The 72,089-nt window shown below is 37.1% G+C and overlaps 1 protein-coding gene across 2 annotated transcripts; it reads right to left on the reverse strand.

Annotated features, from left to right (window-relative positions):
* Positions 1-2,611: 2,611 nt before the first annotated feature.
* DNAJC10 (DnaJ heat shock protein family (Hsp40) member C10) lies at positions 2,612-46,677 on the reverse strand. 2 transcript variants are annotated; one of them, XM_036254616.1, is made up of 23 exons: positions 46,559-46,677; positions 44,778-45,126; positions 42,741-42,906; positions 41,019-41,069; positions 36,041-36,123; positions 35,672-35,803; positions 34,716-34,809; positions 33,325-33,402; positions 31,754-31,797; positions 30,914-31,051; positions 27,503-27,592; positions 26,654-26,767; positions 26,061-26,175; positions 22,818-22,945; positions 22,211-22,327; positions 15,553-15,654; positions 14,162-14,317; positions 10,595-10,728; positions 9,601-9,654; positions 9,208-9,355; positions 8,324-8,443; positions 6,132-6,236; positions 2,612-4,996 (listed from the first exon to the last, which is right to left on the reverse strand). In XM_036254616.1, the coding sequence occupies exons 2-23, from the start codon at positions 44,979-44,981 to the stop codon at positions 4,985-4,987; spliced, it is 2,385 nt and encodes a 794-aa protein (XP_036110509.1). In that variant the 5' UTR covers positions 44,982-45,126; positions 46,559-46,677; the 3' UTR covers positions 2,612-4,984. The 2 variants fall into 2 exon arrangements, with proteins under 2 accessions (XP_036110509.1, XP_036110510.1); XM_036254617.1 differs by lacking the exon at positions 46,559-46,677 and adding an exon at positions 46,003-46,020.
* Between the last annotated feature and the right edge of the window lie 25,412 nt (positions 46,678-72,089).

Consider the following 72,089-nt stretch of genomic DNA (forward strand, 5'->3'; position numbering starts at 1 on the left):
CACCACACTGTTGTCGTATCTATTTTTTTTTCTTTTTGGGTAAATCCCTCCACCCACTCCCCACCTGGACAGCTGTCAGCCTGCTCTGAGTCTGTCTCTTTTGTTCATTTTGTTCATCAGATTCCACATGAGTGAAATCATGATACTTGTCTTTAACTTTTGACAATTTAACATGTGTTGTCTCTTTATATTCATCTTGCTTGAAATTTTATGAGCTTCCTTGATCTAGATGTCTGTTTGTTTCCCCAGGTTAGGGAGTCTTACAGCCACTATTCCTTCAAGTAAGCTTACACCCTCTTTTCTTCTCTTTCTGGGACCTGTATAATGCAAATACAGTCTGCTTAATAATGTCCCTACTTTTTTCATTCCTTTTCGTTTTACTGCTCTGATTGAATAAATTCCACTTCCCTGTCTTCCTTTTTTTCTGCTTCATCTAGTTTATTATTGACCCCTCTATTGTTTTTTTTAGTTTGGCCTCATGTTTAGTATTCTTATATTTTCTATCTTTGTGAGAAATTTTCACTTTGTTCATGCCTTGTGAGACCTGACCTTGGTGAGCATCTCTATGATCATATTTTGAACTCTATTATGAAGTAAACACTATATCTCCATTTCATTAAGTCCTTTTTCTGAGTTTTATCTTTTTTCTTTAAAAAAATTCGGAACATACTCCTGTTTCTTCATTTTCCTTGACTCTGTTGGTTTCTTCAGATTAGATAGAACAGCCACTTCTCTGCCTCAAAGGAGTGGTGGAGATGAGCTTCATTGTTCAATCCTACTCCAGTTCTTGGCTGTCTCTCAAACACTGTGATTGTCCGATTGTCCAAGCAACCTTTTGTTCTAATCAGCTCCCAGTAGCTGAGGGTGTGCCAAGACCTGTCAATGTCCCAAAGGGGAGGATCTCAGATACCAGCTGATTAAAAGCCAAATCCTCAGGCAGCAGCTTTAAAAGTATGTAAATATACTGCTGTCAGAGGAAGAGTGGGAAATGGGTGTTTCTGTCTGCTCTCTCTGAGCTGAGCCCCGGGCGGATAACCAGTTAAGAACTGTCCTTTTGCTACAATCCTGTGGAATCAGCAAATGTAAATACCACTGCACTGGGTCACCAGGTGGTCAAACGATGTCCCATGTGGCAGCCACAAAAGCTGGGGTGCCAGATGTGTGCAAAACCTTTTCTGGGAAGTACAGCAACCTGCAGCAAGGCAGAGGGACAGCAGATAGTGCTGTCCTGTTTTCTGGAACGTACTGCAGTCAGCTCCTAGATGTGTATTAAATTAAAATCCAGCCCTTCAGATTGAAGCATTTAAGATTGTAAATAGGCCTATCACACAAAGACTGGGCACACTTCAGTATGCTGCCTCTGTGCCGGGCACTGGGGGTTGGCCAGGGTGAGTCCATGTAAGCATCCTAAGGATTGTTTCTCAGCTTGCTCTATAGCCTGTGGGTCTCAAGGACACAAGTCCAGCTGCCTTCCAAGGCTAGATGTTTTGGGAGCCTGCCTCTTAGGTGGGGCACCAGATGTGAGGTCCAAACCCTTTGCTCCTGAGAAATTGGAAATCATGGGTTTTGTTCTAGTTGTGTCATTGCACCAGCAGTGGGGGTTAATTCCATACGTGTCTCTCCTACCCATCTCATTGTGGGTTTGTCCTTGTTCATCCGATGTGCAGTGGTCACTCAGCTAGTTCAGGAACCTCCTATGTTGCCATCATGTACTAGAACCTATTCATTCTTTAAAAAAACTTTTTTACCTCCTCAAATAAAATGTCTGGAATGCCAGTTGTTTAATGAATAGTTCTCTATCACTAGTTAATTAACATGGCACTTTTTTGGTGGACATTAGCAAAGACCATTTGAATGACTATTAAATATCAGAACAACAGTCCTGGATTCATTACTGATATGGGCCAGTTTGGCATCAGTCTCAACAACACTTTTGGTTAGTTATTTCTCACAAAATACATATAGTAAGGGGATTGAGAAACAATGTAAGATGAGTGCAAATCCACTGTTAAACATTAAAAAAAAAAAAAGACTTGAACCAGTGAATCCCTAACAATTTTACATATAATCAATAATACATTTATACTTAGCTTGGTGGTTGACCAAAATTTTGTCATTACTCATTTTGGAAACAAGCTTATTACCAAAAGAATTTGGGTATATTTAAGTATTGGCCTATGAGTAAAGTCTGTCCTAACAGAAATATTATTTCCTTTTCATCTTCACAATCAATTTTATCCTTTAGGTATTATAGAACATTTAAAATGCATTTGGTTAATTTAACCTTTATATTATTTAACTGGATATGTATAATTTAAGACTTTTATCTGAGTTTTTTTGTAAACATAAGGATTAAAACCAGACTAATTATTACACAAAGTTCTGTTAAAATGGTCTAAAAACATGACTTCCTCATTAAAAACGTTCTCATACACTAGGTAGCTTCGTAAATGTGCCCCACAGGAAACAATGTAGTAATTCTTTTCTGATGAATCTACTTCAAAGAGAATTTCTCCTTTGAATACTGTCAGGAAACAAAAAACCAATTTAAAGAGAACTTTTCCAAGAAAAAGTCATTATACAACGATTCTTTCATTTTATTTTTCCCTTATCTTAATCACACACTTTAAGTAAAAAAGATATGAAAGATGTTAAAAATTGGGAAAATGAGTTAGGCAAGCATCATTAATACCCCAAACAGAAATTCCAAATAATTTCACATCGTCACATATTTAAATATATCTCGTTTTCAAATCTAGCTGCCTGACAGAATGCACGCACTCTTGTCTACTAGAAATGGTGTTGAACCCGAGGCCAACTGCACACAAAAATGGTGTTGCTGAGAGAAATGGCTCTTTAGAGGTGCTCCGCTGTGGTGATGTAGCCACTAAAACCTTTCATTCTGTCAGCTGTTTGAAATACCCAATGACACTGATATGACAGCAGAAAATAGCCTCCTGATATATACTTCTAATATGATATATATTACTTGACATCTCTGCCAGGTAGTGTTGGCGTCAGAGCCTATTCCACAGGTATATACTTAGGCCAAGTTACAGAATATATAATATTTACTATTTACTGCTTAAGACGTTTTCCAATTAAATTGGGAGCTGTACTTACATGGAGTGGTATGTAGGCACCTTACACCTGTTCACGGACTCAGTCAGAACTGTGAACTCCACCACGCGGGAGGTGCGGCCCATGCCCTCATGCTGTCTGTGCTCTCCTGTGTCCAGCACACTGGCATCCACGTAACTGGTACAGTAACTCAGCAAATATTTACCAGGACTTCTTTAGGTATTTCATTTTGGGATTCTTATAGAAACAAGCCAATTTAAAGCATTTTCTAGGCTTTTAAAACGTAATAAATGAAAGGCACTTGCCACTACTGATCATAATCCAAAAAGGCGGTGTTAAGGCTGAAAGTGGTAATTGATCTGTATGTGCCTACATGTGTAAAATGAAATCTAAGACAGGAGTCAAAATACACAAAACAATATTGGAGAGACTATAAAGAATAGGATCACACTTGAAAAAAAAGGATTACTTTTTCTATAAATTGGAGCTCTAAAATATTTGAGGAAATATTGGAGAAAAAGATAAAATGATATTAAAATATAAACAAAACTCTTCCAATATAATAAAGAATAATCCTAATAGGTTTCTGGGAAAACTGAAGATTTTAAAAAATTCACTGAGCTCTTTTGCTCAATTGGGATTTTTATCATCCCATGCACCCTGAATTATAATTAACAATGTTTTCTTAAAATGCAAGGAAACAATTTTTGGGCTGAATCTGAACTGAGAAACTAATATATCTAATCCTCAGATTTATATACTTAATTTTCTTACAAAAATAACTTATTATTGTGCCAATATTTATCTGAACATGGCAGTCTCCAACAGTAAATTAGTAACTGGAATGACCACATTATCATTATAGTGAAACAAAACTGCAAAGTTATTTTTCCTGTTTGAATAAGGAAGAGAATAAACAAGAGAGGAAAACAGGCAATGTAAATAGAGGACATACATCCAGAGTCCAGAAGGCAAAAACATAAACAGTAGAAAAATGCTTCAAAAGTTAATCGCTATCACAGGGAAAACTTTTATAAAAAATATTTAGAAAATAAATTAACACATGTCTTTAAAATATAGAACTCTAAATATGTGATATATTTGGGATATTCCACAGCACACTGCTAATTGCCATACATATTTTTTCTCAGGTATTTCTGGAGGCTGTAGAAATCTATAGAATTTGTTTACTTACTGTTATAAAATTGTTTCTCAATTGTGAAAAATTAAAATAAATTCTTCAACCTTTAAGTAAGGAAAGAATGAAGAATCTCTTCACTATAATACATCGTGAAAATAGGGTATCTGTTTATTTTGTCACATTGTATTTTTAAAGTGAAATATGATTAGAGAATCAATTTCAGAGAATTTTTAGAACAGGTGATTGAAAACCAAGTTCTCTCTTTAGGTGAGCCCCAACACTCTGTGGTCAAGTTCAGTCTGCACCACTCAGACATGAAGGGATACACTAGCAGAGCAGGCTCACGGTCAAGCCAACCAGCGCAAACGTCGTTTCTAGTAGTCAGCAATCTGGGCCCGTGGACTGAACATGGTTTGTGGCCCATTTGTGGATGGTTTTACATTTTTCAAAGGGTTGTAAACAAAATAGCTTATGTGACAAAGAACTGCATATGGCCTACAAAGCCTAAAATATTTATGACCGGGTCCTTTATAGAAAAAGCTTGCACAATGGAAAAATATTCTCAAATGAGGATTAATAAAACAAAAAAAAGAAACTTGCAGACCCTTCATGCATACCAATGTTGTATAGAATTTAGACAGTGCAATTACAAGTCCAATATGACATTTTTATTCCCTCCACGAATGTAGTAAGTCTAAAAGGATGTCTTCTGATGTCATCTGTCAGAATTTCTTTTCAACTTTTTCTTCATCTTCAATATCATTAAAGTTCATCCTTCAATAATAATATAAAAGTAATTGAAAGAGAAAAGCAGCATGAGTTTATAATAGTAAAAACAAGGTAAAATAATATAGTCTAACCAAATAATTACTCTGTATTCTTATGTAATGGGTCCACCACATAAAAAAATGTACCTTGCCTACCTATAATGTGAGAGAAAAGGGTATCATCATGTTCTTACCTTCCCATGGTAGATATCACCAATTGTAGTTTTACACATTACACATTCAAAGTCAGATTTTAATGTGCTCTTTAACTTAATTTCAGTTATATTCTGATTTATGAGTAACAGTATTTTCTATTTCAAATGCTTAACTTGATATAAAAGTCACAATTTAAAAAATAAGACATTTAAGAAAACACAGCTAAACAAACTATCAGAAAAACATTTTTGTTTACTGAAACCAAGAAAATAAAAATTCACAACTATCTCTTTCCTATCTTTTAAATTGGAATAAAATGTAATTTTCGAAGCAGGCTGCACGGCTTTCTGTATTAGGGCCTGTCGTTCCCGTGATTCCACGGAGCCAGAGGTCTCTGTGCCGTTCTTCTGTCCCCTCACCTTCAGGACAAGAATCCGAGAAACCTCGTATGTGAGTGTAAGGAATCCTGTTCAGAAAGCCCTCTAGCATTCATGGACTCTTTGGTCTAAGCCTGTCGTAGAATGACAATGATTTAAAGAAGAAAACAAAACAGCCTTTTGAAAGAATAGCACAAAAAAGGTTGCGATTGCTTGATAGGTTAAAAATTCAAGGAGAAGCCAAGATGAACATGAGTTCAACACATCCTGACTATACCGAGAACAAAAGAGCATCTGCTATCCAAACATGTCATAAGGCTCCAGTATATTTATTCCTAACAAGTCAATGCTTTCTTTATATCTGAACAAAATTTAAATAATTTATGGCCGTAGTCATTAATTCTTGTTAAATGGTTTTACTTGTCCAAATTTCTAAGCATTTTAGCATTTAGAGGCTACATTCTGATTCTCATATTTTCCAAAGAAGAAATTTCCAACTACTGACTATTTTCTTGAAGCTTCACATTACTGTTTATTGACACGTATAAAGTACAGGAATAACAACTTCGAAACACGTTTGCCAAAGTCAGCTCTAGACTCAGTCCTTACCTTATTTCTTGTTCCATGTTTTTGGAGATTTTCCAATTTTTCATATATTAAGGTAGCAATCTCTTTTGCATCTCTTGAATCTATCTGCTCTCCCCAAATATTTCTCTAAAATTAAAAACACTTCTTATAATCTTTTAAGCATCTAATCAAAACATGACATTTCAATCTAAGAAACTTGATTAAAATAGTCCTTAGAGTTTCAAGTGTTTGAAACTCAAATTTCTTCAAGGAAATAATGCTATAAAGCATAGTTAACCCATTATCTACCTGAAATAAATACTAATGATACTGTTATGAGAATATGTAATTAATTCCTTGGGAAAAATGCATTGCTAATTCCTAATGCCTCAATTCCATCTAAATTGGGTAAGGAAAGATATGTCCAGAGACCGAAATCGTTCTAATCTAATGTAGTCTCTGGCACAGACACAACCATGACTAACTGCAACAATGGAAAGCAATGCCTATCCCTGGTTCTCTCTGCTCACAGCGGGAAGGTGGCTGGAAAACAGGGGAGGAGATAGCAGTATACCCAACTCTGCTCGTGTGGGATCTGGAGCCACCTGTCTCTTTCCTTCTGGAGAGTGCCCCACATCTGTACATTAGGATTTTATTTCTTTGTATAACTGCCCACCTGGGTTTGTGTTTCTGTTTATTCCTATCGTTATTTGGCCTCCTCATCAAGCCTGGACTTCTAGATACCACACCCATCTTTCAGTTTGGACAGGGATATTCTGGGTCCTAATCTGTCCTTGGGACTCCTCTAGACATATGGTAAGGTCTTTCAAAGAGCTCCCTCTCCTGATCATTTCTGTAACTGCTCCTTTTATTATTTCCCCACCATCATTTCACATGATGCCACCCATTTCTCAGCTGCTCTGAGATTTGGGAAGTAGAGCTAGTGATTCCAAAGGAATGAAGATTCGGGTTCAGGTATAAGCTCCTTTTCCTTCAAGTTATACTTACTCTATGCTGTTCTTAAGACAGAATTAGCCTCTTGGACTAATCAAAATCCATCAATGAAAAATCTAGATGTCTGACAATTCGATTTCTGAAATTCACCATTCAATTTCTTTATTTAGCTCTATTTCAAAATGTATTATAATTAGCTCTATTTCAAAATGTATTATAATTACCAATAAGTAGCATAAGATCTTAATCTGATAATCTTTTTCAAAAAGTATATATTAAAATTTTTGAAATTACTTCATGTTTTATCAGAAAACATGAATATAATACAAAGCAAATATTTATTTTATCACAGTTCCATTGTCAAAAATGTCATTCTTTTACTTGGGAAGACAGCAAAGGTCATGAGTACTTTGTTAGCAATTATACTGGAGACAGACATATACTTTTAAAAAAATTTTTACTAATTTTTTTAGAGAGAAGAGGGGAAGAGGGAGGGACGGAGGGAGAGAAAGAGAGAGGGAGAGGGAGAGAGAGAGAAGCATCGATTTGTTGTTCCACTTATTTACGCATTCACTGGTTGATTCTTGCAGGTGCCCTGACTGAGGACTGAACTCATAACTCTGGCACATCAGGATGGCATTCTAACCAACCGAGCTACCCGGCCAGGGCCTGACATATGCTTTTGTATTAGAAATTATCACCTGAATTTTGACTCATTAATAGATGAATCTGCTTTCTTGTTGAGAAAAAAAAAACTGTCACTGACCCAAAAAAGGAATTATTACTGAACCAAAGGACCCTTACTTTTACCTTGTAGTCTAAACCATTCATTAATAAATATTCCCCAAGATAAATGCACAGGTGCTAAGGCTACTTCAAAAACATTATAATAATATACTATCTTTTCCTAGAAAAATAACTATAAAGATAACATATGTTAATTCTACAGAAATAGGAGATATAAAACTTCACAGAAAGTAAATAATTACCTTGAATTCTATCACCCATAGAAAACTAATATTAGTATTTGGTATGTCTCTTGAGTAGTTTTCCTATTCATGAGTATACAAATTTTAAGGCAATGGAGATCATATTAATTGTGAGACAAAAAAAATCTTTTAAAATCACTTAATGTATATATAAAAAGGACTTTGTTTCAGTAATATGCAATAAAATAATGACAAAGGGAGAAGAAACTAGAAAAAAGCATTACTCAGACTAAAAAGTCTTATGAGCCTGGCCTGCTAAAGGACGGAAACAGAGGGAAAACCTGTACGTACCTTTGCTCTTTCGTAGGGATAAAATTTAACAGTTGGATAGGCTCTGATACCAGCTTTCTGGCATATTTGAGCATAAGCTTGACAGTCTACTTTTCCAGCTTTCACTTTTCCTTTAATCATCTAGAAAAAAAATATATATGGTTTACCATTCTCTGGCATAAAGTATTTTGGCCACCACAAAGCAATATGATACTAAAAATTTCAAATCTTTATAAACCTAAGGATTTGTTATTTAAAAAACTTAAGTTTTAATCCTTTCCATTCATATAAGATTGCTTCCAAATTCTTACTGGTTCTTTACATTCCTATTAGTCTAGCATCACATCTCCAATAGGAAATAAACTCTCCTTTGTCTTATTAAGAAAACTGAGAAGCTTTACCCTAAACTATCTTAACTTCTTGGTACCCACAGCTTGTCCATCACAGTACAAACATCTCAGATTCTGTCTTCTCCCCACCCTTCTCTGGTCTCAGGTGCTGAGGTAGCACTCCTCTTGTGGAAGGCTAACTACTGTAGCTACACTCTCCAGTCTCTTCTCTGTCAGATCTCTTCCTCTCTTTAGCATATACACATTCAATCCAAAAAAGATTCCTTCCTTAATTGCAGGGGATGAGAATAGGGAACAAGCAGAAGAAGTGAGGCTTTTGGCTGTTAAGGTTAGGTAGATGATAATGCCATCCAAGGCAGAGAGGTGTTAGCTAAAAATTTTAAATAGAGAATGCAATCTATTGCAAAGATTATAGTCAGTTATACTAACAAAATAGTTTTTAAAATTCAGAGAAAACTTTGAAGAAAAAAATAAAAATTATATTTAAAATGCTTTAGCTAATTATTAAAACATGCATGTGACTACAACTTATTTAAGTAGGTAGACAAGCCCTACCCTAGCCAAGAGCTCAAACTCTGGAGCAAAATTTTGGCAAGGTCCACACCAAGGAGCATAGAAGTCAACCACCCAATGATTTTTCTCTTGTAAAACTTTTTCATTGAAGGTCTGAGGTGTCAGATCTATGGATGCCTGAGGCAAAAATCTGTAGCAAGAAATCAAAATTATGTTTCATTATATAAAACCAAAGCAAACTTTCTAAAATATAATGCTGCAAAACTTTTAAAATTAAAAATGGCTTCAAAATAATGACAGTGTAGTAATTCTTTGCTAAGTGCTTTAAAATGCTAAAATTTTAAACAACTCACAGGAAATTTAATTACAGACATAAGAAGAAGAAAAATAGTATTAAATCCATTTTACACACTGATATATATTTTAATTACTTACCCTAGACCCCAGATTCTTAGGGAATAGGCATCCCTATTCCAACCATTGTAAGTCCTGAAAAAATAAGTAAGTTGTAAATAGTATTTTTCATTATTGGATATGTTCAGTAAATAATCTCATTGCAGCAATTTAAAAGATAAATAAATGACTAGCATCTCTCTTCCCAGGTATACCTAGCTACAAACACTACCCATATGGCTTCCCAAATATATTTTCACTAGTCTTAATGTCTTTTTGTGCTCCAGACAGACCTGAATGTTTACCTGCTTGCTGGACATCTATAGACCCATGGGAATAACAAAACTCAAAATGTCCAAGGCTTTAGTTTCTGAACCTTTTACTCCAGTTATTACTATAAAATTCCTATCCACTTTTAAGAGCTACATGAAAGGCCACCTCACAAATGCAGTATTTCACGATTTTTTCATAGTGTGATCCTTTCCTCCTTTGAAATCCATGGTTCATTTTTACTTTTTAAATAATACTCATTATATTCTGCCTTGCTTTTTCCAGTTTCCTCCTGAAAAACCATGTGGTGTTGTGGAAACTTGGGCACTGAGACAGTCCTGGGTTCAAAACCCAACTTCCAACCTTAGCAGTTATTATCGAAGTTAATCTAAGGTCTCTGAATCAGTTGCCTTATCTATAATAATGTAGGAAGAGTAATCACTTGTTTCTCAGGCTGTGTGGGAGGGCTAGTGGAAATAACGTGAGCAAAAGGTCTAGTGTGCTGTATGAAACTACACAAGGACTTAAATGTTACATTTTTCTCTCCCTATTTCTTCTGTACTAGACTATTGGCTTCATGAACGGTGGAACTATCAATTCTCTTTTCATCTTTTGAAGTTCTCATTAGCACACTATCGTAAACATGGTGAACTCCCTAAAAATATTTATTGGGTCAATGTTTATTTATAGTTAGGATAACTTTTACATTTTAACTATAGAAGTAAATGATTATAATAAATGCCTTCAAATTTTAGATAATACTTACTGAAACTGATAAGCTTTATTTGACTTTGGGGGATAAAATCTTATCTCAGGGTATCTTCGAACATTTTCTTCGGCACAGAAGGAATGATGCTGTTGGCAGTCTATGCTGCCCACATTGATCAGTCCAGTTAATGTCTATAAAAGAAGGAAAAAGAGGAGACAAATATATCAGAGTGATTAGAATAAAATTACCTCCATTAAACTTTATATATATTTGCAATAGAGAAACTGTCACTATGAGACGATTATTAATTTATCAGTGATTTTCATCAAATAAAAATGAGTAAGGACTTAAACATAAGTAGATCATTTATAGTAATGAACTGGAGATCTAATTTTGTAGTTAAGAACTTACTACAATTATTGCATACTAAACAATGGATTTCATTCACCCAACACATAGAAAAATATATCTAAAACGCAAAGTGTTAAAAACCAAAAACTAATGAAGGTCTTGGCAATGGATCTCAGAGTTATTTTTCAAATGGAGACATTTTAATTCAGGTATGAGTCAGTATGCTGTGGGTAGCATATTGACTCATACCTGAATTAAAAAAATTTTAATGGGGATTCATCCCAGGGATGCAAGGCTGGTACAAATTTGCAAATCAATAAATGTGATACATCACATAAATAAAATGAAGAATAAACACCACATGATCATATCAATAGATGCCGAAAAAGCATTAGACAAAATCCAGCATCCATTTCTGATAAAAACGCTCAGCAATGTGGGAATACAGGGATATTTAGACATAACAAAGGCCATATATGGAAGACCTGCAGCCAACATCATACTCAATGGGCAAAAATTTAAAGCATTTCCCTTAAGAACAGGAACACAAGGATGCCCACTTTCACCACTCTTATTTAACATAGTACTGGAAGTCTTAGCCACAGCCATCAGACAGAAATAAATAAATAAATAAAAGGGATCCAAATTGGAAAGGAGGAAGTGAAACTGTCATTATTCGCAGATGACATGATATTATACGTAGAAAACCCCAAAGATTCCATTTACAAAATTTACTAGACTTAATAAATGAATTTGGCAAAGTAGCAGGATACAAAATTAACGTCAAGAAATCAATGGCATTCTTATACACCAATGATGAACTCACAGAAAGAGAAACTAAGAAAACAATCCCATTTACCATTGCGGCAAAAAAATTAAGATACCTAGGAATACACTTAACCAAAGAAATAAAGGACCTATTTGCAGAAAACTACAGGTCACTGAAAAAAGAAATAGAGGAAGATATAAAAAAGTGGAAGCACATGCCTTGTTCATGGATTGAAAGAATTAACATCATTAAAATGTCCATACTACCTAAAGCAATCTATAGATTCAATGCAATCCCCATCAAAATACTAATGACATACTTCACAGAACTAGAACAAATACTTCAAAAGTATATATGGAACCAAAAATGACCTTGAATAGTCACAGCAATCTTGAAAAAGAAGAACAAAGTAGGAGGGATCACATTACCAGATTTCAGGTTATACTACAAAGCCACTATAATCAAAACAGCCTGGTACTGGCACAAGAACAGGCATACAGACCAGTGGAACACAACAGAGAACCCAGAAATGGACCCAAGGCAATATGCCCAATTAATATTTGACAAAGGTGGCGAGAGCATACAGTGGAGTAAAGACAGCCTCTTTAATAAATGGACAGCTACATGCAAAAAAATGAAACTAGACCATCAACTTACACCCTACACAAGAATAATCTCAAAATGGATAAAGACTTAAATGTGACTCATGAATCCATAAAAATCCTAGAAGAAAATCTAGGCAACAAAATTTCAGACATCATACGCAGCAGAATTTTCACTGATACATCACCTAAGACAACAGAAACAAAGGAGAAAATGAACACATGGGACTACATCAAACGCAAAAGCTTCTGCACAACAAAAGATACAGTCATCAAAATGGAAAGGCAACCCACTCTATGGGAGGGCATAATTGCCAATGATATATCAGATAAGGGGTTAATTTCCAATATATAGAGAGTGCTCATACAACTCAACAAAAGGAAGACAAAGAACCCAATTAAAAAATGGGCAGAGGCACTAAATAGACACCTCTCCAAACAGGACATACAAATGGCTAAGAGACATATGAAGAAATGCTCAACATCACTAATCATCAGAGAGATGCAAATTAAAACAACAAGGAGGTATCACCTCACACCTGTCAGAATGGCCGCCATCAACAAATCATCAAACAACAAGTGCTAGCGAGGGTGTGGAGAAAAGGGGACTCTAGTACACTGCTGGTGGGAATGCAGATTGGTGCAGCCACTATGGAAAACAATATAGTGTTACCTCAAAAAATTAAAAATTGAACTTCCATTTGACCCAGTGATCCCACTTCTAGGAATATACCCTAAGAAGCCTGAAACACCAATGAGAAAGAATATATGTACCCCCATGTTTGTAGCAGCACTATTTACAATAGCTAAGATCTGGAAACAGCCCAAATGTCCATCAGTAGACGCATGGATAAAAAAAGCAGTGGTATATATACACAATGGAGTACTATGCAGCTGTAAGAAAAATCTCTTATCCTTTGAGACCTGGAAAGTATTATCCTAAGTAAAACAAGCCAAACAGAGAAAGACAAGTATCATATGATCTCACTTACTTGTGGAATATAATGAACATAACAGTCTGAGAAATGGGGTAGTCCCAGAGACATGGAAGTGGGTTACAGACTGACAATCCCCAGAAGAGGGGGTGGTGGGGGAGAGATAGACCACAGAACTTATATGCATGTGTGCATGAACAGTGGAAATGAACAACAAAGCTGGGTACAGTGTGGGGAGGGAGAGGATGGGGGGAATCAGTGAGGGAAAAAGGAGAAACATCTATAACAAAAATGAATTAATTAATAATAAAAAAAAAAATGAATAAACCAAAAACCAAAAAAAAAAAGAGAACATTTTATTTAAAATAAAAGCTAAAACATTCCTGGGGAAAAAAAATTTTTTTTTAATGAAAAAACACAGAATTGTATTATCTTGAATGTTAAGATAACAGAAATCACTGTAACTCTTAGGTTTGTTCATTTTTATCTTAAAAATAAATATAAAATAGTTGCTGAATTTCCCATCCCAGCATTTAAATAAATTCTTATTTTTCATGATTTATAGAACACTATGTCTATTTGTATGAAATTTAAAAAATCCAAATGTGTTGTAGATCAAAGCTATTTTTTTTTTTTTACTTTTAAGTCCTACAATATTTTGAAAAAATGTATGTTTGAGCTCTAAAAATTATAAAAGTAAATAATTTTATTAGAAAATGAAGGAGATCTTTGGGCTGACTTTGGCAGAAGTTTGATCAGTTATGTGCGGAGTGACACAAACAAGAGTAAATTATTCTATCCCATTCACATGCCAGGCAGAAACTGAGTTGAAATCTAAGTAGTATGATCAGAATTATTATTAAGTTATTATCTAGAGGTGGGTTTACTCATGGCAGTTTGAAAATAATTCTATTAAATACACATTCTTAGTAAATGTTAAGATTTAAAATAAACTATTTTACCATACCCGGGCCATCCTTTTCCATTCCGGCATTAAAACTTGACATGGATGACACCATGGAGAATAGAAATCAACCATCCAGACTTCATCATGTTTTCTTTGTTTAACTAGTTCATTGAAAGTGGTGGGTGACAGGGAAATCACTGAAGGATTCATAAGATCCTAAAGACAACACAGCTTACATTATAACAGATATAAGAAAAGAGTTGTTCATATATTCTTGGAAATTGTCAGTATCTATTAAGTAGAAAAATTTATTTTTGAATAATAAAAAAAATACGTAAATATACTTTAAAGAGAATCTATAGTAAATTATTTTAACAAGAAAGAAATAATTCCTAATTTATTTATTAAGTTTGGATTCTATCAGTCTTCTTACATCAAGGTATATTTTCCTATTTCTATGTATCACTAAGATAAACAGGCAACTTTACTTAAGATTATGAGTAGATGAGGCAAGATTTCCAAGAGCTGCCCAGATGTCTACATAAGCCATGTAGTTCTGTTCTGGAACCAACAATTGGTTAGGAAATAGTCCTTTAATTAATAATGGAAAGCCGACTAATCTATTTTCCTGACATTCTGACTGGAGATACTGCACAACCTCTCTACAGATCACTTGCTCCTAATGCTGTTTTAACAAAGCTTCAGTCTATCAGGACTGGGTAATATTAACAAAGACGTTAGCTTCACTGGGGGAAATAATCAAAACTACAACAACACAAAACCAAACACTTATTTTGGAGGAGGAAGGAGAGAAGACTAAGACAGAGAGTAAAATGTTCACTACATAAATAATAAGCTAAAATTTGTCATTCTTAGGAAGTCCCTGTTAACTATTCAGTCAATCAAGACTATCAGTGGGAAAAAGGAGATACTAAAGATACAGGGCACTTCTGTGCTACTAACACAGGCACGGCATAGCTGCCCAGGCCTGAGAGAGGCCCTCCATCGGGGTGGGTTAGACTGACCTTACCACCCTCACATTTCCCGGGTAATACTGAGCTTAGTCCTATCTCATCTATATGGGACCTGAAAGTAAGCTGTGGTGGTTCTATCTGAGAAAACATGAAGAGGGGGTGGAAAAGCTTTATGTGAAAGTATAATTTCATGCATTCAATAGTTGTGCCCACTAAGAACAAGGCACTGAGCTAGGTAATAAACAATACACAGATTTATGTAAGTATATAATAAAAGTAAGACAGTAGAATAATTTAAGAAATTCGTTTTCTTGTCAGAAAATGTTTTGGCATGAGAAGAATAAATCCTATTACTAAGCATAATTAAATATTTATACAATGTGTACACATACACAGAAGGATTTATAGCCACGAACTTAAAATAACATGTCGCCTCTATAATTTATAACACTATAGAATTAAATTAATTTAAAATACCTCTATGAACTCCAAGATCTGTTCGGCAGAGTGATGTCCTTCATATTCATGAACACTGGACTGGTTGAACACCACTGTTGTTGGATAAGCCTGAATGTTATACTGTTAAGAATGAGAAGACAAATTAAACATTATACATTTAACTTATTTGTTTCAAATTTATAATCAGCTTGCCTTTATTTAAGTAACAATAAGATTTAAAAAACCCATTGCTAAATTGCTGGTGACTGAAAAATTTTAGCCTGCACAAATTCTGCAAAGAAAATGAATTCACAGTTGTAGTGATAATACCTAACCCTTAGTTACAGTTAGTCCATTAGACATAAAATCCATAAGCATGAAACAGAAGTGGGCATGGGTAATTATGAGCTTGGTCCCTTAAGATGCATGAGGCTGTAAAGAGTAGACTAATCTCTAGCTTAAATCTTTTTTTTGAAACCATAACAGATATTCCAATTTGTCTAGAAGGAGAAGAAAACCAAGAAAATAGCAAGAATAAAGAAATACATTAATAATGAATGTAGACACAACCATACTTTAGGTTAAAGAATGATGAATCACACCCTAAGAATGTGGTCATTTTTTACTCTTTATATTCAAGATAGCTTTTCTGGTACAAAACACTACAACTTCCTCCTCAGAATTAACATGAACACTAGCTCAGGAAGCATTTCTTTAAACCTGAAATTTTTATTTATTCTTTTAAACGTTATAAAGAGATTTGTGGATTTGTTGTAGCTAAACCTTGCATCTTTAAAGTTGACAAGCACTTACTGGCAAATTGAAATCTTTGACTAGGATTCAAAAATAATTTTAGGAAAAACAATGTAAACATTTATCAAACTTGTAAAATGAGTGCACATTAGAACAACTCATTACATTATAACAAAACAATTAAACCTAATATGTAACAAGTGCTCACTGTGTGTCCAGTACCTTTTCAGCACTTAAGCATCTAGTTTCTAATCTGTTCCTCACAACAATTCTTTTCAGCAGCTAAAATTACTAAATCAACTTGATAGATGGGAAACTGAGGTTTTGTGAGGCTAAGTGACTTAGTCAAGATCCACCAAGAGTGAGTAGTGAATCCTGATGTGTTCCAGGTGAACTGATACCTTAGTTTTAAACCCTCACATTTCACTCAATTACCTATAACCTATATAATAGTTAAGATAAAAAGTAAAATAACTAGCCCTGCCTAGTTTGGCTCAGTGATTAGAATGTCAGCATGTGGACCAGAGTTGCAGGTTCGATTCTGGTCAAGGGCATGAACCACAGTTGTGGTTCAGTCCCCAGCCCTAGTTGGGGTCATGTGCGAGGCAACCAGTTGATGTGTTTCTCTCATACTTGTGTTTCTCTCTCTCTCTTCCTCCTTCCCTCCCACTATATCTGAAAATCAATGAAAAAATATCTTCGGGTGAGGATTAAAAAAAAAAAAAGGTAAAAAACTAAAGGAATTCAAATTAAGATAATTATTGTGTCTAATTAATTTTGTATCTTTGCTTAGCATCTTTTCCAGTCACACACAAGACATAAAACCAAAGGCCTTATTTATTTAATTTTAAATTTATTTTAAAGAGAGTTCAAACAAAATGAAAAAGAATAATCTGACTAATACCCACATATCCCTCCCCTATACTTAAGATTGATTAACTTTTTTTGCCACACTGGCAGATTGTTGAAGTTCTTTCTTGTTCTCATTTCCTTCCCTTCCTGACAGTAGAAGCAACCTGTAGTGTGTAAGCATTTAAGTTTTCTGTAATTTTTATCATATTCTTTATACTATCCTGCAACCTGCTTTTTTTCCATTGTATTTTTGAGATTTACCCATGCTGGTAAAGATAGATCTAGTTTTAAATGTCTGATAGTATTCCACTGTGTGACTAGATTATTTATCCATGCATGTGCTATTGTGAGATTTCTAAATTTTTGATAGATGCGAGGGTATAGGACTATTCTTGCAATCTGTACTTTCTTGATAACTAGCTTTACTCAAACATTTTTCACATTTATTGGATTTCCTCTTTCGCAAAATGTCTATAAATCTTTTTTCTTTTAAAAAAAAATTGACTTATAGTCTTTAAATATTCTGGACACTAAAGCTCTGTCAGTTATACGTGCTGCAAAAACATCCTTAGCCTGTTCTCTTAAGTTTTCAGTGTCTATTTGGCAATACTTATAACATTTAATGTAGTCAAATTCATTCATATTCACTGATTTTTACATTTAGTTTATTTTTGTGTGTGGAGTGAGAAATTATTCCTCACACAGATGCCATTAACATTTTTTAAAAATTCATCTTTATTGTTGAATGTATTACAGATGTTTCTCCCTTTTTTCCGCATTGACCCCTCCTCCCCATTCCCGCCCCCTCATGCCTTCCCCACACTATTGTTGGTGTCCATTGGTTATGCTTACATATATGCATACAAGTTCTTTGGTTTATCTCATCCCACCCTCCCTCCCCCTTTCCTTTTGAGGTTCATTAGTCTAACAACCAATTTGTACTTCTTAATTCCTTCATCTTTTTCACCCATCCCCTCAGCCCTCACCCATCTGGCAAGCAACAAAAAGTTCTCTGTACCTGTGAGTCTGTTTCTGTTCTGCTTGCTCATTTTGTTTGTAGATTCAATTATTGATAGATATGTATTAATTGCCATTTTATTGTTCATATTTTTGTTCTTCTTTGCCTTCAAGAAGACCCTTCAACATTTCATATAATACTGGTTTTGTGGTAATGAATTCCTTTAGCTTTCTCTTGTCTGGGAAACTCTTGATATGGCCATCGATTGTAAATGATAGCTTTGTAGGACAGAGTAATCTTGGTTGTAGGTCATTGCTTTTCATCACCTTGGATATCTCTTGCCACTCCTTTCTGGCCTGCAAAGTTTCTTTTGGGAAATCAGCTGACAGTCTTATGGGAGCTCCTTTGTAGGTAACAAACTGCTTTTCTCTAGCTGCTTTTAAGATTCTCTCTTTGTGTTTAACCTTTGGCATTTTGAAGATGATATGTGTCTTGGTGTGGACGTCTTTGGGTTCAACTTGTTTGGGACTCTCTGTGCTTCCTGGACTTGTATGTCTGTTTCCTTCATCAAATTAGGGAAGTTTTCTGTCATTATTTCAAATAGTTTTTCAATTTCTTGCTCTCTCTCTTCTTCAGGCACTCCTATGATGCAAATGTTGGCACGCTTCAAGTTGTCCCAGAGGCTCCTTACACTATCCTCATTTTTTTGGATTCTTTTTTCTTTTTACTGTTGTGGTTAGGTGTTTTCTGCTTCCTTATATTCCAAATCGATGGTTTCCTTCTTGGCTTTACCTACTCTACTATTGATTCCCTGTAAATTATTCTTTATTTCATTTAGTGCATCCTTAATTTCTGACTGGCCCTTTTTTATGTTGTTGATGTTCTAAGTTCCTCGGAGGTCTCCTTAAGTTCCTTGAAGGTCTCACTAAGTCCCTTGGATGTCTCACCAAGTTCCCTGAGCAACCTTATAATCTGTGTTCTGAACTCTGCATCTGTTAGATTGCTTATCTCCATTTTGTTTAGTTCTTTTCCTGGAGTTCTGTTCTTTTCTTTCATTTGGGACATGTTTCTTTGTCTCCTCATTTTGGCTGCTTCCCTGTGATTGTTTCTATGTATTAGGCAGAGTTGCTATGCCTCCTAGGCTTCGTAGGGTGACCTACTGTTGTAGGTGTCCTGTAGGATCCAGTGGCACAGTCTCCCTGATCACCCCAGCTAGGTCCTCACAGTACACCCCTCATGTGGACTGTACACCCTTCTCTTGTAATTGAGTATTGATTGCTGTTGGCACATCAATGGGAGGGGTTTACTCAGGCTGATCAGCTGCAAAGACTGGCTGTGCCCACTAGCCACTACCTTGGAGGATCAGCTGTGTAGGGGCCCACCACACAGAGCAAGACTTACTTCAGCAGGGTTCTGGTACTCACTAAGTCTGCTCATTGAGTGTGTCACTTGCGGAGGTGGTTGGGTGGTGGTGTTTCGATGTGGTCTGAAGCTGTCCACCAGGTGTGCTGGCTCTGGGGTAAGGTCAGCCACTGCCTGTACTCTATCCAGGGCCACCCAGCATAAGCTACAAAATGAACTGCAGATGGTTGCTTCTTGTGCTGGGCTTAAAGGTGCCCAGGAAAAACCAAGTTGTGAATCAAGGTTAGTTGCTTCTAGTGCCAGGCCTGGGGCCACTTAATGACAGGTATGGGGCTCACTGAGACTGGCCCCTCTCGAGGCCTGGCTCCACACCACTCTTGTGGGCCACTGGTTCACACAGGTCTGTCCAGAGCCCTGGCTCTGTACCGCTCTTGTGGGCCGCTGGGTCACACAGGTCCCTCTGGATCCCAGGCTTCCTACAGCTCTTGTGGGCCGCTGGATGGCACAGGTCCCTCTGGATCCCAGGCTTCCCACTGCTCTTGTGGGCTGCTGGGTCACACAGGCCCCTATGGGTCTCCGGCTTCCCAACACTCTTGTGGGCAGCTGTGTTGTATAGGCCCCGATGGAGCCCTAGGTCCCGCCGCTGGTGGCTGAGGAGGGCTGCTGCCCAGTGGGGTTTAGCTCCTGCTCAGCCTTTGCTGTAGTTTTTGGGGATGGTTCTCTGCTGGTGGTCTGTGCTTTTGTTGCCTGGGGATGGATGTCTGCTCCCCAGCCTCTGTTGCTGGGGTATATCTCAACTCTGATCAGGCTGATACTATGGGGGATGGTGCTGGGCTCCCAGCCATTTGCAGTTTCCACAACCGGCATCTTGACAGCTCCACTACTGTGCACTGGTCTGTGTTGACACAGGGCATCCACTGGTCTGATGGTGCCAGGTGCACTGGTGGGCTCAGGTCCCAGATGCTGCCTGAGAGATTTTAGGAAACTCTGAAGCAGGATCCAAGACAGGCCAATCCTATGGTAAAGCCTTTGGAAACAGCTTGGGTGGGGCAGGGCCTCAGGGAATCACCAGGGTGGGGCCAACGGTGTGAGCCAGGTTGCTGGAGCCCCAGATATGGTGGCTATCTGTCTGCCCTGTGGGGGAAGGGCTCAACAAAGGAACAATGGCCTCCACCAGCACGTCTGTCCAGGAGAAAGCTGCCCCTCCAGCCCTCGTCCGGAGGCCAAAGAGCTCAGTTCTTCCCTGTTCTCTGATGCCCCTCAAGCTGCCTCCCCTCGGAGCTCAGAGGGAGTGGGTCTGAGTTAGTCTGTGCGCAGGCCCTTTAAGAGGAACTGCTGGGGCTCCAGCAGCTGCAGCCTCCCTCTGCCTCAGTTCCCACTGGTCTTATAACCAGAAGTTATGGGGACTTCTCTTCCTGGCACTGGAACCCTGAGCTGGGTGCCTGGCGTGGGACGGAGACCCCTCACTCCTCAGGGAGGGCCTTCCCAGCGGAGGTCTCTCCTGATTTTTATCCACCACACATGGGTGTGGGACCAGCCCGTCTGTGCCTCCACCCCTCCTACCAGTCTCCATGTGGCAGCTTCTTTAATTTCGTAGTTGTAGGACTTCCACTCAGCTCTATTTCAGGTGGTTCTGAAAGATGGCTGTGTTGTAGTTTTGCTGTAATTTTGATGTGGTTGTGGGAGGAGGCGATACTGTGTGTACCTATACCATCTTGAACCACCTCAGATGCCATAAACATTTCATCCTATATTTACTTCATTTATCTTTTTAAAACATTTTAGTTTTTATGAATTCTCATTTAAAATGCATACAAAATCAGAGAACAATAGTCTCATGTACTCTCATGGCTATAACAATAATTCACTCATGGCTACTCTTAATTTATTTGTACCTCCTTCCACTCTACTCCTACCCCAAGATTATTTTAAAGCACATTCCAGATAATCGATCACTTCATTCATAAGTATCTCAGTATATTAAAAATATAAAGACTTTCTCCCAAATATAAGCACACTATCATTTTCATACCTAAAAAGGAACAATTCCTGAAAATTATTAGATATTCTGTCAGTGTTCAATTTTTCCCAATTTGCTCTTTATTTTTGCAGTTGGTTTAAATTGCATTCACATGAGGCCTAAACTTGCATTTGAATGGTATGTCTTATATGTCTTTAATCTTCTTCCTCTTTTAATAAAATTGTCCTATAAACTGGGTGTTTGTCCTATAAAGTCCTCTACATGCTAGAATTTGCAAATTGCATGCCCATGTTGTCACTTAACATATTCTTCTATACACTGATAAGGCCGAAGACTTGATTTATGTTTGATTTTTTTCCCAAGAATATTTTATAGGGTGCACTGTATACCTTCATCATGAGGTATAGAATTTCTAGTACTTCTTGGAAACAAAGAGTGAATTATTAATTAACCTCATATCTCATTTATCGTTTTAATTTCCTCCTATTAGCTATACTATTATAAGGAAAGCGAAAGAATAAAGCTTTAGGCTGCCAAAAGGTAATATTTAGTTAAAAAATATAAAGATCTTAATTAAAAACAAAACAAAACAAAACATATATTTTATCAAGTCAACTAGTTTCCTGAGTTTAATAAGACCATATCTATATTTAACCACATATATTTTCCATGTTTTAATCCATCATTTTATTAAAATTATTTATTTAAACGTCACTATTCTAAATGTAGAAGTACATTTGAAAAAGTTATTTTAATATTAACTAGAATACATTTTAAATACTTTGCCTTACCATGTTACAGAGTCCCTCATGAACTGTACAATCTAGTGTACCAAACTTAAGCTGACCATAAAGATGCTTTGATGCTTTTCGTAATTCTGGCAATAAAGCTCGACATGGTGGACACCACTACAAAAGAAAAAATATTCATAAGCACTAAGCCACATAAAATGAACACAAAAACCACACATTTTTGCAACAAGCAATATGCTAAGTAAGACAAACCACACTTAGCTGCACAACTTATGCTTGTACATACTTAACCCTTAGCCTAGCAGCGGTTCTCAACCTATGGGTCGTGACCCCTTTGGGGGTCGAACGATCCTTAAACAAGGGTCGCCTAAGACATAACAGTAGCAAAATACAGTCACGAAGTAGCAACAAAAATAATTTTATGGTTGGGGGTCAGCACAACATGAGGAACTGTATTAAAGAGTCGCGGCATTAGGAAGGTTGAGAACCACTGCCTTAGAGGGAAGTACATCAGTGCTCTTTTAGATGCACTATGTGGTAGTAGCCAAAACTATACCCATGGTTTATGGTTATCTAGAAAATGTCTTTTTTGCTGTAAGAAGAGAAAATCTGACAGTATTGAATTTTACAGATAAAAATAACTTACAGGGGCAAAAAAATCAACAAGCCATGGTTCTTTGTCATTGGCAGGAAAATTTTGAGGTCCAAGTGTGGTAACATGAGAATGAACACTTTCTTTGGCAAAGGCAAGTATGTCATATAGAATCTTCTTTCCTTTGAAATTGAGTGAGAGAAAAGTTAAAATCCACATTTTGCCTTTTACTTCAAAGCACTTCAAAGTTTTTATACTTAAACTATTAAAGAAAGGGAGATAAACTTACGAACAAATTGATTTCAGTGAGGTTTTCATGTTCTGTAAACTACATATACATAGGTTTATCTGCCAGGAGTACCCTTTCCTTTACTCTTCTGTTTCTGGGAGGACCCAGTTAAAACGTCAAGACCTCTTTGAAAATGTTTATTCATCCTCAGAGGCAGAATTTTAACATCCTTGCAGTGTTCTTTGAGTTCGTTACGCTTACCTGAGCTATTACTATGGCCTAACTCCTAAATCTGTTTCTTCAACCTAGACTTCTATTGTGAATTCAAAAACCTGTATTACCAACAAGGTAGTGGAAAAATTAATCTGGATGTCATATAAACATTTCAAACACAATACTATGTCCAAATTGATGTTATTTTCTCCCCAAACTTGCTTCTTCTCACTTTCCCTACCTTGGTAATGGCATAAGCATCTACCACTAGGTGCCTAAATAAAATTTCCAAGAGTGAGTGTTGCCTTCTTTCTTTGCCCTTGTATCATAACACCATCTATCCTATCTCTTGCCATCTTCAGTCCCAATTTAGGCTTCTGCCTAAATTCAGTTTGGCCTATTGCAATAACCAACCTGGTCTTTCTTAATCTATTTTCTACATTGCTACTACAAAAAAACCCATTAACCTAATCATGTTGTCTCCTTGCTTAATCTATTTCTTGGCTTGGCAAATAATAGCTTTCTCAAACAGCACATACTCCATTTTACCATGTGCCCTCTGACTTATTCACTTAACAGTCAAAAAAACAAAACATCGATGAGAGAGAACATCGACGGGCCGCCTCCCGCATGCCCCGATGGGAGCTGGGCCCACAACCGGGCATTGCCCTGACTGGGAATCCAACTGGCGACCTCTTAGTGCATGGGTTGATGGTCAACCATTGAGCCACACCGGCTGGGCCCATATGTTCTTTAAAGTAGAGATTATAAGTACAGTTCACATTTTCCCTCTCCCTTGTATAGTAACTGGCACATGCAGGTGCTCAATACCTATTTAAATGCAAAGAAGTAATACAAATTATGCTATAAAATTAGTGACAGCACACAAAAGAAAGTACTTGGGGATGCTTTAGGCTGTTTTAAAGGGTGATTTGGAGTTTGATAAATACAGGAGTGGGCAAAAGTATCACAGTTATTCTTATAGAAAATACAATAATTAACAAATAATAATAGAAGAATAAACTGTGTTTTGTGTACTCACAAGTGTAAACTTACTTTTGCCCATCCCTGTATTTTGAGGGGCAGGAGGGAATGATTACAATGCAGGAGGAAGAAAAAGTTTGTATGAAGGCACAGAGGAGTAAAAGGACCCACAAGTAGCTGGAGCTATGATTATTTGGAAGGGCACAGATGAAGTGAAAAGGCCAGCAGAGGCAGAGTGTGAATGTATTCTGTTAACTTAACAATGTTATACTGAACTGTTGCTAAACACCAGGCACCATTCTAGGTGCTGGAGAAAGTGGTGAGCAAGACAGATAGTGTCATTGCTCCTATGCTAAGGAAGCTTCATTTTAAAAGAAATCAGCAGTCAGGGCAGAAAAGTGAGATGTTCTAGATATTCCAGGGCAATAGACGCAAATAACACAAATAACCAGTTGTAAAGAAGAAGGCTACGAGATGGACAGCTGTATTGGACCTGAAATAAGGCAGCAAGCACAGAGATGAGTGGAATCCAAGAAACATTTCAGAGTTGAAAAAGAATAGAACTCCATTACTAAAACTGGGTCATTTCTAGCATGATAAGGAAGCAGCATTTAGTGAGCTGTAAGCGTAGGCTTTGGAGTCAGACATATTTGAATACAAAATCTACTTGACCAGTTACTGGTTGTTGTCATGGGCTAACAAGTTACTTAGCCTTACTGAGTTTCAGTTTTCTGGATTGTTGTGAAGATAAAAATTGAAATGTAAGATTATGCAAAGATACAAAGCCTTTAGAAAAACGTTTGCCCTGAAGAAGTACAGAATAAACAGTTGTTACTACTAGGATTACCTTGCCAAGAAAGCCTTTGTTCACACAGTTTCTGTGGCCTAAAGGAACTCACTTCTTATTCTGTATTTGCTTTGGGAAACTGAGCATTCAAACATCACCTCCTGACCTATACTGTTCAAGTCTCTTTATTTGGTTTTATTGATTTACACATAATGGCCATTACACTGTTTTACATATTTGCTTATACATCTCCTTCCTCTCACCTGCACTAGAAAATATTTGAAGCTTCTTGAGAACAAAGTCCGTGTCTTCCAACTTTGCATTCCTAACACCTAATACAGGGCTTGTCACATAACAGGTACAACATCAATATCTGTTATATACTCAACTGTGCAATAGTTAGTAGTTTGCTTGTTTTTTGCTACATTTCATCTTTTCAAGACAGGGACTACAATGTATCCCAAACTCCAGGATTGGACCTTTGCTTACATGAATGCAGAGCTGCAGTTCCAAACAAGCTGAAATGTAGAAATGTGATTACAAATTCAAGAAAGATAACAAAACAGTTAATGGAGATGCTTGGTAGTCCAGTGGAGGAAAAATGTGAAAGAATGACTGAAAATTACTCACAATGGCTGAGATGCTGCCTTTGGCAAACTGGGAAGAACACTGTAGGTGCTGCTTGTCAACAAGAACTTTAAATTCCTCCCTGGCCTAACCTGTCACCACAGTTCTTGCTAAAACACTGATCAAGAGTAAAGAGTATAAAATAGCTATATATAGTTAAAAATGTCTTTGCCCATAAGAAACACATTTACTACTAAATGAGGGCAAAATTTTATATGTCCATATAATATGAGGTAAAAAGTAAAATTAAAAATTAGTTATACCTTGTTTTATTGTGCTTTGCTTTATTGCACACTACAGCTATGTTTTTTACAAAACGAAGGCAAGACCCTCCACCAGCAAAAAAATCTCGACTTGCTTTATTGTGATGGTCTGGAACCAAACCTGTAATATCTCCAAGGTATGCCTGTACTATCTGAAAATGAGGTTAAATTTTTATCATTTTTTCCCTTCTTACCATGATGAATTTCATATTCTTTGGTTCCTTGTCCTTTAAATACTGCTAGACATGGCTGAAAGACATAGAGATTGCTACAGATGTCTGGTGCAGAGGAACAGTCAAACTTGCCAATCTAAATTAGAAAGAGAAGGTTCAATTTGAAAAAAATGAAATCTTATCCATCCAATTAAATATTTGCAAAGATAATCCCAAAATGACATTGCTCTACCAACACAGTTTCTAAACAGAAGTTAATGGGCTGTAAATATAAAAGATAGAAATAATTAATTTATATTTAACACTAAAACTCAATTTAGTAAAAGAAAAAGATTGCCTCCTAGAGAGTACAAAAGCCTGAGAAGAAATTTCCAAGATAATATAAAGTTGTTTAAGAAAGCCACTCTTCTAAAAATGGAGAGAATATTTATATAATTTTGGGGTGGGAGAGAAAGAAACCCTTTCCTGTGAGACCCCAGTAGCAGACAATAAAAAAAGTTGACATTTTTGTACATTGTGGAAGAAAACTAGTTATTTAAAATAAAACATAATTATGTATTAAATTAATAACAAAGCACACTAGCAGAAAGCTGGGAAGACTACGTTTTTCTTACTTGAATATGCTCATTTTTAAGTAGAGTCTTTAGTTTCTTCAACTCAGGATCATTTGAATTTCCATTTTTTCCAAAATGAAAAAATAAGAGCCATCGGTGATGAGCCAAACGATCCTTAAAAGAGATTTATAATGTTAAAAAGAAATTTTTAAGAGAGGAAATTCTAAGGATTCTTTCTTTTTTATTCTCTTGTATTTTTAATAATCCCATTTGTTATTTTAAAATAATGTTAGACATATTCATATTCTTATTTTGTAGTTTATTTGGAATAATTTATATAAATCAATTATATAAAAAAATTATAGATGAGTCACTACATTATAAAATGTTAAAGTAGACAACTGTATCTATGTGTGTGTGCGTGTGCATGTGTGTGTATGGTTTTAAACACATCTGGCTAAATGTTGAGAAGTAGGGGAATTCAGTTTTTTCAGATTTATCAAAATGTTTGGTAGGATTATAGATTTAGAAAGGTCTGGGATCAATAAGTAGAAAAAAATTGATTCTACTATAAATATTTCTAAAGATGCTTTGTAATTATCAGTGAATAATGTAAATAGTTCTGTAAGCAATATAAAGTTCCAAATTAGATCCAAAGTGGCTTTGTGACAAAAATCTTGCCTTTTCTGATACTCCTGAAGCTCTTTAGGACTGGTTAGATTTTACAAAACTACAGATCTTCCATATACCACCAGCTGCTCCAGCAATTAAAAGTTTAACCTAGAATTGACTGATATATAATCCTTTGAAACTGCTACTTTCTCTCTAGTGATGAATCAACCAAATGCTGACTTTAAAATATTAAGATTGAAATGTTCACAATATTATTTATTATTAAAAAAAAATTACCTCTAGTGTGTCTGCTGAAAGTAGTTCAAAATCTGGAAGATTATTCATTATTTCCAAATAGATTTCTTTAGCATCCAATGAATTAAGAAACTAGAATAAGAGAATCACATTGTAATCCTTTTAATGAATATCCATTTATTTTAGTGTCTTTGTTTTACTTTTGTTTCCATAGAAGAACTTTTAAGAAAAAAAGTCACAGAAGTTAAAACAGTTTTCATGCTATTTATTCTAAATGTTATCTTTTTCAAAAAGTATAATCATATTTCGGCAATTATTAAAAACTGTGTAACTGGGCTATTTCTTAAAACAAGTGATGGAAACCAAATTCCAGTATTAGGTGTTTTATTACCTGAAACTTTCTATTAACTGTTCTATAAATAATCCTTGCAATAACCTGGAGTGACTCTGAATCACGAGGAAGGACTTATATTATGTACAGTTCAGTTTTAATGTAAAGGTGTTTTATAGAATTGCCAACACTTTACACATTCTGTAAGATTTGATAAAACACTAGAATATTTGCCCTGGCCAGTGTGCTCAGTGGTTAGAGTGTTGGCCCTTGACTTTACACTTGGGTTGCTTGTTAGATCCACTGCGGACCTGGTTGGGGTGAGTGTGGGAGGCAACCAATTGATGTCTCTCTCTTCTTCCCTCTCTAAAAATCAATAGAAAAAATATCGTTGGGTGAGGAGTAACAAACAAACAAACAAAGAAAATACTAGAATATCTGATGATTCAAGACACTTCCATACTCCAACCAATAATTAATAGAAATTAATATAAGAACTTATAATTGGAAAATTACAATGGACCTTGTTTATTATAGAGGTTTTCAGAAATAATGTTCAAAAAACCAAATTACCTACGAATTTTACAGAATAAACTTTACTGATAAAGATCTTATTTTAAATATGTTTTAGATCTAGGTCTCTTATTTAAAACAAACAACTGAAGAAGGCACACCTCCATTCTAACACATGTCCTTTAGTTCTGTCTATATTTCATCCTCAGCATATTTTTCTTACAGAGCTCTCTGTTGGTCTAATTCTCAATGAAGCAGCTGCTACTACAAAGAGTGCAGCAATGGTTATATCAAGAGAATGTATTTTGGTTGACAAAACAGTTTAATATATATCTTTAATTACAATGTTTGATAATTCAAATATTACTTGAAAGATCTAAAATTCCATTAAAAATTTGTGGGAACTACCACTGTATTCACAGCTTGATACGAGAATAATCATATGGATAGAAACAATGGAAATAAGAACAGAAAACTCGGTTCTTCCCCTGAAAACTATCCATAAGCATAAATATTCTCAAAGCTCTATATGAAATATTTTCTGTTCCCAAAGCCTGAAGAGGCCAAAACAGAATTCTTTCATGCCTCCCAGAGCTCATTCACTTTAGCAACATTCATTATGAAGATTTCACTAAAAACACTCCTAGAGCAACTTATAAATATAAGTGATGAATCCACTAGAACCTCATTATAAACTTGTCTTAGTATAAAACTTGGTAGTTGTATCAATAAATGAATATTGTCCAGTCACTGAATTTCCCCTTCCAGACATATTTAGCTGGCATAGTGGCTTACATTTTTTTAAACTTGAAGGAGGGACAAAGACTTTATCACTCCTGGTTATTACATTTCCAGTATCACTCATTTATGTTTCCTAAGATTGCATCTGAGCTTGCAGTTTATTTAAAAAAGCCCAAAGATCTCACTAAAGTATGAGGTTGTATGTTACTAAAGGTAAGACCCTATATTAACTATTGGCTAGGGCACAGGCAAACCTCATGAACTGATGGCACAGGGTAAACAAACACAACTTTCTGTAGAGCAATCTGGCAATATCATTTGAATTTAACGTTGCCGCAGTTATCTCATTCTAAACAGATAACTGAATGAAAAACAAAACAAGATTGTTCATTACACTGCTTATAATCCTAAAAAGTAGAAACAACTTAAATATCTATTAAGATAGGATTGATTAAACTATGTAAACTAAGAATGACACCTTTAGTCAAAGAATTACTGTCCAGGGATTGTTGGTAACTATTATATATATAAGGGGTTGGCAAAAATAGACTTACTGTTATAATACAAATAATACAATGATTAATAAATAATACAATAAGCTCTTTTGCATGCTCACAACTGTAAACCTGTGCACGTGTATATATATATATATTTTTTACAATATATATATATTATTTATGAAATATATATGTATTTCATCAACCGAGATGGGGAAAACTATAGGCAGAGATTTGTTAGGGACTATCAGGAGTATAGTTATAGACATCTAAATTTGAGAGATCAATTAATATCCCAGAAGAGAGGTTGAGTAGGCAGTAGGATATAGTACATGTCTGGGTGGAGGACAGAGATCTAGGCCACAGATAAAACTGGAGTTATCAGCACCAAGTCAATGTATACACACCTAAGTTGAGATCTGGAAGGATATTTAACAAAATTTGATGGTGCTGGTCTATTGGTGATTTGGTTTTAGTAAATTTTGCATCTTTCTTCACCATATATGAATTTTTGGAGTGAATATGTATGTTTACCAATATAAAAAAAAAGAGTAAAATACAGAAAAAAAAAACTAAAGGAAGTTCGTTCTTTATTATAGTATTTTATGTTGTTTGGGGTTTCCTAGGAACCTGTCTGATGTCCCATTGTGGATCCCAACTCCTTGACAACTACCTTGACCCTCAGTTTCCTCATTCATAAAATTAGGGAGATGAACCACACCAATAGTTCTCCAAACTGAGTTTATCATAATCTAACAGGGTGCTTAAAAAAAAAGATACTGGGTTCCAACCAAACCTACAAATGATATGTATTTTAATATCAGAAAATATACAAATAAATAGAAACCAATGAAAATTTAACCCAAGAATATATTCCATACCTTTGGGGTTTGAAAGTGTAACAGTTTATGTCAGTCAAAAATAATTCTTATAGCAGACTTTACAAACTGAAGTACATATTAAACAGAATCCCAGAGCCCTGGCCAGTTTGGCTTAGCGGTTAGAGCGTCGGCCTGCGGTCTGGAGAGACCCGGGTTCGGTTCCCGCTAAGGGCACGTACTTCGGTTGCAGTTTGTCCCCGGCCCTGGTTGGTCGTGCGGGTGGCAGCCACTCGATGTGTCCCTTCACGTCGATGTTTCTCTCTCTCTCTCCTTCCTCTCTCTCCCTCCCACTCTATCTGTACAAAAAATGGAAAAATATCCTCGGGTGAGGATAAAAAAAAAAAAGAATATAAACAGAATCCCAGAAATTTAATTTGTTCTAAATTATTAAATGTTCTACATTCAAATGATATAAACAAATTCGTTTTCTTGCTCATTGTTTACAAAGTATTTAAATGTGTGCATTTAAAGAAATGAAAATGATTCATACCAAAACATTGCTTTTCTCTTTGTTATTTAAAGTGGCTCCAGGAGGAAAATAGGCAGTAGTACTTGTTGTAATATCCAAACTTGTACAAAGGTTGGCCTGGGTGGCACAGTCCATCCATCCTACATTAACAAGACCATCCTAAAATGGAAAGAAAAAAACATATAGGTCATGTTGCAAGTGGAAGAAAAAGATAAAGGGATTTGGCAAAAACACTACTTTTCTATTGTAAATTAAACTGTTTTTTAAAAAACACCCAAAAAATGATACAAATTTGAATAACATGATTAATGTTACTAATAATGATGCTTTAAATTTAATATTGTTATTCATATTCATAACAATTAAAATTTGATCTAATATATAAAAATTACATTAACTTACATAGAAAACACTATTTATCAATATACATAGAACTCATAATTTCTGTAACTGGTAAACTCCCAACCCAAAAAGGGAGCTTCAACAACAAAGACTACTCCCTAACCATAATATGATGAGAGCTAAATAAATAACAAAAGAACAAAACAAAACAAAAAATAAAGTTTGGGAATGACAAACACACTAATATGTAACTCTTTGGTTCAAGAGGACTTCACAATTAAATTTCAGAATACTCAGCAGTGAATGACAACAAAAGCACCACATGTCAACATGTAGTGAACACAGCTAATTATCAGACACCTACAGTTATGAATACATTTGTCAGAAAACAAGAAAGATTACAAATAAGTGAGTTAAGTAGTCAAGAAACTACCAAAGACAATATCTGGAATTTGTTTTTAAATGTGTTTTTTTTTTTTTTTAACATGGCTATAGTCTTACAAAATAACTGATGCTTACCAACATGCCACTAAGCCTGAGACGTGTCTGTGAGGTCAAACAATCTAGAGGGAAAAAAAATAGCAAGCAATTTCAGCTTTATTAAGTGTATACTTTCAGTTGCCTTTTCACCAAATTATCATGTTGATTCTAAGGCAATTAATTGAGCTCTACTGGTAAATATTGAAACCTTTATTTACTAGGTAGATACTGTGCTCAAAGTCTCATTTTACACATGTAACTGATTCTTTCTTCTCTCTCTCTCGTTCTTTTATTCTCTCCCTTTGGTTTTCCATGATTTCTAGCTAAAGAGAAAAGGAGTAATTTTCTCTCAAGCATTCCTTTAGGATCTTTCTCCCAAATCTCTCCTCCTATCAATTATCCCCTTTACCTAAGATATCACATAATTTGGGGGAAATAACGAGTAATGAACCTATTTGATACAATTATGTAAAAAATCCTTAAAATAAAATAGCTTCTTCACTATTTATATAATAGTTCTGTAAATATGACTACCTGGGACTAAATGAGATAAATTTAGAAGAAAGGGAGCTGTAGCATCACAGAGCCTATAGAGATAGGTAAAATCTCTAGTTCTAAAAGTGTTCTTCATATGCAGTAGGCCAAAATGAGACAAACTCCTTAAGGGTCGACTAAATTTAAGAGTGATTTTATTTTCAAGGCAATACCTCTTCAACATAGCAGCATAAAGGCTGAGAGGTGAAGTGTCAGGACAAGATCTGTGTTGGGATTAAACATATGAAAATATATTAATAAATTAGGATATTCTGTAATCCTGGGACCAATTCTTAACCAATGTCACTGCTTGAATACAGTTTACAGTTTGTGGTTTGGTATGCAGCGTACTGAATTTTCAACTTACTCTACTGGGGAAAGGTTGCTAGAAATAGAAAGTTGTTATCTTCAGATATGTAATTTTATGAGGTAAACATATATCATGTATACATTTTCATATGTATTAAGTGTAAGACCAAGTCAGTAAATTATTATTTTGGGAGGATTGTATTGTAAATGACTATTTTTGCAAACTGTCAAATACTTCTGTGGCTATCTAAATGTACCATTTATTGTGAATATAATTAGGTTGGAAAACTTGCCCACCAAATAGATACCATAAATACTTCAAGAAATTAATAATTTTAAAACCTCTTACATGTAAATGGTAAAAAGATAAATATTTATTAAATAAAAAATTATAGCCTTGGACATAAATTGTAGTTTGAAGCACTTAATCAATTATAGTAACATACTTAGGATGGTCACCTAGTCTAAGATTACACACTTCCAGTTATAAGATTAACAAGTCTTGGGGATCTAATGTACACCATATACCGATAGTATATTATATACGTGAAATTTGCTGAGCGTTGATCAGGATGGAGGGATTAGTTAATGCTATCGTGGTAAGGTAATCACTCTGTAAATCATCAAATCAACATGTTGTACACAATGCTATTCAATTCTATCTCAATAAAGCTGAAAAAGTAAAAACAACAACAACAACAAAAACCCGTCATTTAAAAATTGTATGTCACAGTCCTCATGTATAACAAAATAATGAATAAAATTACCTCCTCCTTTGGAACAAAAAGTTATCAGCCAGCCAATACCAGCAGCAAAAGCAGTTTGTATGGCGTTAACAAAATTTCCTTAAAAGAAAATAAAGCAAATGTCTGATCACTTATTACTTGATAATGAAAATTGTTTACTAAGTGTGTTTTCCTTCTAATGCCATCCTCTTCCAATCCACTCTGAGTAGTATTCAGGATTTCCTAAAAATCCTCTTGAGCATGTGAAATTCATTCATTGGCTCTCCATTTTTTACATCACATAAAATCTAAATTCATTATTTCATTAAGAAACTCAAATTGGTGCCCTGGCCGGTTTGGCTCAGCGGTTAGAGCGTCGGCCTGCGGTCCAGAGAGACCTGGGTTCGGTTCCCGCTAAGGGCACGTACCTCGGTTGCAGTTTGTCCCCAGCCCTGGTCGGTTGTGCGGGTGGCAGCCACTCGATGTGTTCCTTTCACATCGATGTTTCTCTCTCTCTCTCTGTTCCTCTCTCTCCCTCCCACTCTACCTGAACAAAAAATGGAAAAAAAAAAAAAAAGAAACTCAAATTGGTAAGGCCCCTTCTGATCTGAGCTTTGTCTACCCATTCACAAGCCATATGACCCCATGACACTCCATGGCATTATTCATCCTTTTGTTTGAGTCATGAAGTACTGCCAGTTCCCCAAATACACAGTGAAACTTTAAGGTAACTCTTCCCTTTCATGGCAGATTGGGTCTGAATTCATTCCAGAATATTTTCTAACCTTTCCTCTTTTGCACACCTGAGTGTTCATATCCTTCATACTTCCCCAAGTTTACCTTTAGTATAATAATTACTATGTTGAATTTTAATGGTTTACTAGTGCCTTCCTCAATAAAATAATGAGGTCCCTGAAGTCAGGGATTATTAATTTTATTACTGAGCCCATTATTTAACATAGCTTCAGAGACAAAACTGGTATTCAATAAATTAGATATGAATACCATCATTTCATGAGTAATACACAGCAGTTAAATAACCCACCTAAAGTCACTTGATGAATTAAAAGCCTAAAATTAAATGAGTTTTTAAACTTTAAAATTAAACTGGATAGACATCAATTTACTGCTTGATATAGTATACTTATAAAAGCAATAAAACACCTGAAATTTGCCTTTTCATCTAGCCCCGCCTCATATCTATTTCTCATATCTGTATTGTTTTAGTTTCTTCTGTACACATATAGTTCATTTGTTAAATGTCTACTATTTAGTAGAGGTCGAAGCAAATGACACAATTCCCTTCTAAAAAAGCATGAAAATATTTTGAAAGTTCAATATTATTACCAAAATATTAATATTAGCACTGAAAAACTTAAATATCAATTTCAAAGTAGCCTTAAAAATCAAGCAAATTAAGAAAAGAAAATTACCTGCCCATAATTCTGTTACTGTACTTCTAACATGCTGCATGGCGAAACTCACTAAACTTTCCTTTGATCTGTCACCATGGTATTTCACTGCAGCCTATTTTTTTTTTAAACAAAAAGAGAAACATTTTTTTACAACCCGTTAAAAATAATACCAAATATTTTTGATTCTACATTATTTTGGAAAAATACAATAAGATCTGTTTCTCAAATGTACAATGTATTTCCAAAAGATATTCTGAAAATCTTGACTGTATAGATTTTATGGGAGACATTTTAATAAAAATATTTTAGTTTCAGTTTTATCACTTAAAATGGGGGAAACAAAGGGATATCAAAATCTTGTATCAAAGAGACAATACCTGAAAATACTTTGTATACTATAAAGTAGAATATGCATATAGGTTATATTATATTAAGATAGAAACTGAGCCCTGGCCGGTTTGGCTCAGTGGTTGGAGCATCAGCCTGCGGACCGGAGAGTTCCGGGTTTGGTTCCCGCTAGGGGCACGTACCAAAAAAAGATAGAAACTGAAATTGGTAAACATTTAATTTTGAAAGTAGTTAATCATTGAACAGTGTGGGTTTGAACTGCACGGGTCCACTTCTATTTGGAATTTTTTCAATTGGCCCATTCAGTTTAACTGTCCGCAGTTCAAACCTCTACTCTTGAAGGGTCAAACAGAGGTTGGGAATCCGTGTATGTGGAATGCTCACTTGAATTATGCACACTTTTTTTAGAGGTGCCACTAACCTCCATGTTATTATTCAAGGGTCAACTGTAATGGCATCTATAAGTATTCATAATATCCAAAATGTTTATGAAGTTGAGAGCCTAGTTATATGGCACCAAAAATAAGATTTAAATATCAAAACATCCTACAAAATCTTATATTTTATCTAGTATTTTCCTTGTTATAAAGTTACCCAAATTAAAAACTGCTAACTTTATCCCTTACCATTCCAGACCTAAAAATGAAGAGGCTGGGATAACTGTTCACTCCTTTCATTCGGCAAAGCATCCTATCATCACCACAGTTAACGGCTCCAATTCGAAGTAATCCATCCACTTCTTTAGCAAAGTCTCTCCACTAGGAGAAAAAAAGAAAACAAGTATTTCTCTGAACACATCCCTTGAACATACTTCAAGCTACACTTTCTTAAAGACTATTTTTAGCAAATAAAACCACAAGTATGTGAAAATATATAATAATTTCTAATAGTTATAATTGCTATTAATAGAAAAATCCCAATATATTAAAAAATTCAAATAACAGATCAATTAGAAATAATAAAACTTTAATAATCAGGATATAAAATATACATACTGTGGGAGCTAAATCATGGCAGTGTGAACATCCTGGAGAGTAAAAGTTCACAAACCACAGTTCTCCAGAATTAACAGCAACATCTAAAAGTACATGAAACCAAAACAACTTAGAACAATTTACTAAGTTCTGTGCATATTTTGATTTAAAGATTTTTGTTGAGATCAGAAAGAAAAAAGCTAGTCATACATCATTCATACTGCATTTATCAATCATTTTCTGTACAATTGTTAAGAAAATGTATTTCAACTGTCAAATAGTACCTTTAAAAAAAAAAAAAAAAACCTCTTCAAAGCCCACACTTGTATAAGAAGGAGTAGCATTGAACTGCTTAAATACCACATCACCATGAAGCTGTAAAAAGACAGGAAGCAACAGCCAAACCCCACACAAGAGTTTGTGTGGATGAGAGAAATGAAGAGAAACAGAGAGAGACAGACCGAGATTTAAGCTCTTCTACTATCTGCAGCGTAGGTTAAACACGGGGCCAATAAATTCTTACAGCTACTTCAAATTCTGAAAGAATGAAATAAGAGACCTCCATGATATAGTAAGGACTCTGGGGTTCAATTTAATCTTTGCCCTTAAGAATTTGCCTTGGAAAAATGCGTTATGTGAAAAGCATCAAAATTATTAACAATTATAAACTCATATTTTGTAAAATAACAGATCTGAATACCATATAATGTCTAGCCAACAATACATTCATTGTAGATTATAATCTATAAGATAAACTTATACAAGTCAACAAAATTTTTAACACTGTGCTCTAAAATTTAAGATAAAAAGGTGAAGACTATTTGCTTTTGGTTTTAATTCCGTATCAAAATCAGTGAGTTTTTAAATAAAATTTTCATAGTTTATAGTAAATATAGCAAGAGATAAAAACATGCATACTATTCTAAGTATATGTAACTGATTCAGGTTATTTAATAACATGTGTAGGACTCAATGTTCACCTACATTTCAATTACAAGATACACAAGCCTATGGGAAGCACAGTTAATCCATACATTACAGACAAGGTGTATGATTTAGGATTTTATCAGCTGTTCTTTGGCAATGTTTAGAAAGTATGAAAAACAGACCTCTCTATCTAGGTAGTCAAAATAATTGCCATGTTTATTTAGATCACGAACTGGTACTAATTTAGGTGAAATTTTAACAGTACAAATTTTAATAGAAATGGGATATTTCATTAGCTATTAACAAGTAATGAAGTGGTTATTTACATATAAAAAGAGAACAATTAAATAAGTATTATTGTTTGTTAAGTCTTAAAAATATGATGCACAACAAATCTAAATGGCATCAAATTTGATATGAAACCTTTTTTACAGTAAATATGTCCTCTATCTTCGTACTTTGATTTCATAGAGACTTTAACATATTTACGCAGTTCCCACTGTTGTTGAATAAGGTTAAAAATGTTTTTGATAGTGTATTATTAAAACTCAGTGGGATGTTTTTGTCCAACCCAGTGACCCAGAATACAACAAATATATTTCAAAATAAAATTTTTTTTGCTTCAAAACTAAACAACTACACATCTAAGTGAAATCTTACGGTATTTGCCTTTCTCTGTTTGATCTATTTCACTTAGCACAGTATCCTGTAAGTCCATCCATATTGCTGCAAATGATAAGGCTTCATTCTTTTTTATGGCTGAGCACTACTATTCCATTGTATATACGTACTTCATCTTTATACATTGTCTTTTGATTGGAACATTTAATCCATTTACATTTAAAATAATTATTGATAGGTATGCAGTTATTGCCATTTAATTGTTTTCTGATTGTTTTTGTAGTTCTTCTCTGTTCCTTTCTTATTTTCTTGCACTCTTCCCTTGTTTGTTGATTACTTCTGTAATGTTGTGTTCGGATTCCTTTTTCTTTATTTCTTGTATATCTCTCATAGATTTTTGATTTGTGGTTACCATGTGCTTCATATATACTGAGCTAGATTTACAGCAATCTATTTTAAGTTGGCTGTTGCTTCAGTTCAAACATGTTTTACACTCATTACCACTTTTACTTACCCCACCACATTTTTGTTGTCATTATTTTTTACTTCTTTTGTGTGTATCCCTTAATTTACTATTATAATTACACATGATTTTCCTACCTTTGCCTTTTTTTTTTAAATCCTCACCTGAGGACTTTTTTGCATTTACCTTCAGATAAAGTGGGGGGGGGGGCATTGATGTGAGAGAGACACACTGAGTGGTTACACCCACACACCCCCAACCAGGGCCAGGGACAAACTGCAAACGAGGTACATGCCCTTAGCAGGAACCAAACCCGGGGCTTTCCGGTCCCAGGCCGATGCTCTAACTGCTGAGCCAAACCAGCCAGGGCCTACCTTTGCCTTTTAATCTTCTGTACTAGCTTTAGTGTTGGTTGATCCACTGCTTTTATTATGCATTTGCCTTTGTCAGTGAATTTTTTCCTCTGTGGTGTATTTTCTTATTCATAGTTATGATTCCCCCACTTCTTGAAAAGGTCCTTTTAAAATATTTCTTGCGCCCTGGCTGGTTTGGCTCAGCAGTTGGAGTGTCGGCCTGCAGACCAGAGAGTTCAGGGTTTGTTCCCGCTAGGGGCAGGTACCAAAAGACAAACGATTTCTTGTAAAATTGGTTGGGTAGTGATGAACTCCTTTAGTTTTTCCTTGTCCAGGAAGCTCTTTATTTCTCCTTCCATTCTAAATAATGGCTTTCTAAAGAGTAATCTTGGTTGTAGGTCCTTGCTTTTCATCACTATTTTATGCAATCCCTTCTGAACTACAAAATTTTTGTTGAGAAATCAGCTGACGGTTTTAGGGAGTTCCCTTGTAGATAACTGCTTTCTCTTGATGTTTTTAAAATTGTTTTTAACCTTTGGTATTTTAATTATATCTTGGTGTGGATCTTTTTGTGTTCATCTTGTTTGGGACTCTCTGCGCTTCCTTAACTTGTATGCTTATTTCCTTTGCCACTTTAGGGAAGTTTCTAGTCATTAGTTCTTCAAATAGGTTTTCAATCCTTTGCTCTTTCTCTTTTCCTTCTGGTACCCCTATGATGAGAATGTTGTTACCCTTGATGATGACCCAAAGGTCCCATAAAATTATCCTCATTTGAAAAAATGTATTTTTACTGTCCTTATTGGGGCTGTGGAGTCCAGTGTGAGGCCGGGGCCCATTGCTCCTCAGTGGGGACCTCTGTGGCCAAGATATTCCTCTTGATTCTTAATCACCATGTGTAGGTGTATGACCAGCCTGTTTTTAGTCTCTACCCCTCCTACCAGTCTCAACGTGGCTTCTTTATAGGGCTTCTGTTCAGCTAGTTTTCAGGTGTTTTGCAAGGATGGCTGTTTTATAATTTAGTTGTAATTTTGAATGGTCATGCGAACATGCGAGTATAGTCTTTACCTACTCTGCCACCTTGATTGGAAGTCCGATGAAAACATTTTTTAATCCTTACCCCGAAGACATTTTTTGCATTTATCTTCAGACAGAGTGGGAGGGAGAAAGGCAGAGAAACATTGATGTGAGAGAGACACATCGACTGGTTGCCACCCACACAACCCCAACTGGGGCCGGGAACAAACTGCAACCAAGGTACGTGCCCTTAGCGGGAACCGAACCTGGGTCTCTCTGGTCCTCAGGCCAACGCTCTAACCACTGAGCAAAACTAGTCAGGGCCTGATGAAAACATTTTAAAGCTTTCAAAGTGGAGTTTATTAATCACATTTTCTCCTCTACACTACAGTTGAACATTCTAGAATTTCACTCTTGATAAAAACAAGACTTGGACTAACTTTCCCACTATAACTGCAGAACTAAACAAAATATACATGATTTCTGTTGAAAGCATCTGAGTTAGCAATGTAGTGAAGAATTAGGGGACAAGATATGAGAGACAGTAGAAATCAGAGGGTCAATGTCTGCCACCTCTAGAAGTAGTAGTTGACAGGTAAGAAACTGAGCAGAACTTTCAATAGAATCATGAGGCTAGAGGGACAAAAACAGAATTCAGGGCACATGTAAGGAAGGGTATTATAAATAAAAATGAATGAGAGAATAACCAGTCTTCTTAAAATCCAAAGGTCAGCTTCTAAATCATTTCAATCTCTGTTTGGCAAAGCTGATCTGAGACCTAGCCAGAAGAAAGCATAACCTTCTTCTGGAGGAAGAGTACATAACTTTAAAATAACATAACTTGATATAATCAGATATACAAAAGATAAGACTAAGCAACCAAACCAATAGAAACAACTGATAATGGAAAAGGGACCCATAACCAAGTACACTAATGTGATATTTACATAAGTACAAATTGATAATACTCTCTATGCTTGCTATTTTCCCTTGGCTTCTTCAACTAAAACTTCATCCTCAGCTTGTTATAGTGCAGTAATATGAAGAGTAATATTAAGGATCAGATGGAATGGTGGCAACTTTGTTGTCTTCCAACTTTTATCCTCTATGCATATATGTATACCTTTTGCAGGATTTGTATTATACTGCACATACAATTTTGTTTTAGGCTTTTTTGCACTTAACATACTCTAGAATGTTGTAAAAACTTTTTCATAATGTGGAAAATACATAGAAAAAAGAATGATATTGTTCATTATAATTTCAAATGTGTCAATCATACACAAACACACATACATAAAATGTTGAGGATATTGCTTAATTAGCCCTTCCAAGATTTCCTTTCCTTACCTGTAAAATGTGACGAATTATTGTAGCTACTGCACAGGCATGTCATTAAAGTACATTCAGACAATGGAAGAAAAGTTAATGATGACGATACAATAAACTATGTAAAAATCTTAATTATGGTTATAGAACATTATTTAATATATAACATATACTATATAACCTGGCAAAAATTCCAAAAATTTCTAAATTCTAAATATATTTGTCCTCAAGAGTTTTAGATAAGAGATTGGTCTTGGGCTAATTTTAGAAAATTTTATGTCTGTAAACTTACCAAATTCTCTTCTGTCCAATGTTATGATTTCAGGATCATCATCATAAATACCTAATTTTAAAAGTATATAAAAATTATAAAATTAAAAATTCATCATAAAAGTAAATTGCCACATTAAAAATAGGTTACTTACTATTTTTTAATCATAAAAGACCAGATTACTATACTAAATCTCAAAGTTGAAAAATATGCAACAAACTATGAGAAAAGCCAAGAGTATACAAAATCACTGATAGTACATTTAAATAGTGATCAAGATATTAGTTTTCTGATATGGACTGTGTTTATGGGGTTCCTAATATTCACATAATTTCATCTCCTCAGAAAATTTATGTTTCTTAAACATTTTATTTGGAAATAGTTATAGACTTATAGGAAGTTGTAAAAAATAGTAGACTTTCATGTACCGTTTACCCAGCTTCCCCTAATGGTGACATGTTATATAGTTTTAGTATAATATCCAAACCAGGAAATTGATGCGGTACATTACTGTTAACTAGACTACGGACCTCATTTATTTTTCAATTATGATTTTAATAAGTGGTATCATTTTAAATTATATTCTATGGCTGAAAGTCTTATAGTTAAAATATTTACTGAGGTAGACACACATTTGTTAAGTATAAATTTTATTTACCGTAATAATTAAAATCAATGTGACAAAATTTCTCATTACTATTATAAAATATCCAAATAATATTAGAGATGGATATAGACCAAGAGTCAGCAAACTTTTTCTGCAGAGGCCAGTTAGTAAATATTTCAGGTTTTGTGAGACAATTTCTGTCACAACTACTCAACCCTGCCCCTGAAGTGTGAAAGAAGCCACAGACAGTATGTAAATAAATGACATAACTGTACAGGGTATAATTCAGAAACATTGCGGGTTTGGTTCCAGACCCCAGCAATAAAGCCAGTATCAAAGCAAGCTGTAATCTTTTTGCTGGTAGAAGGTTTTGCCTCCAATTTGTAAAAAATGCAAGACCTGCAAATCTCAATAAAATGAAGTATGCTTGTATCCAAAAAAACTTTTTTATAAAAACAGGTGGCAGGCTAGATTTAGACTGAAATGCAAATTGCTGACACCGATATAGACTGTTGTGAATATACCTGAAAATAATACTTTGAAAAGAAAGTTAGTCTTGAGAAACAAATACAATAGTTATAAACTGAAAAGATTTTTAGTCTAATATAAAAGCATACCTCAATTCTTAGCCTGCATTTGAGGCTAATTAATGATTTAATAGAAATATTGGGTACTTGATACCTGTGTTTACTCCCTCCTTCCCTTGACTTTTACTTGTTTACTCTCTCTGTTCTTGCCTCATTTCTTATTCCTGTCAACAACGTAAATCATATTAAAGATGGCATTTCTACTGAAGTGACCACTATTAAAAGAAACCTTAGCTCTTTTTGGAAAATATGATGCGCTAAAAATCTTGAAAGGCTTCAATATTTAACTTCTAGTGCAAATATTTTAAAATTAAATAGTACTCCTAATTTTAAAAGTATTTCACAAGATTATGACCTAAACACTTTCATATCTGTGCAGGTAACAGTTACCACCCGACTTTCCTTTTGAATTACACATCAATGTTACATTAAAAAGAGTCAAGGTGACAAGGTGACATATTAACTACATAAGCTAAGTGGTGAAACAAAATTAATTTTCTAAATTTACCCAAATAAAAAATAAGAATTTCATAAGGAATATCATCTTACCAAAATCATAACGATAGTAATTCCAGCTTTCATACTGGCCTCCTTCTTGATTATCTGCAAGTCCCTTTTCTCCGTATTTGTCATACTTTTTCCGCAGATCTTCATCTTTGAGTACTTCATATGCTCTATTTATTTTTAAAAAATCACTATGTGCATTTGGGTTGTTCTATTAAAAAATATTAGATATAACATTTACTTCAGATACATTATGAAGTCTCTTCAGAACCTGTATCTAGATTTAATTTAATCCTGAGATTTCTGGGAGAACAGATATCCAAGTAAGGAGGAGTTGTACAATATGAAGTGGGTTATCATGGGTTCAAATAAAAAAGGATTTTTAAAGAACTTCAATCTTAAAAACTAAGTAAAAGAGAAATGAGAACTGGTGCCTCAAAAGACTGATAGATGTGATTATACAGTGTAAGTCATTCCTTCTAAGAAATGCAACTGAGAAAAAACTGACTAATGAATCCTTGGAAAGCCAAAGGATTTCAAAGAAATTTGAAAGTTATTTTTCTATCTGAGGCAAAACTAATATATAACTTAAAAAAGTATGTACCACAATTCATCAGATAATTAAATAAAAACTAAGATCAGAGTAACAACTTAAACCTGGATTGGAAATATTCCTTATTTGTTACTATTTCAAAGCACTGGTTTTTGAAGAATGCTTTCATCTAAATAAGACTTAATTGTAGAAGGTCTACCACCTTTCATATGGAAACTTAAAAAAAATTACATTCTGAAATTTTAAAGAAAAATAAAAGAATAAGTATCCTATAAACAGTAGGCTATAGGTTCCAGGGAAAGATTAGCAAGTAAAGAGAATTTTATAAAAATATAGATTCTAGTACTCAGCATTAGCAATCAAATAAAATAATCCCTTTTTAAAAAATTCTATCTAGCCCTGGCCGGTTTGGCTCAGCGGTTAGAGCGTCCGCCTGCGGTCCGGAGAGACCCGGGTTCGGTTCCCGCTAAGGGCATGTACCTTGGTTGCAGTTTGTCCCTGGCACTGGTTGGTCGTGCGGGTGGCAGCCACTCGATGTGTCCCTTTCACATCGATGTTTCCCTCTCTCTCTCTTCCTCTCTCTCCCTCCCACTCTGTCTGTACAAAAATGGAAAAATGTCCTCGGGTGAGGATAAAAAAAAATAAAAAAATAAAAAAAAAATTCTATCTAGAAAATAGAACATAACCATATCTTTTTCCTTGAAGAGTGTCAAATCTCAATAAAAAATTAGGTGATTTATAAAAATACCATAAGAATTAAAACTAATTTAGTTTTGAAAGATTACATCATTGAATACATAATCAAATATTTATGATTGGAATTAACTGGATTTGGCTGTTCTCAAGTTTTATTTATAATACTTCCTGAATCTGGTCCTAGATTTGTATATGGGAGAAAATAGTAAAAGTCGAGCATACTATTAATAGCCTGCTATTATTGCCATTTTTACCAAGACGAGTTCTTTAAGGAAATAGAACTGCTCGAAAATACTTTATTTTAACCCACTATACTAAGAAAATACTTCACAGACACAACTGTCTGCTTTGGGATTTACATCTATAATAGAACTGTTGGAAATTTAGTTTTCAAATTAAGAGGAAATTGCAGTTTTTGTACTGACATTCCTTTATACTGTTCTAAACAAGAACATTTTGCTTCTTCTGTTTTTAGTACATAAGTTGAATTACAATTTTTGACGTGATTGTTCTTGAGCATTTTGAGCATTTATTTATTTATGGAGGGGAGAGAGAGAAAGACAGAGAGAAGAGAGGGACAACATCGATGTAAGAGAGACACATTGATTGGCTGCCTCTGCATGCACTCTGACCAGGGCCAGGGATTGAACCTGCAACCCACGTACATGCCCTTGACCAGGAATCAAACCCATGACTCTCTGGTGTGCAGGTGGACGCTCTAACCACTGAACCACACCGGCCAAGGCAAGCACTTATTTAAAATAATTTAAGTAGCTATCCAAAGTCACTAAAATACATTAATCAGATATGTTTAAAAAGAAATTTTTACCTACCGGGTTTTTATCAGGATGAAGCTTCAATGCTAACTTCTTGAAAGCTTGTCTTATTTCTCTACTGCTTGCAGTTTTGGATACTCCAAGTAAACTGTAAAAATCCTGATCTGTGTCCACTAAAATGGCCATATACACTATTAGAAAACAGAGAATGACTCTTTTCAAGTCTCTGACATAGTCATCTTTATTCAACCAGACTCCCATTCTTTTTCTTATACAAGTTCTGATTTAAGTGAACATTAAGATACACCGCTGGTTCCAGTTGATGTAATATGCAAGACTGAGAACTTCTGTCCACATTATTCCAAGGGTGATTCAAACATCATGAAATTGTCTCCCAAAAGTCAATCTAAAGAGGAAACCAAGTAGTTAAAATACATTAAAAAAACACACACCCAAAACCCAGCAATAACACGATTTCTTAAATAACAATGGTTAGCAATACAATCTCCATTAAATAGCAAATCAGAGTGAGTGCCTCAGGCTCTATTCTTTGGGGACCCCTTTCGCTGCTTCCTATCCAGGTATCCAGATTTGTGAAATCACCCAAGATAGCAGGTAAAAGGTAGAAGCTAGTGTGTGGCTCTAGCTAGCTAGAACATTTACAAAACAAACTTAGCAATTTGTTCTGATCAGCACCAGAACACAAGGGCAGGGGGGACTGTTTCCTTCCTTTTTCTACGAAGCTCTAAGCATTGCCCTTTTGTTATATCACTTCCTTTCTGGCTACTTCTTCACTCCTTGAATGATATCCAGTTTTCATTTTAACCAAATTTCACCTGTAGACAATATTCTTTGGTGGGGACTAGAAGGAAGCACAGGTGCCTTCCAGAGGGTCCCATTTTCCATATAATCCTTACAAAAATGGCAGTGAATTTTTATTGTTGTAATAGACAACTTACATATTAGACCATTTTTCCCAAGTTTTTTTCAGAAGATTCTTACATTACATGTAAGTAGAGACTAGTTTATAAAAACAGAAAAGTAACTACAAGCTAGCAAAGTTTATGTTTGGTAGAAATACAAATAGAAAAAGAAAAAAAGAAGAGAATTAGTTATTCAGACATGCCCACCTTGTGTAGGAGAAAAATAAAATCAGATCACAAGTTTAAGTATACTTTCCTTCCAAAGATCTCCTAACGCTTCGAAAAAGCTAACTTTCCTAGCATCCTCACGTTCTTTCTTCATTTAATCCTAAATGTCCATTTAAAATGTCTGTCCTTACCTGTGAATGGCCCTTGACTCATTTCTAATCCCTCCTTTCCATTCCACCAAAAAATACCTTTGTAAAATACAGTGATGGCTATTAACAAGTATCCAGCCTAGAAAACAAGGGTTAGGAAAAGACGGAGAACATATTCTCACACCCCTTTGGGTCAAGCGGTGCTCCCTGCCTAGCAGCTCTCGGCGTGCGTGTGTGACTTGCTCTGTGCTGAGCAAATGCAACACGCACACCTTCCTGCAGCTATCACTCCAGACTGGGATGCGAGGCCGGGGAAAGGATGGAGACCGTGGGTTACAGGGGGTCAAGTGTGAAGTCTCTGGCCTCGAAAGGGAGAAAAGAGCCCGAGTCACCGAAGCTCAAGTGAGAAACTGGAGCAAGCAGCGGGGAACGGCTGGCGGGAAGAAGGTGGTGTAGGTAACGGGGAAAAGGGGAGCGCGAACACAGTTAACCGGCCGCCCAGCGAAAAGGGTTCACATTCAGGCGCAGGGCAGTCCCGCCCTCCCTTCAAAGAGGGCCCGGGGCGCGCCGCTCCAGCCGAGCCCCGGCCCATGCCCACCTCGGTGCTGCCGGGCCGGCTCCAGCAGCTACGCCCCCATCCTCAGTCTCCGCGCGCAGCCGGGCGTGCGGCAGGCCAGCACCCAGTCTCTGACCGCCGGCGCCGCGCTCGGGACGGGCGGAGAGGCGCACCGGCAGCAGCAAGCGCGGCCCCCTCCAGTCGGCTCCTCGCGCGCCGGTCTCCGGGCGAGCAGGGGCGGGGCCTGGCGCGGGGCACTGTGGGAAAGGCGTGGCGCGCTCCGCCTGAAAGGACGCCGCCGGCCGGGGTGCGCGGCGGCGGCGGGGTGGGGAGGGCGGTGTAGGTTTAGGTTGACGTGGCGGTCGGCGCGGAATCCGGCTCCGGCTCCAACCCGGAGCTGAGGGACACGCCATAACCGCAAAGTCCGCACCCCCGCACTTAGGGGACGGGCGCCTGCCGAGGGCCGGAGGCGGTACCCTGAAGTTCGCCCCTTTCTGCTCCTGTTGCTATGGTGACGGGGAAACCCGGAGGGCGGGTTCGGGCGTGCGATTTTCCTGTTCTTAAAGGGAAGGCCGGTCTGCGGAGCTTTCTCTGGTGGGTGGGGCAGAAAGGGGAAATTTTGCAAGGAAAATGAAAGCTTGGGCCTTGGCCTGGTTGCTCAGTTGGTTAGAGCGTTGTTCCCATACACTAAGGTTGAGGGTTCAATCCCCCGTCAGGGCACTGGGAGAAGCAGCCAATGAATGCTTAAATAAATGGAACAACAAAATTGATCTCTCTCTCTCAGGGAAAAAAAGGAAAGCTTGACTGATGTGACACTGATTTCAATGTCAGACTAGAGGTTGCAGAGGCAGTGCTTTCCCCTCCTCACCTCTGATTCCAGCCATTTACATAAGAAACCCTGGTTCTTTGCAGAATGATATTTAGATAGCAAGACCCAGGTGCTAGGCACGGCCCATGCTGTTGAAATGCTGTTACTTACTTACTTACATACATGCCTTTTCAGTGATAGAGGTAGGGACTATATGTACATGCACACACACATACCGAGATTCATATTTACATATTTATGAAACTGAGTTTACACCAAAACTTTCAATTCCAATGTAATGGTACAGGAGTCATTCCATTCATTCTAGTTTTCTCCTTTCCACATAGGTAGCTCCTTTCCCTGACAAAGAAAAACCTGTTTCCAGTTATCCTTGCTGTATATGTACTTAACTTGCAATCCTCTGGTATGTAACCAATCTCCCATTGCTGATGCTAGTCCCTCTCCTGTGCAGTTGCCCTCCTCATCCTGCTTGGGTTCCCACACTTTATACTGGCCTGTTCTCAGCTGCTTCACTCAGGTTCCAACCTATGCCAGGCTGCCCTCCCACAGGAACACCCTGAAAGGCCCTTCTTTTACCTCTGCCCGGTGTGGACACACTCCTCCCCTTGGTTAGACTCTGATACTGTGCCTGCCCACTTAGTGGCTTTTGGTCTGAATTATTCAGGATGGGAAGGCCCATGATTATTTTTTAATAATCATGTAAACTATAGTTTGAAAAATGTATTGTAGGAGGCTGGTAGCAAATATAGGAAAACTGTCTATGAGAGTATTATAATGGACCAGGTGATAGATGATGATGGCTTGGACTAGGGGGGAGTTAGTTCATATAGAGAGAAACGAACAGATTAAAAAAAAAAATAGGTAATATGTGTAGGATTTGGTGATGAATTGGCCATGGTGGGGAAGAGAAAGATGTTTGAAGGTATGTCTCTACTTCAGATACTTGACATCAGGGATGTCCACTTGCTTCAGGGAAACCAAAGTGTTACCAGCCTCTGTAATAAATCAAAAGTTGCTACAACTGCTCGATCACATATGCATGAGATATGTTACAACAAAGGGACTGTTTTGTTTCATTTTTAGTTCCAGCTGGGGAATTGCTACTCATCTTTCAGGATCCAGTTCATGTTTCTTTTGATAAATAATTTTCTGTAAGCCAGTCAAGCATATTTGATCACTCCATCTTTTATTATTGCATTTATCACACCATAATGTAATTACATTTCATTTGTCCATTATAGTGAATTCTTTGAGATCAGGAATCCATATTTTTTGGTTTGCTTTGTAATACACTAATATTGGTTGTATCAAAAATCTGCTTTAAAGTACAATAGGACAATGAGATCTTGTTTTCCATGATTACAATTTGGGGCATTTCAAACACATTCCTTTGAAGACTTCCAATCAAGATGGCGGCGTACATAAATACGGTACTTGCTTTCTCCCACAACCTCATCAAAATTACAACTAAACTACAGAACAACTGTCATTCAGAACCACCTGAAACCTAGCTGAGTGGAAGTACTACAAATAGGGAATTAAAGAAGCAGCCACATGAAGACTGGTAGGAGGGGCAGAGATGTGGATTGTGCTGATCCCACACCCACATATTGCAGATGAAAATTGGGTGGGATATCGGTTGTGGAGGTCCACCTAGAAAAGCAAGGGGTCTCAGCCCCACACCAGACCCCCCATCACATGGTTCTAGTGCCAGGAAGGCAAGTCCCCATAACTTCCAGTGTAAAAACCAGGGGGAATTGAGGCTGAGGGAGACAGGGCTTCTGGAGTCTCAGGCAGTATCTCTCAAAGGGCCTGTGCAGGACTGAGACTCAATGTCTCTGAGCTCCAGCACTGGGGCAGTAGCTCAAAAGGCACCAGAGACATACGGGGAGGAACTGAATTGTCCAGCATCAGGGAGAGAGCTGGGGAGGGGGCAGCTTTCTCCCAGACAGAATTGCTGGCAGAAGCCATTGTTCCTTTGATGAAATCTTCCCAACAGGAATCAAATTTTATTTACTTTTTCTTCAATGCCTGGTTAGAACAGTGCTTGGCATCTATTCAATACATATATTATGATGAAATGAAGAATCAATATTTATTATGTGCAGAGAGGAAAGAATAGCTCTTTGTTCTTAAAGTCCTTATTGTCTAGCCTCAGGGGGAAGGATGTGAAGAACACACACATTCACATGTAGAAATATAAGTAATATCATGTTGAATGAATGATTTAAACAATATGTTCCATAGGGACTCAATTTTTGAGCTTTAATCCTCAAAGTAGAATGAGAGGACAGTATGGGTGTTTCTAAATAAAATATTAGAAATTTAGAACGAGATAGAAACTCTGAAGTCCCGCCTGGCCAGTGTGGCTCAGTGGTTGAGCATTGACCCATGCACCAAGAGGTCGCTGGTTCGATTCCTAGTCAGGGCACATGCCCAGGTTGTGGGCCCAATCCCCAGTGGGGGCATGCAGGAGGCGGCCAATCAGTGTTCTCTCTCATCAATGTTTCCATCTCTCTCTCCCTGTCCCTTCCCTCTTGCTAAAATCAATAAAGAAAAAAATATATATATATATAAAAAAAAGAAACTGAAGTTTCTTAAATTTATAGGGGAGGAAACCAAGGCCCAAGAAGATTGGTGTGTGTGACTTGCCTAAAGACACTCAAATTTATATGGTTGAAATGGAATATAACCTGTTTTCCTTTTTCTTAACCAGTGTGAAATGATAATGATAATCATACTAACTAAAACATACATATGCTTTATATTCCCAGGTACTATATCAAGCATGTTACTTATATTAACATATTTAATTGTTATAACAACTCTATGAAGTAAGTGCATTTATTATGTCAATTTTAGAGAAAACTGATGCTAAGAGAGGTTAATTTACTAGCCCAACATTGTGCAGTTAGTAATGGTAGAATTTGGATTCCAACCTGGGCAGTCTAGATATGGAGTCCATAAGGAATACCACAATCAGTTCATTGAAATATTTTTGACAGCATTTATTTAAACTAAGTAGAGTATTATTTTCATAGAGTTTTGTTTTCTAATAACACAATAACCTTTCATTCAAGCTTGATTGGGGGGGGGAATTATAATATTTTATTAGATCAAACCTAATTTGTAAAGACAGATTGGTTGATGTCTTAAAATCACCTGCAGCACTTACTAGTAAACTTGACATTCAACGTATGTGTTGAATTCAGTTGAATTTGCAGTTGGTCATATTTCTATGATAATTGTAATTTTATATTTGTATCTCCAATAAATAGGTCTGCCTCTACCTGTGACTGACCTTTTGTGCTTATTTCCTTACATTCCAATTATTTCTTACATTCCACTACATTTCATTAAAAATGTTATGTGATAATTAAACACTTAAACTAACAAAAGTCAAAATCAAAGCAGACATAGTAATGTATACATACACAAGTACACACACAAATGCATATGTATGTACACATATGTATATATATATTGTATACATTAGCTTTTCTTGGCACTAATTCCTAAATACCTGCTGAGATGAACTGATAGGAAACAAAAAACATGTATGGGTTGGCAGTCCTAGTGAAATCCTTTTTTCCCCCATTTTACTTGATAAACAACAGAAGTCCAGGAGATCAGGTTACAAATTGATAAAAATGTGCCTGCAAGAGTACCCACATCCAAAATCTTTAGTGATGATAGAGAAATTTATTTATTTTTCTTTATTTACTTTAGGGAAAGAGAAAGGGAGAGGGGGAGAGAGAAAGAAACATCAATGAGCGAGAACATCGATTGACCACCACCTTCATGCCCCCAACTGGGGTTTTGTTCCACAACCTGGGCATGTGCCCTGATCAGGAATCAAAACAGTGACCTCTAGGTGCATTGGTTGATACTCAACCACTGAGCCACACTGGCCAGGCGAGAAATTTATTCTTTTAAAAATAAATCTACATCATTGTTGCAGGACATCAAGTGCCCTGAAAGGACCAGAAATTTTGAGGAAATCCTGAAATGCAGAAGACAAAATGTTGAATTGACAAAAGAAATCACTGAGCAAATCACAAAGAAGAATGCTGCAAAATCTAAGAATGGCTCTGGATGTTTTTAAGAAAAGAACAGAATAACATAGGAATGAGGGAATTAGTGATGTTGGTTGTTTGAGGTACTGTATTAAGAGTAGCTATGTAGGTTGACCGCTGTGCCTGGTGTCCCCAAAATGATCCTCAGATTTGATGATTCATTAGAATGACCCATCAGACTAAAAACATAATTGTACTGATTGCTAAGATTTATTACAGGGAAAGAATACAAAGCAAAGTCAGCAAAGGGAAAAGGTTCATGGAGAGAGTCTAGAGGAAACCAGGTGGAAGCTGCTAAGCATCCTCTCCTAGCCGAGTCACACAGGAAGCTCAGCTCATTGCTTGAGTTGTAACAACATGTGCAGAGGATTGTGTACAAGGGAAACTCACTAGCAACCAAGTGACTAAGATTTTTATAGGGAGCTGGACATGTAGGCATCCTCTGCTTGGAAGGTACCAAAATTCTAGACCCCTCAGAAGGAAAGTAGATGTTTAGCACACACCACATTTGTTTAGAGTTCAGGCACGGCGAGCCATTATTGTCATTCAAGAACTTTTTTCTTTTCTTTCTTTTTTTTTTTTGACAGAGTCAATAGATCAAATAAATGGAAGATTTTACATGAGAGGAAATGGAAGAGGACTTTGTGTGAAGTCTTCTTTATAAAGGACTTTAGATATGTATGTTGAAAATATACAAAGAAATAAATCAGGGTGAAAGTTTAGAATTAAAGTGTCTGAGACTAATTCCTTGCAGGCTGCCCTCTCAAAAGGGACTGGGCCCTTTGCTGAGCTCTGCAGAAATCAGCTATAGCTGAGGGTTTAAGGATCTTAATGCTGGTAGAATTCTGAGATGATGGGTCAAGATACTGGTCCAACATCTGCAACCACAGGGCTTAGATCCAGAACCCTGATCATGACAGAGAAGTGTTAGTGTTTTACCAATCAAAACCTCCTCAACATAAGGGCCAGGATGCTCTTACCAATCAAAACCTCCTCAACATAAGGGCCAGGATGCTCTTTCTGAGTCTAATGTTTGACCTTCTAGATACCTGGGTCCTAACCCAGGATGTGACAGACAATGGAAGACCTGCACACCTACTATTTCATTCTCAGGAGTTTTATCACAAGACTGGTGTGCTTGATGTCCAGTCATTTGACATTGTTTTCTCTACAACTGTCACAGAAAGTAGGGCATCTGGCACAGCATACCAAGGTACCATAGATCTAAGACCTACTCTGAACATGGGAAAAGTCCAACTGAAGTGGTATGACTAGCTTCGAGGATTGAAATGGATAATTACCAACTGGTTGCAGAAACTAGTCCTTTGAAGTCCTAAGTTTCTTAAGCAATATATTTGCTGAGAATGCCAAGACCTAGGAAGATACAGATTGCCAGTATCCAGTGGCTATTATTAAAACCTTAGAGAGAGTTGCACAGGAGATGAAGCAGAAGGGGAAGGGTGACCTGGTACTGGAGGTGAAACTACTGGTTGGATATTCTGATTAGTGGAGTGTGAAAAGAATTTTAGATAACATAAGAGCAAACGAATGGACCATTTCCCTAATTCACTTCCTATAAACAGAGTAAAGTAGGTTGCTTCATATGAGACATAGAATGTTAGGGCACAATGTAACAAGAAGAGGGAAAAGTATAAACTGTGTGGCCCTTATGGTCACTGACCCCTCTTCCTGCTCCCCTGAAGATGATGACCTGATATCAGACCTAGGAAACAGAAAGAATACTGGTGTGCCTCCACCATGAGGCTGCTGCTTTAAAAAAACAAACAAACATATTTATTGATTTTGAGAGAGAGGGGGAGAAATATTGATGTGAGAGAGACATCGATGTGACAGAGAAACATCGATCGGCTGCCTCCTGCACACCCCCTACAAGGAATGGAGCCAGCAACCTGGGAATGTACCCTGACTGGAAATCAAACAAGCAACCTCTCCCTTTCTATTCACGGGACAACATCCAACCAACTGAGCCACACCAGCCAGGGCAAGGCTGCTTCTTGAAAGGCTATGCAGTTGTGGCATTTAAATAAAGGGGCCAAATGAAATAAACTTGAAGGTGTTCTATGACCAAAAAATTAGGATGTAGAGGCCCTTTCCTGTGATAACTAGATTGTGTGCTTAGTGTGTGAGATAAAGGAAATCTTAGGGGAGAGCCAGAGCATCAGGAAGATGAGAATAAGGAGGAACCAAAAATGATATCCCCTCCTATGACATATAAACAATAAAATGCCTTCTCTGATAAGGTGTCCCCTGGGTAGTTGCTAACCAATCCTACCCCACCAAAACCCCAGAGTCATCTGATAATTCATACACTAAAGCAGAGGCATTGGTTGTCCAGTTGCAATTACTCACATGCACAGTTAAAGCACTGGAGGTATGATGCTGTTTACTTTTGGGCTGTCCAGAGACCCTCTAATCAGACATTGGATTATACCTTATGGCCTCCTATCATAGGTTCCTATGCTTATTACATGCACATATTACCTGCTTAGAGTGTGGCAATAAGGTGATGGAAAGGGTCCCTTAAAAAGACAAATTTCACCAGTCTGCTGTTCACCATCCTATTGGTAGACTGGCTGGACCTCCTCTCTAATGCTATATCTGCCCTAGGTACATCTCTTCGAGGGTTTATCTGTTCTTAACCATCTTCCATCAATCCAGGCAGTTGGGAGCATGGAAGTGTCTGGAGTGGAACAAATACAGTGCAGGACCCAGGCCTAGGTATCCTTCCCATAGTCTATCTTCTTCCCTCTTCCCCTGACTTCATCAATCAGTCAGGAAGCCTGGAGGCACTCCTATGTCCTGAATCACACAGGGCCATGCCCATTCTCTCTGTCTTGTCCCTTGTGATGTTGTACTTCCAGACACACAGAGGGACTCTGTTGTGTAGATACTGTATTTATCATTCTTGTGAACACATGTGCTCATTCTTATCTCTATGAAAGGTAAGAAAGTTGGTGGCACAAGGGGGAAATCCTGGATCGCAGAGAAATTGATTTATGGTTTGGTGGATCAGAAAACACTCAGTTTATGATTCCGTTTGAAATGCCTAGTCACTTGATAGCCACAGTATGTGCCAGTGTCTGTAGAAAGCTGAGAGCTACTTCCATATTGATAATATTTGTTACAAGGGGATGCCATTGCCATTGCCAAAGGCCTAGGCTGAGATTCTTTTGCTGGAGCATACCAGAAACACCTTCTAGCATCTCTGTCTGCCCATGGCACTTTCAATATCATTGGGTCTTCTGGTCATAAGGTCTGTTTGTGGACCATTTGCATCACAGCTTAGATCTACTTATTTCTGACACATTCTTTTTTTTAAGTAAATTTTTTTTATTGATTTCTTTTCTTTCTTTTTTTTTTTTTTTTTTTTTGAGAGAGAGGAAGGGATAGAGACAGAAACATTAATTTGAGAGGGAAACATCCGCCAGCTGCCTCCTGCATGCCCCCTATTGGGGATCAAGTCCACAACCCAGGCATGTGCCCTGACTGGGAATCCAACAGGGACCTCTCAGTCCATGGGACGATGCTCAATCCACTGAGTCACACCAGCAGGGCTCAGACATATTCTTAATTCATCTAGGTCCATCTTAAAATGTCCAGTCTCATGAATTACTGGGTAAATAAGTTGTAGTAGCACATGTAAATATTATAGGTATTACCTCCAAAATTCAAGAAGCCACCAATTGTTGAACCCTTCCTTCATTCATGCAGCAACTCACACCATTATACCTTTTATACCATGTATACTATTATAACTAAGCAACTCATACCATTATACCACTATAAAAGAGATATTCCAACATGTCCTGCACCACTAGAATCTAGAAACTTTACGAAATATAGTAGGCTGCTGAACCTTATGTCCTATTCTCTGGCCTATGTATGCCTTAGCAAGGCATGGTCCATTCTGCATGTCTGTTCCACATCAATATAGTGGATCAGCATGATGGTCTTTAGGATATCAGGATGATCAAGGTCCCTCCAAACCATGTTATGACAGTAAGAGGTTTGACATAGTTGTGGAATAAGGTATTAAAGATGTATTGTTTTTGGTACCAAGTCCACACAAACTGCTTCTGGTTTTTCTTATCCAACTGAAAAAAAAAAAAAAAGCATTTAGGACACCAGGTACCAAAGACTGTGATAGGTTTTTTTCAGCTAAGAAATCAATTTGGACTTCCGGTCAAGATGGCGGGTAGGTAAACGCAGTATCCGTCCTCCCACAACCACATCAAAGTTACAACTAAACTACAGAACAACCATCATTCAAAACCGCCTGAAATCAAGCTGAATGGAAGTCCTACAACCATGGAATTAAAGCAGCAGCCACACCGAGACTGGTAGGAGGGGCGGCGGCGTGAGGGCCAGCGGTGAGAAGGGCTGGTCCCACATCCACGTGTGGCAGATAAAAATCAGGAGGACACCTCGGCTGGGAAGGTCCTCCCTGAGGACTGAGGGGTCCCCGTCCAACACCAGGTGCCCCGCTCAGGGTTCCAGTGCCAGGAAGAGAATCCCCATCATTTCTGGCTGGAAAAACCAGAGGGACCTGAGGCTCAGGGAGGCTGAAGCAGCTGGAGCCTCAGGCAGCTCCCTAAAGGGCCCGCGCACGGACTTATCGGACTCTCTTCCTCTAAGCTTGGAGGGGGGGCAGCTCGAGGGGCACCAGAGACATACAGGGAAGAACTGAGCTGTTTGGCATTGGAGCAAGGGCTGGAGAGGGGGCTTTCTCCAGGACAGACGAGCTGTCAGAGGCCTTTGTTCCTTTGGTGAGCCCTTCCCGGGGGCGGCAGACAGTCACCATATCTGGGCCTCCAGCAACCTGGCTCACACTGGTAGCCCCGCCCTGCTGACTCCCTGAGGCCCCTCCCTGCCCCACCCAACTTTCAGGCCCACCCAAGCTGTTGCCACTTGCTTAACCATAGGATTGGCCTGTCTTGGATCCTGCTTCAGGTTTTTCCTAAATTCTTTCAAACAAGCAGCATCTGGTCTCAGCTAGCCCAGTGCTGCTCGTTAAGTAATACACTGAAACAAACACAGAGAGGCAGCCAAAATGAGGAGACAAAGAAACAGGTCCCAAATGGAAGAACAGAACAAAACCCCAAGAAAAGAACTAAGCGAAATGGAGATAAGCAACCTAACAGATACTAAGTTCAAAATACTGCTTTTAAGGATGCTCAATGAACTGAGTGAGGGCCTCCAGAGCATTAAAAAAGACCAGTCAGAAATGATGGATGCACAGTCAGAATTGAAAGAGGCCTTAACTGAAATAAAGAATAATTTACACAGATTCAATAGTAGAGTACGTAAATCCAAGAAGCAAACCATCGATTTGGAATATAAGGAAGCAAAACATGCCCGATCAGAACAGCAAAAAGAAAAAAGAATCCAAAAAAATGAGGATAGTGTAAGGAGCCTCTGGGACAACTTCAAGCGTGCCAACATTCGCATCTTGGGGGTACAAGAAGGAGAAGAGAGAGAACAAGAAATTCAAAACCTGTTTGAAACAATAATGGCAGAAAACTTTCCTAACTTGGTGAAGGAAACAGACATACAAGTCCAGGAAGCACAGAGTGTCCCAAACAAGATGAACCCCAAGAAGCCCACACCAAGACACATCATCATCAAAATACAAAAGGTTCAAGACAAAGAGAGAATCTTAAAAGCAGCAAGAGAAAGGCAGCTAGTTACCTACAAGGGAGTTCCCATTAGGCTGTCAGCTGATTTCTCAAAAGAAACTTTGCAGGCCAGAAGGGAGTGGCAAGAAATATTCAGAGTGATGAAAAGCAAGAACCTACAACCAAGATTACTCTATCCTGCAAAGCTGTCATTTAGAGTCGATGGCCATATAAAGAGTTTCCCAGACAAGAGAAAGTTAGAGGAGTTCATCACCACCAAACCGTTATTATATGAAATGATGAAGGGTCTTTTTGAAGAAAAAGATAAAATATATGAAGAAACAAAATGGCAATGAATACATATCTATCAACAATGGAATCTACAAACAAAATGAACAGGTAGAACAGAAACATTCTCATAGATACAGAGAACATTTTGTTGGTTGCCAGTTGGGAGGGAGTTTTGGGGGAATGGGTGAAAAAGGTGAAGGGATTAAGAAGTACAAATTCATTGCTAGATTGACAAACCTCAAAGGGAAAGGGGTTGGGGGGGGGTGGTGGGAAGAAATAAACCAAAGAACTTAAATGCATAACCAATGGACACAGACAATAGTGTGGGAAAAGGCTGGAGGGGGGCGGGAGTGGGGAGGAGGGGGTCATTGGGGGAAAATGTGGAACATCTGTAATACATTCTATATTCAACAATAAAGATTAAAAAATAAATAAGATAAATAAATAAATAAAATATTAAAAGAAAAAAAAAAGAAATCACATTTGAAAGCGTAACTTCTTTTGGTATTACCATTTTATTCTTCAAGAACCAATGACTTTTGCCCCAGTCAAAAAGGAAAGTTAAATGAGGCTCTTAGGAACCACCAGCCCTACTTGTCTTAGGCCTTTAATGGTGGTATTCATGTCTGAAATTCACCCTGAGATGTGATCTTCCTTTTCCTTTCTTATTGTCTGTGAGGAACAGTTTCCGAAACTTCTATTTGGCCCTGTCTATCATAAAAGCCCTGTCTCCCCTCAAGAAACCCCTGCTGGGATTCTGAAAGCTGCTAAGTATACTTGTTTGTGCTATACATTCTAGGGCTGGGGAAACAACCACAGGATGGGTCCACCTCCTATTGGGCCTGCAGTTACACTCAGGCCAAAACTCCATGAGTCCTACTCTGCTTAGTGGATCATAGTGGCATTCTGAGTTTTCAGGGATCAGAAAAAACTCAAAGCTGGTCTGTAGAAATTCTCAGATGGGCCCTGGCTGGTTTGGCTCAGCGGTGGAGCGTTGGCCTGTGGACCAATGAGTCACGGGTTCGATTCTGGTCAGGGGCACGTACCTCGAAGCAACCAGTCGATGTGTCCCTCTCGCGTCGATGTTTTTCTTTCTCTCCTTCCCATTCTGTCTGAAGACAGAAAAATATCCTCGGTCAGGATTTAAAAAAAAATTTTTTTTTCAGACTGTCTGGTTATTTTCATTTTCTAAGGGTTAGTCTGGCCAAAGGGAACTAGTTCCCTTGGGGAAGTTTCAAGGGAACAGTTTACAGTACATGCCTGTTGTCATGTTGCAGGGCTCTTTTCCAGCTGACGGGCTCTAGGTTTGTGGGAGCTGCATAGGAGTCTGTGAATCTCCACTGTGGTGACTTAAGTTATTTTTCTGCCCAGAAAACCTAGACATTTTCTTTCTATATATGTCAAACAGCACCTCAGTAGCTGCCTATCTTTTGCATTTCTTCAGAGCCTATAGTCAATTAGCCATTGTGATAGATCATTGCAGATGAAAATACTTTTATTTTCATTCTATCTCTATCGTAATTGAACCTTCTTATATCTACCAGTTGAGCCCTTACCACTTGGCTTCTATAATTCCAGGGTCTTATCAGGATCTTATTGTTCTCAGTGAAATCAAGGAACTCATTTCTATTGCAACTCCCCCCCCTCCCCCCGCCACCGTTTCTGGCATACAGGAGATAGCCACCACAGAGGGTGCTGCCCCTCTTCCCAATGCATTTAGTCAGACTTTGAGGAAGCTAATGTTCTTGGGTCCTCCTAAGGGCATGGCAGAACAGGTTGAACATAAAAGATCCATTTCAACTTTTCTTTTTCCCTGAGCCCTTAGACTTATTCTGTGGTATTCCAGGAATGTTCTGACGTTTGGATCTCATTAACTGCAAGCTATCATTTAGTCTAGGCTTCATTTAGCTAATTTAACAGATTATTAACACCACCTCAGGTACTGAAACCAAAGTATTAAATGTGAAATCCTAAATGAGTGAACTTATGTCAATGAATTTGGCCCTACTGAGTGGTATATTCTAGATCTCTTGATCTAAACAGCCTTAGAATTTATTCTTCCACGTGCTTCCCAGACTCCTGTCAGTATGAATTGAAAGGTCTTTTATTTTTTTAACTTTAAAGTTTTTTTTTTCTTTTAAAGTAAAAAAAATTGGAATAATTTTAGATTTATAGAAAAGGTACAAAAATAGTACAGAGTTCCTCTACACTCTTCACCTAGCTTTCCCAAATGTTAGCCTCTTCCACAATCATGGAACATTTATGAAACTAAGGTTGTAATACTGGTACAATACCATTAACTCCACTATGGGGATTTCACCAGTTTTTCTACTAATATTGGCAGTTCTTTAAGCACTTGTTGTTTGCTGTTTCTCGTTGCAGCGGGACTTTTACTGCTCTATCCAAATATGTTGGGATCCAACTCTTGTTATGGTTCTAGAATAAGAAGTGGTAGGGGTGAGTTCCGGGAGCATCGTTATCAGAAACACCAAATATCCAATATACAAGGGTGGAAAAAGAACATGATAGTTCCAACACAAATTTATATTTGATATCAATTTATAGATTATAATGGGAAACACACACATACAAATACACATATCAAAATTCTGAGCACAAATCACATCCTGTTGGATGGGAAAATCAAAGCAGGAAAAATAAGTCTGTGGCTAGCCGGTATGACAGGTCTCTGAGGGGATCTCCTTTTTATCTTATTCATCTTGGTTTCTCTTTCTACTTTCTGAAAAAAAATCCTCCTTTCCTATTATCCTCTATAGTCACATCTGAGTGGCCACTGGGAAGGAAAAGTAAAAAGAATGAATTTATTAAGGATAAAGAGAGAAATAAATTGAAAACCAGAAAATAACTATCATAGACAGGGTGGGGCAAAAGTAGGATTACAGTTGTGAATAGGTGAAACAGTTTATGCCTGTATTATTATTTATTATTGTATTATTTTCCATATGAACAACTGTCAACCCACTTTTGCCCCACTCTGTATAAAGTACTAACTATAAAGGAGGCACTGTTCTAGGTACCTTTCACGTAGTAATCCTTCAGTTCTTACAAAATCCTCTGAGGTAGATATTTCTGTGCCATTTTACAGAGGGGAGGGTGAGGAACAGAGACTTCACCACCTTGCCCAAGACTGTGCATTTCTGTTTCATTCTTGATGTTGGTTCATTATGTCTTTTTTTTCTTTCATTTTTATGGGACAAACTACTGACTGATCAATTTTTAAAAAATCTATTTGAAAACTCAGGTTTTGGTTTAATATTTATTTTTCTGTTTTCTATTTTATAATTTTTTTATTTTTATTTTTTCTGTTTATCTTGAGTTTATCTTTAAAAGTTTTGCTTCTTGAGATGGAAGTTTAAGTTGTTAACTTGAAACATTTCTCCTTTTTCTATCCTCACCCGAGGACATTTTTCCATTTTTTGTACAGATAGAGTGGGAGGGAGAGAGAGGAAGAGAGAGAGAGGGAAACATCGATGTGAAAGGGACACATCGAGTGGCTGCCACCCACACGACCAACCAGGGCCGGGGACAAACTGCAACCGAGGTACATGCCCTTAGTGGGAACCGAACCAGGGTCTCTCCGGACCGCAGGCGGATGCTCTAACCGCTGAGCCAAACCGGCCAGGGCATTTCTCCTTTTTCTAAAATAAACGTTTAAAGCTATATGTTTTCAGCTTTATTGAGGTACTGTTGACAAAATTATAAGATATTTATTAATATGTGTGTATATTCTGAAAGTATTCCCACCACAACTTAATTAACATATCCATCATCTAACATATTGACTCTTTTTTTTTGTTAGAACACATAAGTCATACTCTTTTAGTAAATTTCAAATATACAATATAGTTTTATCAAGTATAGTCACCATGTTCATCTGACATTTATCCTATAATTGAAAACTTTTTACTGTCTCTACCTATCCCTACCAGCCCTGGCAGCCATCATTCTACTCTCTGTTTCTATAAATTCAACTTAAAAACATTAATCAATTAATTATTTTTGATTCCACATAGATATGATACAATACAGTATTTGTCTTCCTGGGTATTGGCTTATTTCACTGAGAATAATGCTCTCTGGGTCATCCATGTTGTTGCAAATGGCAGAATTTCCTTCTTTTTAAAGGCTGAATAATATTCCATTGAATATATACATGCCACATTTTCTTTATTCTTTTATCAATTGACAGACTCCTAGGTTGTTTCTGTACCTTGGCTATTGTGAATAATGCTATAATGAACATGAGAGTACAAATATCTTTTTGAGATAATGATTTCATTTCCTTTGAATATATATCTAAAAATGGGATTGCAGGATCATATGGTAGTTCTTATTTTAATTTTTGAAGAATCTCCATACTATTTTTCTCAGTGGCTGTACCAATTTACAGTGTTACCAATAGTGCACGAGGGTCCCCTTTCCTCTGCATCCTTGCCAGTATTTGTTATTTCTTGTCGTTTTGTTAACAGACATCCTAACTGGAATGAGGTGACATTTCTTTGTGCTTTTGATTTGCATTTCCCTGATGCTTAGTGATGTTGAACTCCTTTTGAATATGATATAGTCCCATTTGCTTATTTTTGCTTTTGTTGCCTTTGCTTTTGGTGTGAAATCTGAAAAAAATCATCTCCAAAAACTTGGCCTTACCGCCTAAGTTTTGTTCCAAGAGCCTTATGGTTTCAGGTCTTTATGTTCAAGTATTTAATCCATTTTGAGTTAATTTTTGTGTGTAGTGTAAGGTAGTGCTTTTGCATGTGGCTGTCCAGTTTTCCCAAGGAAGAGCCAGTCTTTCTCCATTGTGTATTCTTGGCTCCTTTGTCATAAATTAATTGACCATATATACATGGGTTTATTTCTGGGCTTTCTGTTCCATTGACCTGTGTGTCTGTTTTTAAGCTAATACATTAGGGTTTTCTATAAATACTATCATGTCATCAGAAAATAAAGACAATTTTACTTCTTTCAAATTTGAATGCTTCTTAATCCTTTCTCTTGACTAATTGCTCCCTTTAGGACTTCTAGTTCTATGCTAAATAGAAGTAGTGAGTCTGGGCAGTCTTGTCTTGTTCCCGATTTTACAGGAAAAGCTTCCAACTTTTCACCATAGTATATGAAGTTAGCAGTGGGCTTGTCATATATGGCCTATATTATGTTGAGGTATGTTCCTTCTATATCCAATTTGTTGAGTTTTTATCACAAAGGGATGTAGAATTTTGTCAAATGCTTTTTCGGTATCTATTGAAGAGATCATGTGATTTTTATCTTGCATTTTGTTAATGTAGTATATTTAAGCTTTTGATTTGCATATGTTGAAACATCCACACATCCCAGGGAAAAATTGCTCTTGATCCTGGTGTGTGATCATTTTAATGTACTGTTGAATTCAGTTTGCTAATATTTTCTTGAGGATTTGTATATCTATGTTTATCAGAATGTTGGCTTATAATTTTCTTTTCTGGTAGTGTCCATATCTGGCTTTTGTATGAGGTTAATGTTGGACTCATAAAATGAGTTTGGATGTGTTCCCTTCTTTTTAATTTTCGAAAGAGTTTGAGAAGGGTTGGTGTTAGTTTAAGTTAGAATGTTTGGTAGAATTCACCTGCAAAGCCATCTGATCCTGGGCTTTTCTTTGTCGGGAGGTTTTTTTTTTTTTTTTAATTTAATTTTCTTATTTTTAAAAATTAATTAATGTATTTATTTTTGTTACAGATGTTTCTCCTTTTTCCCCCATTGACACCCTCCTGCCCCTCCCTCCCCACCCTGTCCCCAGCTTTGTTATCCATGTCCACTGGTCATGCGTACATGCATATAAATTCTGTGGTTTATCTCTCCCCCCACCCCCTCTTCTGGGGATTGTCAGTCTGTACCCTACTTCCATGTCTCTGGGACTACCCTGTTCTTCAGACTGTTATGTTCATTATATTCCACAAATAAGTGAGATCATATGATACTTGTCTTTCTCTTTTTGGCTTGTTTCGCTTAGGATAATACTTTCTAAGTCCCTCCATGTCGACTCAAAGGATAAGAGATCTTTCTTTCTTACAGCTGCATAGTACTCCATTGTGTATATGTACCACTGCTTCTTTATCCATTCATCTATTACTGAGTCAGTCTTCTTACTATTAGTAATAGGTCTGTTCAGAGCGTCTATTTTCATGATTTTGGTAGGTTGTATGTTTCTAGGAATTACCATTTCTAGGTTATTCAATTTGTTGGTATATGATTGTTTGCAGTAGTTTCTTATGAGCCTTTGTATTCCTATACTAGCATACTGTCTCTGTTTTTGTTTACAGTTTTATTTATTTGAGTCCTCTCTTTTTTTCTTGGCAAGTCTAGCTAGTGGCTTGTATATGTTGTTTATATTTCAAAATATTAGATTACTTTAATCTTATTTATTAATTTTATTTATTTTTACTCTGATCTTTGTTATTACTTTTCTTCTACTAATGTTGAGCTTAGTTTGCTCTTTTTTTAGTTCTTTGAGGTGTAAAGTTAGGTTATCTGAGATTTTGTATTTTTGTAAAGTATGTATTTATTGTTCAAATTCCCCTCTTAGAACCACTTTTGCAGCAGCCCATATGTTTTGGTATTTCGAGTTTCCATTTTTCATTTGTCTAAGGTCTTTTTAAAATTTCTCTTTTGATTTCTTCTATGACCCATTGGTTGTCCAGGAACATTATTTTAATGTCCACATATTTGTGAATTTTCCAATTTTCTTCCTGTAATTGATTTATAGTTTTATATCATGGTGGTTAGAAAAGATTCTTGATATGATTTCAATCTCCTTAAATTTATTAAGCTTGTTTTGTGACCTAACACATGATGTAATCTGGAGAGTGACCTGTGTTTCAGAAGAATGTGTATACTGCCTCTGTTGGCTGAAAAGTTCTGTTGATGCCTGTTGGGTCCCAGATATATAGCTGGGAGTTGCTTCTGTACCATTTAAAAATGTTCTTCTTTTTTTTGCTATAGTATTGTGGGACTTGTGAATGCAAACCTTGCTGGCTATCAGAACTAGGTGATTTGGGGTCCTGGCATTTGGGTGACATCCATAAAAGTTGGGGTGCTAGTTGTGTGAATATGTTTCTTTTAGGGAGCTACTGGGGATTTGATTGTATTGTTGGAAAAAGCCAGATGGAGAAAGCAGGGATGTGTCCACTGATTTCCCTGGTTTCTTGGGAGGATTGCAGCCACCTCCGGATGCATGTTAAATTAGAAGGTGACCCCTCAGCCCCTTTTACGTATGCAATCAGACCTCTTTCAGGGAAAGACTGGGAGATGAATATTTTTGCCTGTTCCTTCTATGTTGAGCCCTGGGGCATAACCTGGCAAGTGCAAGCCATGCTGGCTATCACAGCCAGGCAGCTGGGGGTCCCATTTTTCAGGCAGCAGCTGGAAAAATGACACTTCAGACAGTCGTAGAAGCATTTTCCAGAGAGATGCTGGCAACCTTGTTTATCACTGGAGTGAGCCATGAGAAATAGGCGCCTTTGCCCACCACCACTGTGCTGACCTTGTGGGGATGGCTGTGGTGAGTGTCCATGCACCCTTTAGGAACTGCTTCTCTGTTTACCCAGGGGTGTTGTGGGTGCTAGTCCTGTTGGCCTTCAACATCCAGGTGCCTTGGAGGCCTGCCTCTTGGGTGGGAGTCTTAAAAGTTGAGCAGCCCAAACTCCAGACTTGTCAGAGAGAAGCTGGAAGCTGGGGGATTCTTTCCTGATTGCATGGTACTGTGCCAGGGAGGGTTTGTGGTGAGAATGTGTCTCAGTCTCGATGTGGGCAGTCTCATTTGCCCGCTGTGCAGCAGGCCCTGTGCTAGTGTCCGGGTTTCTTTTTTCTTTTTTCATTTATCTTCAGATAGAGCAGGAGGGAGAGAGGGAGGAAGAGAGAGAGAGAGAGAGATATGGATGTGAGAGAAACACATCGAGCGGTTGCCACTCACACAACCCCAACCTGGGCCGGGGACAAACTGCAAACCGAGGTACATGCCCTTAGCGGAAACCAAACCTGGGACTCTCCAGTCTGAGGGCTGATGCTCTAACCACTGAGCCAAACCGGCCAGGGCTGTACGGGTTTCTTTCAGAGGGAATCGCTCCATGTGCACCTGTGCATTTGGTGTGTTTGTGGGGAGAGGGACGTTCAGGAGCCTCCTTTGTCACCAGCTCAGTCCCTCCTTCTCTACTGATTTCTTTCTAAGAACCATTTTAGAGGCCTCCCATACATTTTGATACCTTGTATTTTCATCTTATTCAGTTAAAAACATTTTCTAATTCCCCTTGTAATTCTTCCTTGGTCAGTGGGCTATTTAGACCTAACAAAGGGAACAGACTGGTGCTTGCTTCAAACACTTGTGAGCAAGTAAATGGACCATTGTGGAAGTGACATGTTTAGGAACAGTGCTGACACATAACTGCCACATTATCCGCTATTATTTTCACTGCCAAATTTACCTTTGGGTTTCCTCATTCTGCTTTTAAGAGAAACCTGATTTTTCTCTTACCCCTGCTACTATCAACCCTGGGGTCATTTAAACCACTGTTTACTCTTCAAACCCTTTGTTAGGACCAGCGTGAACTTGGAATGCTCTGAGGGCCCAGGCTTGCTTATATTGCCACAGTGAGGTTGGTCTCTTTAGGTGACCAGGCTCTGTATGGGTAAGAGAGAACCACGATTTGTTTTTTGCCACTTCTGCTTGCCTCAGTGGCCACGTGCCCCAACATTCTGTGGCCAGAACGAGGAAACAAAGAACATGGGTATGGTGTTTTGTTTTGTTTTTTTTTTAATTTTTTAAGCCATGTTGCTTCTCTGATTGTCTTTTGAAATCAGAAAATGTTTGCTTTCACCACCTTGGAATATATTACTCAGTGTAACCAGCTTTGTTATCTGACTCCCTCCCTCTTGAATTTATTTTACAGTAGTCGTCTTCCTGTCTGCGGCGGCACTTTCCACGGTGTCTGTCACCCATGGTCAACTTCAGTCTGAAATACGAAATACAGTCTGCCTCACTTCATCTCATGACATGGGCACAGTATCAGCACAGCAGTGTGGGTATAGCACAGTGAGGTGTTTTGAGAGAGAGATCACATTCACAGAAACTTTATTACAGTATATTATTATTTTACAGTATATTTTATAAAATTTTTCTATTTTATTATTCATTATTATTGTCCTCTGCCTAACTTGTAAATTAAACTTTATCATAGGCAGGTACATACAGGATAAAACATAATGCCGTATATATAGGGTTCAGTACTTTCTGAGGTTTCAGGCATCCACTGGGGGTCTTGGAATATATCCCCCACAGACAAAGGGGGACTACTGTATACCTAAAGGGATTTTTTTTACAAAATGCTGTTTCCAGGGGTTATTTATTTTCCTTCTTAACATTTGAAAACATCAAAAATATATACAGATGATGTATTATAGAATTGTCTTCCTGAAACCTATATAATTTTATTAACCCATGTTACCCCAATAAATTACATGAAAAAACAATACCCCCAAAATCAAACAGAACTGACTGTGCTTTTTGCCCAAATTAATATATTCAAAGCTAAGATTATGTAAAGATATGAAACTTTCAGTTGCCTAATAATATGCACAGAACCCTCCTCAGTGTTGAATAAATATGCTAAGTAGGAAAAGCCTGCTCTGTCCCTAAGTGAGGGAATAGGATTTCAGGGAAGGAAATAGACCTTGAAAGTCTCTTTGAAATTTTCTTAAATACTGAACCACTATTCCTACCTGTCTAGATACAGTGCCTGACCTGGTGATGGCACCTTTTGGACTTGTCATCCCTAATAGTCAGCCTCTTGCATTAAAAACAAAACGAAACAAAACAAAACATGTTATTGATTTTAGAGAGAGAGGAAGGGAGAGGGAGAGATAGAAACATTGATGAATAGATTGGCTGCCTGCTGCATGCCCCCTACTGGTGATGGAGCCACAATCTGGCCATGTGCCCTGACCAGCAATCAAACTGGTGACCACTCAGTGTATGGGACAATGCTCAACCGACTGAGCTACATCAGCCAGGGCCAGTGTCTCACATGTTGATATAGTTTTTATCTTGTTGTCCATTTAAAGGTTTTAATTTTTATAGTAGACTTTTCAAAAAGAGCTTATTATCAGATTGAACATTTCTGTTGGCATAACTAACCACAAAAATCTGAAATGTTGCTTCTCAATAGCAGTGGATACTTTAATACAGTAATTCCATGTATGGCAAAGTTTTATAGCATAATAATGAAATCAGCAAAATTCTGCAGTTAAATATAACTTGAATTCTATTGCCATATATTTTTAATTTGGAGATTTAATCCTTATCAAGACTAATCTATATCCCAAAGACCTAATCGACTCCTTATAAAAATATTCTCTTTGATGCCTTCTTTTTCTTTTTTTTCTTTTTGCATTTATCTTCAGATAGAGCTGGAGGGGGAGAGGCAGGAAGAGAGAGAGAGAGAAACATTGATGTGAGAGAGACACATTGACTGGTTGCCACCCACATGACCCCAACCGGGACCGGGGATAAACTGCAACCGAGGTACATGCCCTTAGCGGGAACCAAACCCGAGTCTCCCTGGACCGCCGACCGACGCTCTGACTGCTGAGCCAAACTGGCCAGGGCTCTTTGATGCCTTCTTCGTTATTAACTAGCAATGTTGCTAGTCGAATAACATTTTTTTATGTACAAAGCTATAGGAGAGACTGCCACCAAGTTGATGGCAGCAAACATACTGTCATTATAACTGTTTCCTCCTACGTTCTCTATTATTGTTTTTGTTCAATTTGTGAAAATGCCACTGCGTCAGCAAAAGGTGCCACCCAACCCTGGCCAGTCTGGCTCAGCAGTAGAGCGCCGGCCTGCGGTTCAGAGAGACCCGGGTTCGGTTCCTGCTAAGAGCACGTACCTCAGTTGTGGTTTGTCCCCGGCCCTGGTAGGTCGTGCGGGTGGCAGCCACTCGATGTGTCCTTTTCACGTCAATGTTTCTCTCTCTCCCTCCCCACTCTATCTGAACAGCAACAACAACAAAAAGGCGCCACCCACTATTAATTATGCAAGATGAGCTGTCAAACTATACTGGGAAAGAGATAATTTTTCCAGTGAGAAAGCCTTCACTTCCTATGGAATTTTTGTTTGAAATTTATCATACGTGGTATTTGGTCCTTCCGGATACCTGGAAGTTTTTAAGTTTTTCTATATTCTTACAGCACTACCACTTTTATTTGATTTTGTTTCTATTTTATTAATTTGGCAGTTGCAGAAGCATGAAAACCACGGGTTGCAGTTTGTAACATTCTCCAGGGCATACCTGAGAAACTAAAAAAGTATCTTTAAATACTTCAGTCAATTATGGGTACATAAAATATGGTCAAGGGACTCTTGGGTACTCTTTCCAAGTATCCATGATGTCAAAACTATTTTCATACTAATAATGAGATGCCAATTATTTTATAAACTGTTTATACAACAGTAAGACATTTTGTTCACTCATTCTTTTACAAGTGTACAGTGAAGTTTTCCAGAGACACATGATGTGTCATTACACAATAGATTTAATATAAAAATAAAATATGAAAATCTAGCACTCTTTTGTAAAGAAGACTCTAAAGAAATTTGCATATATACAAAATTCTGTCTTATTAATTTTTGGGGAAATTTTTATAAATATGTATGTTATATAATGGATTTATTATTTTATACAATAAATTAATATTTACGATTTCTCAGTTTCATTTCTAACATGACATGTATCAGTAGACATAACACCCATAAACAAAGCACTTTGACATCCTCAAGAATTTTTGTAATGTAAAAGGATCCTGAGGCAAGACTTAGAGAACCACTGATCATTGTAATTGCCAAGAAAACTTTCCACTTCTACCATTTTATCTCAAGAATCTTGTACTTTAATTTTTACCTAACATTACCTTATTCATTTGGATGATCTCCACTCCATTTTTAGTTCAGGTACCCTATGCCTCCCCGGCTCTCCGTACCCCAGCTATAGATTCTGCCAGATCAGTTACCCTGGATCCTGAATTTTACAGAATCCTGAACAACTGCAACTTGATGACTTAGGAGGCAAAATTGCTTGGAGAGGCATGAGGAGGTTACAAGTAGGAACAATGAGCTTCAAAGAACTGAGGTTTTAGAATGGATAGTGTGTGTCTATAGCCCCTCTACTCACGTAACCAAGGCAACGAGAACTGACCAGAGCTAGAACCTTATCATTTATGATGGTCTGTAATATGTCAGCCACTGTGTTAGTTACTTTATGTTTTTTTAAAAATTTTAATCCATACAAACTTTAGAGGTATGCATGATTAAATCATTTTATGGATGAGGAAACCAAGGTTCAACGAAGTGAAGTGATTTGGTCAAGACCACACAGCTAGTTGGCAGAGTTGGGATCCCCAGCCTGGCCTGGTTAGCTCTCAGGCCACTTGAGCAAGAGCTGCCCTTCAATTCCTTTTGTGATATTTCTTCTTGGGGGAGGTCTGGACCTTAATAGATATTTAATAACTACATTTATGCAGAGTAGAGTCTTAAATTTGAGCCAACCCAAGAATCAAGTGCTGGTAAGCCGTTGTAGGATTCTTTGTCTTTTCTCTCAGATCATTCCAGCTCTCTGATCAGAATCAGAATTTCTAACTTCCCTCTGTTAATGAAAGCATTATAATCATATTTTAGTATGGAGTCACTGAGCTTGCAAGGGCTGTGAAAATTAATGAGTGAAGACAGGCCTGTTTTTTTTCCAGAATATAAATTGGAATTAATATAAGAGGAACTTAAAAATAAATGGCCACTGAGGATGGGAGAGTTATTAGAAATAGATCAAATCCCAAGTAGGATTTTTAACCTAACATGAAACGTACATCTTGGAATACTTACCCACATCCCTTCCTGAAAAGATATTCTATCTTGCTTTCATTAGTCTCTCTAGAACAATTTGGTTGGTTCAAATATACTTTAGCAATCAATGTAAAGTACATGAACAGTTTCATATCATTAACTTTCATCTCTATTTGCAATTCTAATTTGAAATTTTAAAAAGTAATGGTTATCCTTTTAGAAAGTACTTTGTGTGATTTTTCTATCTGAAAGATCACAAGGAAGAAAGTGAATAATTCACACAAATCTCAACTGTTACATTTTAACTATCACCCACTTACTGATTTTATTTTTAACAGGAAAGACTTGAATTTCCACAAGTCACATCAACAGTCACTTTGCTAATATAGAGTTAGATTGGTTCCAGGCAAAAATTATTAATATGACATATATGTTAAGAGAGAACTAAATAATTAAGAAAATAGCTTTTAAAAGTATTGTTATAACTTCATATTGCTTGCATACTTTCTTATTCAAGAATATCTTTTTAAAAAAGCTTTTATAATTATGAAAAATAAGACAGTGTTTCTGTTTTCTCTGATCCCATCTACTAATTCATTGCATATTGTACATTTCTCTCTCACTAGAGTGCCAACTTGTAAGAACAGGGAACCTATACCTTTCATCTCTGTACCCTTTACTAAAAGCAGCACAGTGTTTTGCATATTGTGTGTATCCAATAAATATTTACATGCATAAATTATTACTTATCACATATGCTAAGGTTTCCTCACAATTTTAATTTCTATTCTATATTGGTTTCTTTGGAACCTAGAATCTAGAGTCCAAAATTTAGCTGAGTCTTCCTTAGATTATTTATATTCTTTAAAAGAGTATTAATATAAAATGCAGGACTCATCTAAGCAATGATCAAAATTGTTCTCATTGTCTCAGTCATTTACTTTTGTTGGAATCAATGTTCTGTTCTTTGATCACACTGGAGAGATCACAGCTACGCTGTCATGTCTTTGAAGACTGGCCTAAAATCACAAGAGAGTAAAAGCCAATAGGTAGTTTTGGACAAATCTAGCATTCTTAGTCATTTGGACACAGGTTTAAAAAAATAAACAGACATTAAGATTTAGTATGAAATAAAATTAAACAGGGCAGGAAGTAAACAATGTATTCGTATCAGGAAAGAGATATTTTCTTTAATGAAAACCAATAAAAATATGCATTTCAAGGATCACATTAAAAATTTATTTTCTTTATTGATCTTAGAGAGAAAGGGAGAGAGAGAGAGAAACATCGATGAGGGAAAACATTGATTGGCCGCCTCCTGCATGCCCACTGAGGATCGGGCCCACAACCTGGGCATGTGCCCTGACTGGGAATTGAACTGGTGACCTCTTGGTGCATGGGTTGATGCTCAACCACTGAGCTACACTGGCTGGGCTACATTTTTTTTTTTTTTTTTTAATGGGAAAATCCCCAGAACGAATTTGCCATATGTTGTATTTTGGAGGCAGTTAAGCCAGGAGAGTAAAGTGTACTCACAATGCAGCCAAACCTAGAGTAAGCCACTAATTTTACCCTTGGGAAATGTGACCTCCTATGAAAGCACTTGTGTTGTCGAGAAGAGTGATATAATGACAGGGGCAAGAGAAAGTGGTTTCCCTCACGAGAAGAGAAAATTGGAGAATAAGGTCTTGTCTATTTATTTTTTGTTAGGAGAAAAATGGCTAGATGACCAGCAGTGCTGGCAGAAGCCTGAAAACCCCAGTCCACAGCAGGGACTGCGGGAGAGGGGAAGGACCTAGGTTTGAATCCCACCATGCCATTTTATTTTTTTTCAGATAGAGTGGGAGGGAAAGAGAGGAAG

This window comes from Molossus molossus, unplaced genomic scaffold (genome assembly GCF_014108415.1).
Source record: "Molossus molossus isolate mMolMol1 unplaced genomic scaffold, mMolMol1.p scaffold_m16_p_11, whole genome shotgun sequence".
In the NCBI taxonomy this organism is placed as follows: Eukaryota; Metazoa; Chordata; class Mammalia; order Chiroptera; family Molossidae; genus Molossus; species Molossus molossus.

Bases quoted from the DNA above. Each gene is read 5' to 3' on its own strand.
- DNAJC10 (XM_036254616.1), bottom strand. From the start codon at position 44,981: ATGGGAGTCTGGTTGAATAAAGATGACTATGTCAGAGACTTGAAAAGA. The intron at 36,124-41,018 runs GTAAGTTTACAG...ATGTACTTTTAG, and splicing joins ATTGGACAGAAGAGAATTTG to ATGTTGCTGTTAATTCTGGA. The intron at 31,052-31,753 runs GTAAGCATCAGT...TTTCCATTTTAG, and splicing joins TCAGGCTTAGTGGCATGTTG to GATGGTCTTGTTAATGTAGG.